This window comes from Gavia stellata, chromosome 7 (assembly GCF_030936135.1).
Source record: "Gavia stellata isolate bGavSte3 chromosome 7, bGavSte3.hap2, whole genome shotgun sequence".
NCBI lineage: Eukaryota > Metazoa > Chordata > Aves > Gaviiformes > Gaviidae > Gavia > Gavia stellata.
In genome coordinates, this window is record NC_082600.1 from 11,991,207 (window position 1) to 12,059,242 (window position 68,036).

At 40.4% G+C, this 68,036-nt stretch overlaps 1 protein-coding gene across 1 annotated transcript; it reads right to left on the bottom strand.

Moving 5' to 3' along the window:
* Positions 1–10,122: 10,122 nt before the first annotated feature.
* ASPG (asparaginase) lies at positions 10,123–57,644 on the bottom strand. Its single transcript, XM_059819890.1, has 16 exons — positions 57,461–57,644; positions 51,438–51,567; positions 47,799–47,910; positions 44,893–45,018; positions 43,325–43,408; positions 42,140–42,266; positions 35,293–35,405; positions 33,622–33,807; positions 30,494–30,607; positions 27,346–27,465; positions 26,196–26,291; positions 25,142–25,305; positions 18,688–18,774; positions 12,215–12,314; positions 11,832–11,890; positions 10,123–10,140 (listed from the first exon to the last, which is right to left on the bottom strand). Exons 1-15 carry the CDS (start codon positions 57,642–57,644, stop codon positions 11,837–11,839), a joined length of 1,797 nt encoding a protein of 598 aa, XP_059675873.1. The 3' UTR covers positions 10,123–10,140; positions 11,832–11,836.
* Between the last annotated feature and the right edge of the window lie 10,392 nt (positions 57,645–68,036).

A 68,036-nucleotide genomic window follows, 5' to 3' on the forward strand; every position in this document is an offset into this window, starting at 1 on the left:
GCATCAGTGGAAAACTGTGGAAGCAAGGCAGCTCTTTACATGCTGTGAGAAGAGTAATTTGTTTTATGACACAGTGTCCTAGTCTCCCACTCCTGCCAGTGATGTACACAGCACGCACAACATGATCGCACTAGCTGTGTTCTATATATAATCCCTCACTAACTATACTGCCAACTCTCACCTGCCCCTGACAAACACAAACCCACACCCACACCCACACCCATGGCTCCACAATACCACTCAGCTAAATAATAACCTGACTGTCCATACTAACTGGGTGCAAAAGCCCTTTCTAGCCAAACCAGTCAGAACTCACTACTGCACTAGTGCTATATATATAATGCCCAGGGATCCCATTGCTGTTCTGGTCCAGGCTCAGACATATGTGGCTGATGGCCCCTAAAGAAGATTCTGAGGTCTAAGTGGGGAATTGCCTGGGGCAGGTGGGGGGAACTGAGGTACAAGAACATGTTTGGGGTTTAGGCAGGATGAATTATCTGTGCTTTGGATTTTTTTTAATAAGTGTTAGTGGTTTTACTGATAGAAAGTTTAAGTTTGGGGTTTTTTTTTTCAGGGAAGAATATAATAAAAGAGAGTACAGGTCTTGTGTTTCTTCATAAGGGGTATGTAAGGGGTGGCTAGAGTGACCTTTATTGGCCTAAAGGGATCCATCTAGTCAATGTATACATTCCCTTAGATCACTAGTATGAAAAGCGTTCTTTTTTTAGTAACTTGCATGTTAGAGAGCAGTGGGCTTATTATTTATCTAATTATTAGATAAAAGTTCTGTTTCTCACCATATACTCCCAATTATAAAAGTAAGAAAGCTAACATCTTGCTACCTCCCTTAGGTACGTAGAGTCTCACAGAATAGGCTGAAGGCTTTAAAAGGTAGAAGAGTAGAGGTGCCCAGCAGTAGAAGTGGACAGATAGATAGCACTACACAAGGAATAAGCCACGTATTAATTAATCTGTGAAGGTATGAAAGGTGATTGAAGCATTAAAATAACAGAATTGGTTCTGAAATTGTATAAAGGGAAAAATTTAGTTGGGTTTGTTAGAAGGAAATAGTATTTAGTCCTTAATTTCTATTGATGGTTAAACTAGGTATTGTTTATAGCCTACTCTTTTCAGCTACAGTAGTTCTATGCTTGGTTTTTAAGGGATCACAGTGCAATAAATGGCCCTATTAAGCAAGCAGCAGGTATGTCCCCCACGTGTTTGCGGTCCGGGAGCACAAACCCAATGAAAAGGACTATGCTACCCACCCGTGTGGACTCATCGCACTAGATGTTGAGAGCTCTCTGATTGCACTGACACCCCTGAAACCTGGAGTAGCAGCACACTGTAACATGGAACATGGTGGCTTGAGCACCTCGTACAGCAGGCAGGGTTTTCTTGGAAGGGGGAAGCAAATACTAATCAGCTGATAGTGTCAAACAAAGAGGGCGTCACAAAAGGAGACCTAATGCCAGGGGTGATTGTAAGAGACAAAGAGCTGGCCTGGGAGGAAGTGAAGATGAAGGGTAAGCTGTGGGAGGACATGAAAGGGTGTGCTCTTTGCATGGCAGAATATGCTCTGGTAATGAGAGGAAGATTATTTTTCAAGGGGGGTTCTACTTTGAAAAAATTATGTTGTGAAAAATGACTGGGGCGTGCTATCATTATTATCCATCAATATCCCCACACTCCTTTGGCAAAAGGTCCCAATACTTTCCTGCCAATACCTTATTCCACAGGTAATATCGTGGAAGGGCATGGGACAACCCAAAGTACTGTTCCTTATACTACAACATGTTTTATCTGACAATTCTAAACTTAAAATAAATCCAGCACGCAAACTAAGCCTGGACATGAAGCTTACCATTTCTTTGCTTATCGTTCTTACCTTCCTCATCATTTCCTTACTGATTTGCTATTCTTGCTCATTATTGCTCACATAAAATTAGGTTGGAAGTTTCTTAAGCAAAGACCTGGAGTCTGACATGTCCTGTAAAGTACCTCTCATATTTTTGGGCCTGGTAAACAGAAAAAACCCTGTGCAAGTGGATTTTCTCCCACCCTGGGAAATCAGCATTCCGTATGTTCATAGCAAAGTAATGGGGCAACTTCTTGTTTATTTTAGCTGGTTCAAACTCATTTGTCAATATAGCAGCCCACTACGTGTCACATGTGAGCATAATAATAATAGCTTGATAGTAACTTATTTTGCAGTAGTAAACACCTTGAGAGATGGCCTAATGCTTCCTCATAAATAGGAAGCCTTTTGAGATTGTTGCCCAAATAACATCAAGTGATTTATAGAGAAATAAGATGAGGTGGGATGTTTTTCGAACCAAGAACTTTTAGAAAGATTGGGGGCTTTGCCACTCAGTGGTTAAATTAATAAAGATATGCTAGAAATTAAAATATGTATAATATCTTCATGTGAAGCTAAGAATTCACATTTTATTGGAAAATGCCACCACTGTATGCACAAAATTTTGATTACATCCAAAATTATCAATTTAGCAGAAGAGGGGTTTGTATCTCATGCTCTATCTGAACAGACAGTTCATTGTCCCTGAGCACCACAGAGGTAATACTGCTTTTCACCATTTTCCTTGTTCTGATTTAACACCTTGTTCATTCCAGCAGTTAACTGTGTGAATTACGTTATCCAAATTAATGTACTTTTTCCCTCTTTGGGAGAGTTTTTCAAGTCAAGCGTTGTCTCTATACAGTAGCACAATAGCTAGCAGTAAATAACAGTAGACATTTTCTGTTTTCTACTTCAAATTTTCGATTTGATTGTTAAATGTGTCAGTTCTTTTAATAAACAGCGTAGAATAAGGAGACCTCCGGGCTTTGCACACGTGATGCTGAATCAGTGGGTACAATTACCCGTGCATCAGAAGCTGTAAATAATAAAAAAAAAAAGGTTAAAAAAAATCCTTGTGCTGCAGAGATGGCACGTGAGCTGTCAAGCAGGTGTGTCCTGGGCAATCCATCAGCCTCTGCATTGAGAGCTTGATGTTAAAGAGAAGTTTCAACTCCAGAACTAGGAGCCCTAAAAAATATTAGGAAAAGCATATTGCAAACAACGAGGAGGTACTTCTGCAGTCCTGGTGTAGATTACACTTTGCCATGACTTTCCACTGGAAGCTTAGGAGCCACAGCAGTGCTGCTGAGATGACAGTTGGAGATGTGTGTATGAGAAATGGAATCCACTGAGTCCTGTTTCGCAATCAACTCTGGATAAACAATCTCTGTAGTATTTTTACCAAATTTCAGGAAAGTTTGATTTTATGGTTACATTTTTTTATCTCCTCACAATCAATTCTCCTTTCTCCTCTTTTTCTGTGTTGTGTTGTTTTGTTTTTTTAGTTTGAAATAAAAATACAAATTAAACAGCCAGGGAACACTATTTTGAAATGACCAGTAATTTTGAATGCCTCACTTCCCAGGTGCCTGACTCTATAGACTATAAGAGGAGTTGACTTTCATCAAAAGCTAGCCACCTTTTATTCTACCATTAAAGTTCAGGTTAGACCCTGGAAGCTGACACTGGAAATCACTAGCTTTTTCTGAAAATTTCAGCCAACAATTTAATATTTAAGATTAGCAGCTGTGCACCAGGTGTGCTTTAATAACTTTGTAATTGATTACAAGGCTTAATTGTGACAGCCATCACAAACCTTGTACCAACCTTATTTTCAATGATGTTCACCAACCAGCTGGTTTTTCAGAGTTAGCAGAATTATGTGTTCCATCCCATAAAGCCATTAGAAACGAAGTAATTACTAATGCTTTGACCATTTATTGAGATTTCCTTAGTATCTGCTGGTTCAAGCCACTGAAGATACAGAGTGTGACTTTGCAGTGAAGTAGCATGGTAATTTTTAGCAACATCTCATATTTCTGGTTTTATGTCCTTGAATGTAGAACTTTCCAAACTACAGTGGTGAGTGGTGACATAGTTGTGGGCAGAGAGCTCGGTCAAAGTGGTCCAAGCAAATAAACTGACTTACTTCACATCACACTGTCAGTCAGCAGAGATAACAGGCAGTCATCTTTATCCTGAACACCTGGAACGCTACAGGATTCAGCAAAGATCTCTGCTGGATGTCTTGCCTCAAGGGTGCTGGGAATCATGTCACTCAAAACTGACCCTTCAGTGGGAATCAGAAATTCAGATGTACCACAGAAAGAATTTGATGCATCAAAATCCCACTTTCACTGGGACTTGGTCACAAAGGTCCACAGCAAAACATATCCAGGAAGGAAGCCACACACGCTGAAAGATGCAAGTGTAATTATTCATGCACCCGCATCACTATCAGAGAATTTCCCCAGCACAGCAGCTTCTTGCATGTGACAGGATTAATTTACAGCTCTCTGTTCTAATTGTGATAACTCCTTATCTCTCAGTAAAAGATTACCATTAAGATTCTGTTTTCTTTACCCTGAAATTCTTTTCTCTGCTATACATGACCATTGCTGCTGAATTGCCAGGACTGTCATTCCCCTTCTATGCTAATAATTAATCATTTAATGTTAAATAATTTGAAATCAAGGTGTAGAAATAACCAGCTGACGTAAACATTCTCTTGCCCCTTTCTTACCTTACCACCTTTCACTGCGTGGAGTCTCATCTAATTTCACTTGTAAGCTCTTAAATCCAGGGTCTGTGACTGTTGAACACCAAGCACAAGAGCCTGATAGGATCTACAACAGTGGCACTACAGAAGAAACACATTTGCTGTGCACATAAACATGTAATTAACAGGGCTTATCTGTGCTCAGAAATGCTACATACGCTACTAAGCATGCAGTTCTGGCCAGGTAACGTCTGCCATGGCCATTATTATTCTGGTCCCATTTTGAAGCTGAGAAGATGTGAAGGAATACCGTAGCTTGAGAGAGTGGTTATTTATTGTTGTGATATTTATTGCTGCTGCAAGACAGAGAACAATCTCTCAGCCTTTTCCCATCTGGTCATGCAACGTGCCACACATCAGGTTGCACGTTGCCGAAGCCTGGCAGTGCTGGTGTACGGAGGAGGCTGCGGAGTGAAGCTGCAGGATGTTGTTGGTTGGCACCTTCCCATGGATTTGGCTGACATCTCCCTCTGATGTGCAGCATCCTGGAGTGGGAGGGCGGTGCTGGTGTGGAGCTCAAAACGCCAGTGGGAGTGCACAAGATACGCACTAGCTGAGCGTGCCTGAACAGGCAAGCCTTGGCAGCGCTGGGCGAGGGGGAAAGGGGCACTGCCTCTTTCCTGCCAACCGAGCCTGCGAGGAGTTGTGGTCCCCATTTGTTATATCTTCCTGTTATGTCAGCAGCAATTTTGGTCAGATGTCAACATAGATTTGGACTTCAAGGACCAAATACTCTGACCATGAGATTTGTATCAACTTCACCGTCCCAATAGAGATACATTAAGTAGTGCTATTTTGTGTGGTTTACGCTAGACATTTCATTTTGTTGCTATGATTCAGGATACTTGTCTCAGCTACACTTCTGAGATGCAGGCTTTTGCCTCTTCCCATTCACCTGATCACAGGTAAACAAATATATGTCTAATGAAGTTTCTAAAGTAATTTTCAGGTAGACACTTTGCACAAATAATAAATCTGGTAGTACCAGATTTTATTCTGACTCATGGGCTATCTAAGATGGCAACATTTGAGTCCCACAGATTCATTTGTATGGTTCAGCAGAGTATTTTACATATCTTACAAGCTCTCTACATTTGTAGCTTTTCTAAAAGAGTCACTAAAATGAAAGCGTTGTTACAACCATGCAATCAAGCACCACCGTGTCATAAAACATTGTTAAAGAATAATGGAAAGACTAGTCTTACTAGACTAGAACATGATGATACTGCTGATAGAGTCCACTTGGAAGGGACACAAATGCATCTGCAATGCTAGTAATGACATGTGCTGCGCACGTTTGATCGGTTCTTTATAATTCTTTGTTTTCACCCATCATACAATTACTTCAGGTTTATCTCAGTGATCTAACAAGTTGTGATGCTGGAAACTAAAAGCATTTTATTTCTTACGCTGCTGTGGTAGGTCCTATGCAGGAATCAGCATAGGTACCTGGAGAAGAGGATTACACTTATGGCGAAATCTGAACGTGCTGTGGGTCCATTACTGCTTTGTGTGTAAGTGGAACTGGGTGCACTTTGTCTTCTACGTACAAGGGATACATTTCCCTCCTTAGTCATTTCACTACTTGAACCCGCCTTAAAAATGGAGGAATCTTCCAACTAGATCACAGTCTTTTTGGAAGAATCCCAGTAGATTACACGATTCAGAAGACTGCAAATAAAGAAACTCTGATTCAAGGAGGATAAAGGCGTTTAGTTCCAGATGAGAGATTTCATTATCACTCATTGCTGAACACCAAAATCCTTGTATGAGACAACTGAGACATGCTTTAGTATAGTAATTCTAAGCTAAGATGTGCAGAACTGGAGTTATTTAGCAATTTAAGAACAACAAGCAGATACTGAAGCCTTGCTGAACAGCTGATTTAATTCAGTAAGTACTGATCAGACACAGCTAGTCAATCTGTCAGTAGGTCAGCCAGCCTTGACAGATGTTAACAGTTTACCAAGATGACATGCAATAGGAGAGCATGCACATGCTGATTTTTCAAATAATTAGGAATGCCATTCCATCACAAAAGTTTTATAAGAGAATCTCTGAACAGAAACGTAATGTTTTCAGACATCAGTAAAAAAGAAAGTGGTTGCATTCAGGAAAGGAAAGTTGTAACTCAAATCAGACGGGAACTTGGACACATTAGTTGTGCAAATCTCTGCTTTCTGCAGTGTTAGGGAAGCGCTGACATAGGCCAAGTAGTCCCTATCCCTTGGCAGTATTAGCTGGATCATTAGGAAAAAGAAACAAAGTGGAAGCTGGGTGTTGTCTTTCAAGTGAAGAAAGCTGTAGAATTGATGTAATGTTTGACTTTTACAGGAGGCATTCATAGCATTTCCTCCATGGAGAGGCAGCAGAGGTTCCAGCACCAGCATTCATTCCCAGAACATCACTGCAACTTAAAAGATCCAACACTGGAAACAAATCCAGCATTTGTGCAGCAGCTATGAGCCTCACATTATTAATTATGCCTTATGCTCTACTATAGTCACTGCTGAAATTGCATACAACAGGATGGCCACAAACCTGCAGCAGCCTCTCTTGACACTCACACACTAGGAAGCTGTCTCAGGACCTTCTGCACATTCCTGGCATGCCATTTCACCCGTTGCTGCTTTTGTAGGGCAAGGGAAGCTACAGCCCAAACACTTGCAATATTAGACTGAGGCTAGCAAAGAATGGGAGCTGCTGCCGTTTTCTGACAGAAACTGAAATGTCATCTTTATGTTCCAATAAGCGTTTAAAACTGATACTAAAAAATATCACAAGCTTTTCTGCGCAAAAAAAAAATGGCAAAACTAACTTTATCCAGCTTCTACCATGCTACTCCAATGTGTCCTGTGTATCAAATATCAAGCACAGATCTGCAGATGATCCTCGCAGTATGTGCTAGATCTAACAAACTATAATTGGATGTAGATATGAAAGGGTACATGGACATCATGGGTGACTGGAGTTAAAGCTGTTATAAAAGTTATGAAGTGTACCCACAGCTAGTCCCAGCAGTAGAATGAGCACGTTTGCATTAGTAATGGCCCTGTACAGCTGCCTAATCTGCAAATCTTTACCAAGCAGAAGATGGCTGGATAAAAAGAAGAGTGTATTTGATCTTTTCAGGGATGATCTGAAGGAGAAAAATTAGGATGTTTAAAAAATTAACCTGCCCCTGGAATGTCTAGCATACTTCAACTAACGAAAGACACTCAGCTGCTTATAGTAATTAAAACAAATAAGTAGAATTCTCATTCCTTACTAATAACAAGATTTTGCTTTTGACCAATAATGATGTAAAGCTTAAGGGTTACTACACTCATAGATTCATCATAAGACTGGGAATTATCACAGGGAGTATAATTATGATTATTAAATCCACTGCACAGAGCAAAGGGTGTAATAGACGAACAAGACAAACACAGGATCTCAGAAGCGTTATTGAAGTTCATCCCTGACACCTAATAAAGAGCTGAAGTTTCTGGCCTTGACTGGGTGATCCTTGCCACTTTTTTAATAACAGCACCCTATACACAGTTTCTCTTAACACTTGAATGAAATTTGGACATATAAAAGAGATGCAGTTCTTTCTCAGATTAACATTAAAAATTGCATTCATGCATTTGCCATTAAAAGATTTTTTTTTTAGATATTGGTCTATTTGTAAGGTAAATTGCAGATTTTCTAGAAAGTTGCAGGAACACTATCTTACGCAAGAAAACATATTAATAGGGTATACATTTCTGTAAAGTTTTGTCACAAAGAAACTAATACTGCTTTATTCTCACTGTAAACATGACCCAAACCATTTCAGTTTAGCTATAGGAGCTTCTAACTAAAAGTCTTCTTACTGGATCACATTTCTAAATGCTGTCCTTCGTGTCTTTACCTGGCTCATATGCAGGAAGAAAATGGTTGTTTCTTCCTTCTCCTTCAGTTTTACTGTTGAGACCTATTGTTTCAGTAATTCACACCAGAATCTTTTTCTTTTGAACAAAGAATGGTAAAGTATAGCTCTAAATACAGTAGGAAGAAGACTCTTTGCATGTTTTTTCTCTTGATCGTAAAAATTTTCACAAACATCATTTTGTTACATACATCACCTTTATGTATTTACAGATAAGACACCAAAAAGGTGATGAAGCCTGATTTTTGATGTTAGATCTCATTTACTTAATTCTGTATTAATTTTATTCAATCTAAAGCATGGTTATTGCTTTTTAATATCAATTATTTAATAATGCAACAGCATAGTTGTTATTTTTGTGACTGTAGTGAAGAGATGCACTACTCTTCACATTAAAATTTCAGGCATTTTTATGTTTTTTCTTTTGTTTTTAACTGGAGTGCATACAGTGTTTCCTCAGACTACATGCACAGTTACCTATTTTAGGGGATGTGATACGCAACATAGCTTGGGAATCTTTTAATACTAGCAGGCTCAGCAAGTAGTCCATGCAGCTTTTCTCCATGATAAGAATAGCTGTGGGAAGGTTGAAGAGTATAAAGAGGAAAAAGAAAAAACTATCTGCACTTCAAAGATTCCCTTCAGATGAAGCAGATAGAAAATCCACATAGATTATTGCAGAAGCTGTAGGTGAAATTAAAAGTTGCCATCTCCAATATATGCATTTGCCTGAAGTATTCTTTATGTTTACATATTCTAGGGCAGATGCAGCTGAAAAGATATATATTGCTTTTTTTCTTTAGTCTGAAAGTGTTGGGACTTTAAACTTGGGGTCTGTTAATACTGAGATCACATTTACAGTCCAAAGAATTATGTGTCCAGCATGTAGCAATCTTGATTATATTCCAGTCAGGATGTGGGAAAAATGCTATTAGAAACAAAACAATCAATTCACTTAGACAGTCCCACAAACATGCTTTATGGCATCTGCCTCCTACTCATTTTAAGTGAGGTTTTATAGTGACACATTGGTGAAGATTAGTACACAACTGCAGGCAGATGCCCATGACTGATTCAATTGTTTGCACTGACACTCACAATTGCTGTAATTGCAACTGAAGTGATACAAGCCATTGCAAAAAACAGACAAAGTGAAACCAACATTGTTCCTGTGAGATTTTATTAGCTGAAACCCAGATATGCACAATCCACTGTTTTTTCTTGGTATGAATTCACCACAGCATTTCCGTTTGCTACGCCTGCAATACTGTCCTCATTGATTTAACATAAGACAACTCAAAAGAGAAGCAGAACTTGTACAGTAAAGGCAATACATTCCAGCCTTGCTTTTTTATAAAAAATTTCTTTTCAGAAAAGTGATTAAAAGATAAGGCAGTAAATAATTTTTAGAAAATCAGTAAGAACTTAATGTGATCCTAAATAAAGAATATTTCTAAGCTCTAGCTTTTCTGTATGCTCCAAGCCCAGCTACCATTGTTCCATTCCTCTTTTCCTCCCACAACCACTTAACACCATTAATGTTCAAAGCTGGCATTTCTGGAGAGGAGTGACCATCTTCTACAGCCTCTGGAGAAAGAGAAAAAGGATGTTTAGAACTAGGCAGTATCCAAAACCTTCCTGAGAAGAGATTACCTTGTAGCCTGCCATGCAAGTTCTCATGCAGTACTGAAGACTTCCTTCAGACTGCCTACTATACTCGTGGGTCAGTCCGAAGGAATTAAGAGATGATCCCTGTAGGAGTTGAGGATTTAACATATTCACTCCCCACTTACAAAAGAAAAGTGATTTTTGCAGACATATTTCAGTGAAAATGGAAATCGCTTTGCAATATAACCCATATTCTGAAGGTATTTTTAGCGTCTTCATCCTCGACACTGGAAAACTTCCATTTAAATGCTTGAGACTGTGATTTTATCTAATCCCGCTATATCAGCTAAAACCAAAGAAAACCCCAAAACTTTACAAGAAAACAAAAAATGCCTGATTCTGTCCTATGTTCATTTAGACCAGGACACACTGATGAAAAAATGCGGTTGTTCCAGTTGCAGTTCCCCACTTATATACACATTAATTCACTCTCATTGATCAAATGAGACACACAAGAGGCAAGGTAGCTGTGGATGCAGCAAAACCTTTAACTAAATTTTGTGTTAATTTTATTTAATAAAGGAAACCATCTCTTAACCAATATTTAAATTGGGATTAGACTTGCCAATATATTGGAGAAGAGATATCTAAATCAACAACATATTGCATCAGAAAGGAGTTCTGAGAAATGAAAGGCAAGTGTTTTAAATGTCTCTAGTTACAGCATAGCACTGGAGAAGGTCAAACGCCCAGACAAGTTTCCTATAGAGAGACTTGTCAGATCTGATGCTTTGAACACGAGGCTCACACCCGCCTCACATGCACACAGCTAGGGAAACACACCTTGTATGTTAGCAGCACAAAAGCGATTCATGCGGGAGTCCATGTCAGAGACAACCAGGCAGCTACATGTAAGGTCTGAGTAAGACAGAGGCCATGGCACTGCCCTGTCCTGCGCCCGGAGGGGGAGCAAGCCCTCGGCAGAGCTCTCTGCTGAAAGGGAGCCTTCTGCAGTCTACGTGTGTAGTACAACTAATTCCTGCCTATTAAGAATCTGCCCCACGTTTCCTGTGGTGGCTGACTATGTTACACTAGAAGATGGGCTGGTGTAAGGTGCGCCATTAAAAGCTTGAGGGAGGGCACATGTGGAAATGCTGTAGGTACCATAGTAGCACCGCCTGAGTGGGAGGCTGTGCAGCCAAACGGCTGCGATCGCCTCGCAGCTCTACTGGAGAAGGGCATGCTCCTGTGCTGGGGGCACGGCACCCTGAAAACCAGGCGTGGCAAAGTGCCCGATAAAAGGCATTTCCTCTCTAATGCAGGCTAGACGGAGGAGCAATTTATTGCAATGGGCTAACAGACCAAGACATTGCTGCCCTCAGTGGTTTTATTTTGGTAGCATTTAGATTCCCAACCAAGTTCAGAACCACACTGTGGAACGCACCATAAAAAGGCACTTCCAGGCTCAGGCAGAAAGAGGAATAAACATTAGCCCTACTCTGCAAAGAAGGATTAAAGTAGACAGAGTCGTATCAGAAACTAAGGCAGGGACAGCAGCTGAAACCAGATGCCCTAGGATGAACTAGGGCTTAAATACAAGATCCCCCTTCATATATGTTCAGGCTGATCTGTACATTTCAGAAATCTAGCACTTGAAAACAAGATCTTACCTTCTTTACTGCCTTTGCCTAAGGAAGTCAAGGACCTCCTTATGCCCTGTAGCCTCTGCCTGTAAGTAGAAACATGAATAAATCCTGCCATCCTGTGCACCAGGACATGCAAATACTTACTTGTGGGAAGTAAGAATATGTTACCACAAAATAATTAAAATCCAATTTAAATTTTAATTCCTCTGACATAGATGAGAAAATTCTGTCTCCAACAATTTATTACTTCGGAACAGCACCAGAGACTTGAGTTTGTAACAAACTCTAATCCGGTTTATAGTCCCCAAAGCAGCATTTACTTTTCCCAAACTAATATTATCTGACAGCGTGCATTATTACTCACACAGCTAGCACGCCATACAGAGTAGAGCCGTATGCACACTTACTACTTGTAGGGGATTCCTGCCATCATAACCAGTTTGCTCCAGGTCTGCACCAGCTAGGTACCAGGCATACAGCCCATCCACATCACCTTTAGCTGTAAGGCTGGAAAAAGAATAATTAATATTGGTTCTAGATCTTTCAGTCCATTTCAGTGTGCTCCTGGGTCCTGTCAATTAGCTCAGCAGGCAAACGCTGAACCAGAACAGGCTCAACATGGCTGCCGGGGTAGAGAGGTAAGTAAAGGAACACTGTTACAACAGCTTTGAATAGCTGAGCAAGCAACACAGCTTGATGAATCAGTTCCTTAAATTAATAGGGCTGTGCTATAAGTACTTACAAACAGGCTAGTTTCACATAGTGGGTGTGACTATGTCCAAAGGGGAAAAAAGTCATGCAGTTTCATATTTCACAACACAATATTTATCTCATGAAATGAGTTGGGGGGAGGGCAATGGCTAAATCAAGATGCAGCTGAGTAAGTGAGAGCACAAGCAGATGTGCTAGCAATCAGTGTGCCTTAAAACCATTAAGAAACCCCCTTCACAAGTCTGCATAACTATGTTTGCTATCAAAAGTTATGACAGCATATCATTTTTACAGTAACACAGCTACATTTTTTGAGTTTTATAAGATAATTTGTAAGATTTAAATGGGCAGCAAGCAAAAAAAAAGCCTTTTGAAGATGACCTCTATCTGCCATGTGTAACAAGCAATAGAAAGGATCAAAATGAATCACATACAAATAAGTGAGTGAAAGTTTTCAGAGAAATGTGCACCAGATTGTTTCTTCGCACATCTGCTGGTAGTCTCATCCATAATAGTTAAGGTTCATTTTTATTTTGGTAAAAGAATGGCTAACAGCCTGTACATACGCAAAAGCATGACTAGCTGTACCAAGCCCGTAGGCAGGCTGAACTGACAGCAAGGCTGGGAGGACTACCTTCAGTTTTCTCAAGACACCAACATCTGTCAGACTCCAGACCTGAGCTTGCCGTGTGCTCGCAGATTGCTTCAGCAGAACTACACCGACAATCATCAAGTGAGGTTGAATCTCATTAAGAGAAGGGGAACCCTCCCCAAACTTAAGTTCAGAGTTTGCTGCCTTGAACAGTGCTCGCTGTGGGGGAACGGCATACTGCTGGCAGCAGGGATGGAGGACAGCGATGGGCTCCTGGGTATGACAAGGAAGCCAGGCAGAGCTGGTGGAGAGTGGAGAAGGCTGGAAGATGCAAGGGGCAATCAGGTAAGCTTATGGAAGAAACCCTGAAAGCAAGGCTGCAACATTCACTTCTCTGCTAGGCTGAAATCACTTCTGTGTTGATTAAATCTCTTTAAGTACCTGAAAAAATGTTTTCAGGGGAGTGGAAGCCTCTAATTGCAGCAGTCTGAGCAGAAAGTCAGAGGGAGGCTTTTGCTTGCAGCAGTCCCAGAGGTCGGGAAACGGGAAAGCCAACGGTCTCTCTCTGTATTCCTCCATGCAATCCTACCAGCCCTGAGGCAGGGCAGAAGACCTACAGCTGGGGCCTTTGGGGGACAGGGAAATGGCAGTGCAGTGCTATGAGGTTTAACAGTGCTTCAGTCTGACATCATGAAAAAAAGAATCAATAAATCATCAATGAAAACTGCCATCGCAAAAAAGGCCCCTCGGAAGCAATAAGAAAACAGGAGGGCAAAGGAGGTCTAGCAGGAAGCTTAGTGCAAAGTCCTTAAGGAAAGTTCAGGAAAAAGTAAGCATTAAGTAAGTGTAAGCATTGGTAGAGCAGAGAAGAAATTGCTTAGCAGGCACTTCTGGAACACAAGAATTACCTTTATTTACAAAGACAAGTCTCTTGCCATTGACACTGGAAGGTCCCTGAATTAAGGAACAAACGAACAGCCTACCTAGCAAGTGAGAGTTACAAGCGTCTCCAACACTGGACAGGAAAGCTCTGTATTTGCTAAACAGAATCTCATCGTTCAGCCACGTGCAAAGTGGAAACCACTTTGGGCAAAGACCAGCACATTTAGAAATATTAGCAACCTACATACCTAGGGCAATTCAGCTAGCATCACTGTAAGCAACAAACAAGGACTACTACACTTGCTTGAAAATTAACTGCCTAATAGCGCCTGTTCAGAAAGAGCAATTTAACCCCCAGTGCCAGAGGTCAACATTGTGAAGTGGTCTCCTTCCATGACATTAGAGCAATCCAAATACACAGAAGTATCTTCAATTTTGCAGCAGCCATTTACTGATCAAGTGAAAAATATATTCTACAGGGACTGTGACACAGAGAACAAAAAAAGTGATGTAGCTTGCGAGAAAATTTAGATACCACTCAAAACAGAAGATACCTACTATTCACTAAATTGATTATAATCAAGAACACCACAAAACATTTTCTCCAATTTCAGATCTCCATAGTCAAGCCAAGCACATCTGTATTTCCTTTACACAATGTAAGTGTACTTCATATAGTCAAATATATACATAGGACTTCTCAACATACACTACAGGGACCTTTTTTCTGTATTTTTCTCAGAGATAGTTACAGCAGCAATTCCAACTACAAGTACATCCTCTAAGCAGCAAGTCCGTAATTTTCATATCATGAAATACAATAGAAATAACTTCAATATACGCTCATTAGGCTGTTTAAAACCTGCTTTGTTGACAAAGAACTACATACCACAGTTTACGAAACTATGATTGATACCTTTTACAGCACATAATCCCAGGTATGCTGCTTATCAACGACTCTTGCATTTAGAAAGAAATATTATGTACCCATTTCACAGTTTCAGCATTGCTAATGGGGCCATGACTATCATAGAGCTAAGATAACAAGGATAGTGATAATGCAGTTATGCTCTCTGATTTTGTGCCTCCTGTCAGACCAGCATCAAGCAAACTCAGTTACAGGAGCTGCTGTTTACTGCTCTGTTACTGTCAAGGTACATCAAAAGAGGAGTGAAGCTGCTCAGGTTTCTGAGTGTTTAGGACAAGGGCCAATGCAGTTCTAGATCTGGGAAGTAATGAGTACAGTTAAATGACACCTTGGGGTTCCCTCCTGCCTCCTCAGGTACTAGGATTTCATCTTTCCTAGGGACACAAAGATCGGCTTTTTCAGCAATTCTCCTTTTTCAGTGTCTATATAAAGTAATGAGGAAATACTTTCTTTTTTAGGTGTATCATCACTGTGACAGAAGAGAATTTTATTTTTTTTTAATGAAAATCCTCAAAAAGCAAGTTAAAAGTCCAGCACAAGGCATAGGCTGTTCTATCCTGAACATATTCAGGAGTGCTGCCCTTAGCCAGTATCTCCACTTCTCTTTCATTGAGACAAACAGATTTCTCGGAAAGATAGTAGGCATTAGAAGCTTGGTCCCAGTTCCTGTAGAGGCGTATTCATCCTTCCTCTCCCAGCCTTACCTCCCAAGTTTATGTCAGACTGAAGAGGCATCTAATTCTGAAAGTTGCTGATTTGGAAAGGCTGCATTCTTGTATATTATATCATATCATTTTATGAAATCTAAAAATATGAAAGAGAAAGCTGGTTTGGCTTTACGCCCCTATTTAATTTTGTGAATACAGACTTGAACAGAGTATCTCAATTATATACAGACTTTTTTTCCTTTAAAAAAGAAACACAAAGCAACTGTTTACCAACTCCAGAACTTGACAAGCCTTCAGAATAGGCTGTGTCCCAATTTATCTAGTCACGGTTTGGTTTTGCAGACAGATGACAATACTACTGCAATATGAGAAGAGATTCTGACATTTTTAACAGATTACTAACATTGAGACCTCTTTCTCATTTCAAAACAAAGCCATGAACCAGATACCAAACATGAACAAAGTAATTCTAAAAAATCAGGCTAACACCGCTCACTTAAAAAAAGAAACCAGCAAGTGAAACCATGAAAGATTTAATAACTATATCACCTTGGCTGCACCTATGTGCATCTCCACTTCCTACCCAAGAGTTCATGCTGATACTGTCCAACTCTTAGTTCTGGTTGGTACTCCTTTCCCTCTCAAACATCACCAATGCCAAAGGACCACATTTATTTTTATTTTATCCCCAAAATCTTCCAACTGAACTATTCTATTCTAAAATCATGAGTCTAAACAGAAGGAAGCTGAGGAGACAGTATTAGAATGCAAAAATCACTGCTTGTGGTCTTTTATGAAAGCCAGTTTGTTTGAGGATAGGTAAACAGCAAGGTGGGGGGGAAACATGATTATAGCTTCTAATTCAGAGAGAACTGTATGGGAGAAAAGAGTTAAATTAGGAAAGTGCAGGAACCCAGAGCTTACTAGAAAGCAAGCAGCTTTGTCCCTCTAAACCTCAAGAAGTTGACATATTGCCTTGGTGGCAAATTCAGACTGGTACAAATTGCAGCTTAAGGCACGTTACAAGATAGAAGAGATGTAGGAAAACAGTTCAAATTAGACAGAGGAAAAAATGTTATAAACAACTTGTTCTGTAAGCAGCTTGACCATGTGAACACATTGACTGCCATGAAAGTGCCAGTGCCTGCAAAGAGAAGGCTTAAAAGGAGGAGGTAAGAGGTAGGACAGAGAAGTGAGCCTGAGTATGCTGGAAAAATGAGTGTATCAGTCAGGTCATCTGAGGATACTCCAGAAGAAGTATCTGAGACATTTTGGCAGGAGGACAAACACCAGTACCTCAGATTTAATAACTTTTAGGCATCTGAATAATGCTCTGTGGAAAAAGTCTACTTTGGTGGAAAAGACTATGGCGGGCTCTCTAAAACAGCAAGAGGAAAGAAAGCCCTTCAGCTCTGCAGGAGCAGTGTATGGAAGAGCCACCATTCATAGACACTTCAGCGCTGTCTTGAAGCCTGACCACTGCCTCAGGCTGGCTGTGCTCCTGGTACCTGCTGAGCAGTGACGTCTGTCAGTGGGCATGCCTCTGGCTGTGGCCACTACTCCAAGCTGCCAGCCAGGAGAGTGCCACGGCCCTGGCTCCTGACCCACACCGAGGTGGGAGAGCCCCTTCCCTCTCATCCCGAGTACACCACTCCATGCTGCGTCCTCATTCAGCCTCTGCACACATGTGCACTCACTCCCACCCTCTGTTTGGGAGATTTATGTTGTTTTTATACTAAACTTATTACCATCAATGCAAGTTCAAAATATGTTAAATGTTTATTATCAAAATACCAGCTTTGAACAACAGGAGATTGTGCAATACAGATGTGGGGTATATGACTCTCCTTTAAATGCTGTAACAAACTGCATCAGAAACACTTTTTGTTTAAAGGACCCTTGTTCTCCTTTTTATTTTTTTTTTTACATACTACTCCCAGGTCAGCTAGCCAAACTGGTTCTGCATGTGGCACCAGGGCTAAGTAAGGGTCCAGTTTATTTGCAGAGGAATGCCATTCCCTAAGCCACTCCTCTTGCCTTCTTGGCAGATGGAAACTATGCAAACCAAGGGTTTAGTTCTGTCCTATCACTTGCAGTGCCCTGGGAAGTACATATTTTAGCTTCATGGTAAAAGTATTATTACCCAGTCTCCTCCGAGAGTGTTACGACAACAGAAACACTCCAGCTAGTACTTCTTGATTTCAGAATTACTCAAAGGTCTGAGTCCACTCTCTGTACAGAACACACATAAGCTTTACCTTGACCTTATAGTTTTGTAGACAATATACAGCACTGGCTGGTTCCTACAAGTCTCGTGGTTTCCTGCCAAGTCCTTATATAAAGGCCCGTACTCAGGGTTTTTTTGTTTGTTTTTGAGAAGAAGAAATGAAGCAAAAACTATAAGTAATTTTAGGAAATACATGAAACCTTCTTACAATTTTCAGAGTAATTTGTAATTCAGGACCAGTACTGGAAAAAATAAAACCAAGCATCTATTTCTTTTCATAATAGATATCCATATCATTAAACCACCTTATATATTAAAAGCAAGTGTATGGAAAACCAGCTTTAACAGATTAAATATAGAGATGGTGAGCAGTTGTTCAAAAGTTTTGGGATTAAACCTATTTGTCTATTTGATTTAGTTATTTTTAGGAAGGATGTTATATGGTGGTTAGAGTAGAAGCCATTGTCATATAAGTGAAAAGTGGATTTTAAGAAAATAAAAATGATTCACTATGTGCAGCTTTATTCTCAAATAGAGATGCTATTAAATCACACCTTGCACAGCTTCCTCCTTAGTGAAAGTGCTTGGAAAAAACTGGCATGTTTGCTTCCAGTTCACTTATCCCCACAATACTCCCTCTACTTTGGAGCTCTCTTGAGTTACTGGTGCTCCGACAGAGTTGATTCTTATCTTCATCACTTCACTTGTTTCCTCATTATTAGTCTAGTACAGAAATAGTCAAATCATGTGCCAGGGACCCAACTGTTTCTTGGACGTTGTCTACACACTGTTCTCCATTCTGAGAGTCTCTTCTGAAAAACTGTCCCCCTCCATCCCAATTTTAGGGCCACCTCACCTTATATCCCATTTACCTGCAGAGTATTGTTCCAACGTTCTCCAAGTCATGGCTTGAAAGGTGCGCTCCTGTTTCTCGTAATGAATTAATCACTTCTATGTGCCTTTGTGAAAGGAATAGAAAAAATTGAGAAAGTGTCTTGACCGGTAGGTTTTTTTCCCCTAAGTCCAGCATTACTCATATACACAAACAGTCAGCGAAAGTTCTTGTATGATGTTTGCCACCATCACAGAACCAGTAAATCTTCTCCAGGGTGACAGATGTAGTAAACAGATCTGCCCTCCCTATCAAAAAACATCGTTCACATACTAAGCTCATGGAAGTGTTAAGTTCAGCTCCAGAAGAGCTTTACCTTAGTGCTAGCTTAATTTAACACTTGAAATATTAGTGATTGAAATACATGCAAACAGTGAGGACATTTATTACATAGCATCATTCCTTTGTTTTACAGGATACAATGCCCATATATATCAGTCTTAAATAAAACATATGTCTTGCAGATAAACAATGAATCTTTAGGTTAATGTAGAAGCTAATCAGGTTTTTAGGGCTTCAAAATTGTGCTAAGTATTCTTACAAACCTGCCACAAAAGCATACCTTTTCCTAACCCCCTCCTCCCAATACCTTTATTATTTATTTCCACCTGGAGTCTTAGGAGGTCTTCCTTGTCCTTTCCTTTGAGATAAAGGGACAAATAGATATTTAAGCACTACCAGCCAATTCCTATAGCTTAGTCAGATGCTTGAGAAAGTCTATGGAAAAGGCCACTCTCTAAAGGTACTGTCGTGGATAGAAAATAACGAGACAGATGAAAAATGTGCAAAATACTTTTTTCGCAAGTGACCTAGTGAGCAGTTTAGAACTAGATTCCAAAAGGAGGTGACGATGTGATCCTCTGCTAAACAATTGATCTAGTTCACAAATCCAAACACAGTTTTTTTTCTCCAGAAAGAGCATGATGACACCAGTAGACCAGGAATACTTTCATAGTTCCTCTTTTAAGCAAGTTGCTGTACCATAACACTTCAAAATAAAGAGTTAGGCATAATTGTAATAGGAAATACATGGGCTTTTTCAATCCATTACCTAAAAGCTCATCTGTATTAATTAAAAATAAAAAATAAGCTCACATACATGTTCTGCTTGATCCCTTGCATTTTCTTGGAGGTAGCCATGGGCATTTCCATTTTAGAACTGGACTAAACTGCTTATCTAGTCTCTCTGCTTCTTTTTAGGAAACTCCATCTTGAACAAGAAGCTACTTTGCAGTTATCCATATTAAGCCTACGTAAGCTTATATGTTTCATATAAGATCTTAATTTTTAAACTAAACAAAGAACTGTACAGATGCTATAGGAATCATTTTGCTTTTCCAAACATAGGTTATTTAACCTACCAGATAGACCTATTTAAATTGTACTTTTTTTTCAACTGACAGCCAAAAAAAATTTTTTTTCTTTGTTTCATGGCAAAGCATTGCTTGGACAGCACATGCCGCAAGTTTTTTCAGTTATCTAAGATATTTTCTTAGATGGGTCCCTTATGACATGGCTAGTCATCCACAAGCATCTCGTTGAGCCAGTAAATAATGGCACGCTTCCTATTTTTCAATCTGTGGTCAAGAATGAATTCTACGTGTATGAAATTTTTATTTCAGTCTTAAGCAGAACAGTAATTAGCTGAAAAGAAATTTGACCTAAAACAGGTTAAAATAGAGCATATTTGTTCACTCAAGCTCACATTGGGTACAGAACTGAACATGGTGAGTGTCTGCTTACTCTCCAACGACTGCCCTGTAAGTATTCCTCACTTCACACCTTATACTCGAAATCACAGCATGAAACTAGCACTTTTTAAAATGGAAGCTATGCTATGGGGCAGCACTAAAAGATGAAAGGCAGCAAAGCATGTAATGTTGTGTGGTATCCTCCCTCAATGTGCTCCCCCTATGAAGCCCATATCTCTAGATTCCAGCGAAGAGCCAGGCTTTTCTTTTCCCCTGTTGTAACTACTTACTCCTCACAGGTAGCAAGATTCACTCCAGAAAGCACTTCATGTCCCACCTATGCCACACAGCCATTACTACTCTGAGTGAAACCCTATAAATCTTTGATACAGACAGATTTGGGGGCATTTACTTTATCTGTTTAATACAGCAAATTTAAATGACGGAATAAATTGGTTTAAAATAAAATAAATCTCGAAGCATTGAAACTAACAGTGTTTACAATAAATGCTTACAATAAAAATTTCTAAATAGAAGTACAATGTCCTGATGACTGGGAATCGTTCAAAATCATGTTTCTTGGTGTGGTAGGAAGAAGAGGCCATACCGCTGCTTGCTAAGTGAAGGGTAAGGGAGAGGAAAAATAGGGACAAATAGTAATGTGCAACTTCAAAGTGTTAAATTTAGTACCATGACTATGAAGAGCAGATCAGTCCAAGAAAGCAAATGGACCACCTCTCACATTCCCATCACTCAACATGAAAACTATGCAGGAGGTAAGTCACGCTACAGCTTGTTCCTACTTGCACCCAAACAGTATCTACATTCTGCAGAAACTGAAGCCCTATCCAGAGCACCACTTCTGCTGTCTTGTACCTACCACAAGAGCATTATTCATATTTCAAGAGGCTGGCTGTGAATTTTCTGATACTGTTATGTCTTAGGCACATGAGAGGTATTTGTCTTTAGAAGTTTTTTCTTTAAGTGCTGCTCTCCTGCGGCTTTACAAAAGCCTCACAAGGGTCACAGTTTAGCCGATCTGAAGTTCAGCTGATGTCATGAGCCATGAACTTCTTGGGAACGGTTCAAATGCAATTCCTGCTCTAAGGCAACAGCACAAAACCAAGGGCAGAGCAACTGTTGGACACTGAAAGTTCAAGGTATAGAGGGAAGGCCAACGTCACCATGTTAGTCTGGGGTGCACAGCTGCTTGTCCATTCCAGCCCCATCTGATAAGCAAAACCATGAGGAGCTATTGTCACCTGTGAACTGTTCCTGACTCTCCCTTTTCTTAGTGTGCTCTGTTACCAAACTGTGGCTCATAGTCAGACATAGGCTATAGAAACAATGATATTTTACATATGTTACTTAAGTTAGCCTTTTGATACTACCACTGTCATTCATCCACTCTCCGAACGAAAAAACAAATAGACAAAAAGTGTTTTAGTGTCTCCTCCCTGCTAGATTCCATTATTGATAACACTGGAAATAAAAAAAAACCATGTATACTAATATTTTAATGGATCAATAGCAAAATAAACGATTGTGTGGTCTTCAACATTCACTGCTATGAGCGAAGTTTGAGTTCCAGATAAAGACATCTAAACTTTTACCAGTTCACAAAGGGTCTGGATTCACAGCAATTAAGGTGCCGTACAGTACATATCATCTTAGGCCTTGGCTTGGCAGACACTTATTAGAAGTGAATCAACTTCAAAAGGAATGAATCACACATGTGAAGTTAACATGCATGTAAGAGTTTGCAGGATTGGGGCCTTAGGGTGCACACCTTCCACCAACTCTCTTTAAAGAAATGCAGGTGTAATGTATATCCAAACTTGACTGGCTTCATTCTTTTTAGTGCTTGCTCCCCTAGCAACCGGAATGGTTATGGCAGGATCAGCTTAGTTTCACTTGTTCGTATTTCTGCATGGTATCAGTGGGAATTTTATGCTCAAATACTGTAAGGACAGGCTTCAGTGCACTTCTGGAGTCAGTGGTGGTTAGATTTTCACTCTGCCTTAGATTTCCTGAAGTAATGTAAATGTAACCTTGCAAAATATCAAGTATTTAAATTCATATTTACGTGGGAGGTAATTTTACTGCCTCTAATCTGATGTTCTCACAGCACTATATGAGCAACTCCCCATTTTCAACCTTTTACCACTGCTCTGCAAGTAAATGGAAGTGCTTTTACTACATAAAATATACACAATTTTTATTCAAGACATTTTCCTGCTTAGAGAGTTTCTGTTATTAAAAAAATATTATTCTATTGTTTTGAAAATGAATTATCCCTTGAGGGTACTCTAAGAAATTAAAGGAATGCTACTAATTTTGATATGTCAAGCAACTGGCCTAAATTAACAGTGGTCTGTTTAGCTTCATGCATAAAGCGAATGAGACTACACGCAAATTACAGAGTTACAATGAAAAAGCGGAAATGCAGTAGTTTATTTCTTATTTAGAAAGGGACTCCACATTTTACCATCTAAAGAAACAAAGAAAGAGTCACTTAAATTTTCTGTCTTTAAGAGACTGTCATTGATATAGCTCAAGTTGCCAGTCTACCAGCTGACAGTGCTATGTTAAAAAGCTTTTAAGAGACATAACAGATCATCTTTACAAATTATTAAATGGTAAAAAGAAATCAGTTATCATTATATAGGTCTGCCTGCTAGGTTAAAAGGCAAGCCACTGAGAAATGTGACATAAAAAACTGGAAGAAAGCTATTTTTAGGATGAGTGGATACTGTACTGCAGTTAAATGCCAATTAAACAAACATTAATACTCAGAAAATGGGATTAAGCTGATGCAATATTCAGTAAAATTGAGAAAGTTACAATATTAAACAGTTCAAAGCATTGACTGCTCATTAAGACCAGTTTTCCCCCTTCCCTTTCTGCCACTTTGTACACTGCATCAGGATAATCTCTTCACTTTCAGCACACAACTGTTTAATAAATAGAATTTAAATATTTCTGTAACAGAAATCTTTTTAGTGGGTATCTAATTACGCACATATACAGCTGTCTGATCTTTACCGTTCTCCTTTATATGCTTATCAGTGTGAACTGCAGTGAGTACACAGTGGATCCTAAATACACATTTATGAGATTAGTTCTAAGTCAACTCTTCCTCTCATCCCAACAGTAGAAACAAAAAGAGAAACTGAAAATGGTTATGGTGCAGTTTCCTTTTACAATTCCCTGTATCAAAATGGGTGTGCAGTTTTAAAGAGCTTAAGAGTCATAGTAGGAGTCTAATATAGGAGTGGCAATGCTAAGGAATCCAAACAACAAGCTCATGTGAAATTCCTCAGGCAGTAGATGGGTGCGGTAAAAAAAGTAGGTGCCTGATTTGCAGGAACATCTAATGGTATCTAATGCTTTAGCATTTTCTCACATTGGACCAGAGCCACCTCTATTCAGCTGCGAGGTTATTTGTTTGATTTGCTGTTGGGCTTGTTTTTGCTTTAAGACTTTACGGGTTTGCCACTGAAGGGCTTATACATTCATGAGATAAAGCAACAACTACAAAGCCATAGGGGACCATGCAGTAGGTATGGCAATAGCACAGTGTGGTCACACAGGACCAGATCTCAAGTTAATAGAGCCTGATGAGTTTTCTACATTTGGTCTTTGAGACAGAAAAAGCCTTCAAATTATTCCTGCAGCCAATGCAAAACCAGGACTGTCAGACCTCCCAGGGAGCTAGCTCCAGCCTGACAGACCAGGTGAACTTGTCAACATTAGAAAGCTGTAGGAATATTTGGGGACAGACATCCATGAAGACCATGAAAATTCTATCACTCCAAGCTCCTTTACAGAAAAAAGCTCTTCTCCTGCCATCATACAGACTGAATATGAGATAAGGAGCTGAAAGTGGATCAAAGAAACAAGGAGATATTAGGGCATGCAGCTTCTAACACGTTAGAAGACCAATGGCTCTGTGAATCCCCAGGCTATATAAACTAAGTGTTTTAAAATTAAATTTTGATATCTGATAATTTTTATATTCTGTGCTATGGCCATTCCTTAGAACTATACAACATGGAAAAGACCAGTAAATCGCATGTCCATGACTACCATTCAAGAACTGCTGACATCCAGAACAACAGGAAGAGGAAATCCACAAAGCAGGCAGAGCCATGCAGCCATTCCATATAATTATGAGTGGGTGGAAGGGGAAAAAAAAAAAAAAAAAAAAAAAATCAAAAAACCCAGTCACCTAGCAAGAGACTTGGGAAAGCACTGGTGGAAAGCAAAGATTAAAACATGTCAACCTACCGGTATATTTTGTGCTAATTGAAACAGTCTGGTCTTGATGAGAAAGGGAAGGGCAGAAAGAAAACAGACCACCCTTGGTCCTGCACTCTCACTTCTGACAGACAAAAGGAGTGATCAGTTTGGCTCTGTTTTATAAGGAAACCTCATAACAAAGAGTGGAGTCCTGAAATTAGGGACAAGGTCTTGGCAGGAAGGCAGCAATAAGTTACCTTATGCTAAAATTCTGCATGCATACCAAGTTGTTTCCTTTCATGTCATATTATTTTAAAAAATCTTTTAATTTAGGCTAGTCACATCCTTTGAAATGAAACTGGTTTGTGTTATTTTAACTGCTGTCATTTACACATGACTGCTGAGACAAAACAAGACCAAAACACAGGGATGGACTTTAAATCCAAAATGATAGAAAGTTTATAAACTTTACATAGATTGGTGTATAAATTATTTTGTTACCTGAACTTGATTGCGTTCATCAGTGGGGTAGATCCATATCTGTCTCTAGCATAAACAGTTGCGCCAGATGTCAACAAATACTCAACTAATGGTAAATGCCCTTCAGAGGCTGCAATATGGAGTGGAGTTCGGCCATCATAGTCTCCACAGCTGAAGTTTCCACCCTACAAAAGGACAGATCCTTCGCATGCTAAAAAGATAATGGCTGCACATTAAGTTGTTGGTACAACAGTAGATGCATACACCACATTTTAATTCTGCCACTAAAATTATAAACTTAAACTTTATCTTGTAGCATGGTTTTAGCACCAATAAAGATATTTGTTCCACCTTCTGCATGTTCCCCCCTCTACACATATTCTCATTACAGCCCCTTCAGACATGTTCTTTATTGCACTATGCCATACAACAGCTTTGTGCCTCTAGTCTGCTAATTTTACTTGTCTTAGTTTATTGTTATTTTTAAGATAAATTTATCCTTTCTCGAGGCCCATTACTAAAGTCTCAAGAGTAGGGTAAACCAAGGCAATGAGGGGAAGGAAAAAAAAAAAAAAAGACGTGTAGAAGATGATACAGGGAAGTGCCTGTTTCTTTTTTCAGGTATAACCCAAGCTAGAGTTATGGGGAGAACCAAAAATCCTGAATTAGCATTGCACTGTGTTTTGCTTAAATATAATTTTCAAGTTCTTTTTTTTTAATCATGACAGATTTACATCCAAAAGCTGAATACTGTGAATATGCATAAAGAAAGTTAAGGGAAAGAAAGCAGCACAAACCATTTTAAAGTCTTCCAAGTTAGCAGATAAGAACTTGCATTTTAATCTACCTGTATTTTCACAGTTCAAAAGAAAATATAAACAGCTGAGAACCAGATAGGGCAAAGAACATACCAGTTTTGAAAGGCAAAGACTGAAGAGCCTAGAAACCAATTGTATTAGTCAAAGCACTTTGATTCTAAGACTTAGGTAGTTGCTTCCCAGCGAGCATAGCTTTCTCCCATCATTTATAGCTCTATTTAAAAATTTGTGTTTTGTACAAACTGTTATTACATTACCATTTCTGCTATGGCTCTTAGTGCATCTATGTCACCCAGTTTAGCTGCAGCACAAGCCAAAGGTGGAATTAATGCATCTCTTATGGCTTCTAACTCCTGAGAAACAAATAAAATTAAACATTTTATATCAGCCTCACCTCTAATATGATTGATGTCCAAGTCATAAAAACACTGCCTTGCTTTCATGTAAAGTTTCCAAATTAGTCATTTCGTTATTTAAAAATGGTAGCATTTAGTTCTTGGAAGGAAAGAAGTCTCATGTTTCTTTTACATTTTGTCAGTCTCACATCCATGAAGATTTATATCCCTCCCTGGCAACACTACAATTACCTGATATCTATATATACCATTTAAGGTGCACACACTAATTACCATCCCTGTACTGCCATAGTTACACATCAGTACAGTAAGAGAAGCAGTGCTGGTAGGAGTTGGAAAAGACCATATAGTCCAGTCTCCTCAAGACTGGATCAACTTTATTCATGTGATTCCTCAGATATCTGTGTAACCCATACTTCCAAACTTCCACTGACAAGCCCCATAGATCCCCTAAACATCCTCCCATTTCTCACGCTTACTAAAAATCCCATCTTCCCTGAAGCCAAGCCAAGAGAAAAGCAAATACTTGTATCTTACAACCAATGCTATATTTTCTGATTTTTCCAATTGGGAGGGACTAATATTAAACACCACAAATTACACTTGTGTAGTGCTTCCTTATTATCAGCCTTCTTTGACTGCGTGTACAATTAAGCTGTTTTACCCGTTATTATTTGGATTGCTCCGAACTGTCAATACATTTGACCACAAAAATACAAAGCACTTTTTCATATCACTGATACCCTGAATTACAGCAACTGTCTGAGGCTTGTTATTGCAACCAGCCAGCCAAGAAAATAAACTCAAGATGGGGCTACAAAGAGGGAAAAAAAGTTAATATGTTTTTAATTAAAAACATTTTAATGTTATGCTTGTCATTGTGTCCTTTCTCCCTAACCCAACTGGTTAGCTGGGACACTCAGTACTAAAAAACATAAAAGCTCCAATGTTCCATTTTTCTTTCAGCTTTGCTGTTCATCTTTAAGCTAGGTTCATTTAACTCAGTTTACAGCTTTACATGAGTTCAATTTTAAATATTTTAAGTATATACCTCCTTGCTGCAGATACTTAGAGATTTGGCAATCACTTGAATAAACTTGCTATCTCTCAGAGAGATCTTGGCTCCTGTGGGTACAACAGTCATTTCTCCTCTTAGATTCTCACTCAGCATCTGAAAAGCAAGTAATCAAATCCTTTGTTAGCAGAGGAAAAATATGGTGGTAGTCCTTAGGATCAAGTTAGAAAAATTTTTGGAGGAATTATGGAAACTAATTGAATGCAGACAAAAGATTAAAGAAATAGTTACTGTCCCACAAAGATTGTAAGTAAGTTTAAAAAGACAAAAGGGGAAAAAAAAAAGGGACAGGCAAATAAAACTTTCTTCCAAAGCAAAGAAACCAAAATAAGCACATAACAAAACACCCCAATTTTTAGAGTACGCAGACAAAAGTTCCCTAGTGGGGTAAGCTGCAGCCTACTTAAAAACATAAAGATAGTGAGTAATTAGCAAAGTGAGGCTGAAGACTGGAATATTCTGAAATGCTGCCTTTTGCTACCATTCCCAAACCTCAGTACTCCTACACAGACTATGTACGTAGGCCTCAAAACAAAGCCCAGTGCTACCTGTGGACGGTCATGTATTTCAATGGATTTTCAAACAGCTCCATTAGCCCCGATTTTGTTAAAATTTGGTCATAAAGCCAGCTTTGAATGCAGAGGGTCTTCAGTAGTACTAGTCATTCAACATTAAAGCAGGCGTGTAACACTTTGCAGGATGGGTGCATCCAATATAACCAGGGAAAAAAAAAAATAACCAAAAAAAGGTCAGCCAATTCATGTGTAGAAAGTGCTTGAACATGGCAATAAAGAAAATATGCCAAAAGACAGGTTGTGGGAAATCTGAAGAACAGAGAGAGAAGCCAGTCATTAAGAAAAAGCAACTGGTTTCCTCAATTCTGACAATTTTACATACTGGCACTCTTTCACGAAAGGTTGCTGATGCAGCTATAAAGCACATAGTTATTTCAATTAGAATTTTAAAAAGCGTGATTGTGAAAGTTTGCAAGAAACAGATGTGATGTTGGAAGGAGGAATGCCCCAGGTTTACTTATGTCTAGGCATGCCCTTTATTAAAAAAAAAACCTCCAAGCACTGACAACACGGTAGCCGTCTGCTGGAAGAGTCCCATATACGTGTAACTCAGAGGATACCAACTGCTTTGGCACACTTTTAGAGTTTGACAGGTTGAGATCATTGCTTTGCACAGGTAACCTTAGCAATTGGCACCTGTGCTAAATGCACCCAGTGCAAAGCCCTACGTGCCTTACTCAGTCCTACCAGCTCTGCAGCCATTTGCATGTGTCTGGGGGCACATTCCTTGCTTCTTTGTGTTGAAAGAGAATCCTAAAATAACCATGCCAGCTTCAGGAGAGCTTCCGTCTCTTGGGAGACTATTGTTTGGTGATATGTTTAGCTGAAGATATTGCCACAGACAACATATTTCCAGGCTTTCTTCTTCTCCTGGTCTCTACCACTCATTCCTGCCCAGGCAATGCAGCACGCTGCTCCCTTAGTTGTGCCAACACAATTGTTTGTGGGTCTGTACAATGAGTCAAATGAGGAAACCAATCCTGCTTAACTCAAAGAAATTGCAAAATTTATTCTGTTTTTCCAAACCATATAAAGGAGGTCCCAGCACCACCACACAAAAACTGCGTAGCACATTCCAAAGGGCAGCACACGAAGATGCAGGAGTACCTTGTGCCAGTGGTACCTAAAATGTCCTATCACCAAGTAAGTCCTCACCTGAGTAAGTCAGCTATCTCACTTCAGTAAACTGGATCACAAATTAAGTTTTAACTCGCACATCTAGGCAGGAAGCCAGCTGGGAAAGTTTCTCCTGTCCCAGCTCAAGTAATCCTCTGTGCAAGAAGATTAAAGTCTGCATTTAAAAAACCAGGCTAGTATACGTATGTTCCAGCGTCAGTGAGTGTACCAAAGGGGCATCAGTGAAAAGCCTGGGTTTCTAAAGTGTATATACACAAACACGTGCAATACCACTACTCTTCACACAGCATTATGTCGCCTGTCAAGCATGTTCTTGCACAGAGTGTGTTCTTGCCATCTTCACTGAAGAAACACGTAGCCCCTCCTCCTCTCATTATTCAGAGTCAGGGCTTTAGCAAACAACTGAAAGATCAGAGTCTGTAACTGTTTCCAGGCACGGTAAGTGGTACTTCCAGCCACCCCACTTATGCTCATAGGTATCCAAATATATTTGTCTCAAGAGCTGCTACTGGTTGGAAAATACTGAGCATGAAATAACAATCAAATTTGTTTCAGTTTTAATAAAAACAAAACACCACCGTAAGATACACGTGTGCATGCAGTGCTTAAGTCTAGAGAGTGACTTATCATGACGTCATCTCTCAAAGTGTCAGGATTATCATTTCACTGCATACAAGCATAGAAACACATGCATTCCTGCAGACTGCTGCTCCCCTATCTAATTCAGAGCTATATGTTCCTTGTATGAAAGGAACATTATATCTAACTATATAATTTGAGTAAAAAAAGCCTTGATTAAAAGCACCAGTGAACAGTAAGAACATTGTTAAAGGGGCTATGATTTTAAAATCAGTTACAATGGTTCTTAGAATAATCCTCTATTTTTTTTTATGTATTTATAAAGTGTATCTCCTCTTAGAGAAACAAAATCTAACACTGTCATGAGTAATGCTATAAAGGAAGAGGCTGCAGGCAATATTTATTTTCAGAATTAGCTTTGTGTGAATGAGTCTTGGATGAAATCTTTACCACACTAAGATCAATGACAAGATCTTTGCTGACTGCAGTAGGGTTGGGATTCTGTCTCCCATATGAATTTCCACATAAGGGTTTTTAGTACAGAAATGTCCAAGGTAGACTGCTACCTTTTAAAGGTGGCATTTTTATGGCTCAGTCACAGTCTTCACCTGACTTATGCATAAAATTATTTTCTCTCCCAATCTACATACATTCATTTGCCTAACAGTATTTTCCTTAAGAAAAAAAAAACACACCCACGTGATGTTCACATTATGGCTCTGGAACCAATTGCTTTTAAATGGAATGAAGAAGCTCATGGCATTCAGCTAAGCAGAAGTTAGCACAGTAAATGAGAAAGTTAAAGCCTTTCAAGGTCACATTGAAATATTTACCTGCCTCTTCTCCTCCCAGCTAAGCTTACTCTTGCTGAGCGTGTATGACAGTTTAGTTAGGGCTGCCTCTGGTGTCATATCACCTCCAGGAATTACTCCAACATCAGCAAGAGTCTGAATAAAAAGGAATAATGATTCCAATTAGCATAGCTTTCAGAAATACCTGTGTGAACAGAAAATATATATGAAAGATTGGTAGCTACACAGAATACTGATGCAGCCGTGCTTCCACTCTCTTGCTCCTCCTACTGCCACTGTAATTTCTGTAATTTTAGTTATCAAATACCAAGCAAATACTAGAGCCAGCTGAATAAAGATGACTTTTACTTTACATTCCTTTTCATGCAATAACATCGAAGAATTCACCCAAACGCTTGCCACGGTCACTTGCTATGCTAAAAGGGAAAGGTTACAGGTCCATATCAGCTGTCTGCAGAGTTGTCAGATTCCCTTTATTGAAAAGCTGCAGTTACTCTGTTTTAACCCAGTGGCATTTTGAACATTGCCAAGTAGGCTGTTCTCACACAGACATATCTACCATTCTTTCATGGGGCATTGCTTTGGATGAATTCCAGCACTACAGTGTGCTCACAGCAGGAGTGTTTTCAGATCCTTTCAGGCTGTGCAAGCAGTGTATGATTTAGAACATACAACTAAAATATGTAATTTACACAGTTCTGACAACAACTGAAAAAGATGACCTTTTTAACTTACCTTTCTGTAGTTAAAAAGAATAAACTATCTGAACCAAAGCAGAAAGATCACAGAATCACAGAATCACTAAGGTTGGAAAAGACCTGTAAGATCATCAAGTCCAACCTAAATCTTTGCTATGGTCAGCAAGCCCCATAAATGTATAGCGAGCAAGACAAAGACAAACAAGATTTCAGATCTCTTGTCACTAAATTGTACCTGGGCAAACACTCGAGCTTCTCTAAACCACAGATCATCATCTTTGCCATAATGTGATGCCTCACATTTAAGCACCTTGAAGTAGATTCTTTACACTGCATTTTACTTTTAAATATCTTTCATATCAACTTCAGCTTTGAAACTTGTTGTGACTTAACTAATATTTTTAGCAAGATACAGAGCCTTAATCAGCTCATTAACCCCCTCTGAGAGCCCCAGACTTACATTTTTAAAAGTCCCATGGGAAAACATATACAGAGAAGGTGAGAAATACTTTCCGTACTGCACAGCTAGCCAAAGAACAGTTAGGGCTTTTTCAGCAGGTTTGAAAAAGAGGAGGAGGAAGGGATTTCCCAGCTTCCTTCCTATACCTAAAGTCCCTTCAATTATAAGTTTCTACTGTGCAGATAGATCAGAGGCCAGACATCCGGTTAACTAAAACAAACACTTCAAGGGAAACCAGGGACTCAGCTGACCCACCTGGCTAGCTTGAATGAGTAAAAAAATGGCCTAGCCATATGCAAAGACCTGTGAAAGTTTTTATTTAAAGAAAAATCAAAGTAAAGTTAACATTACAGCAACTTTCCAGCATTCACCCATGATACTTCCTCCATTGAGCAGTTCCATATGAAAAGGAGAAGGCAATGAAAGAACAAGCATGAAGTAATTTTGTAGGACTTGGCTCTGTCAGTGTTCTCTTCAAAAGATGCCAAGAAAACAGGGCAGCCTCCATCAATGGATGCTGAAGCAACATCATACATGCTCCATATAAAAAGTGGAAGCCAGAAGCGAACACCATTCCACGTGAGCAGAATTTTTCAATTCATCCTATCAACAGTCTGGATCAGAGTGCAAAAAGCCATTTTAGAGGCGTCTACTTGGAGAATCTTTTAACCAGAGCATATAAAAGGTTTTTTTTCTTCCTTCCATACATTTTAGCAGTTCATTTCAAGCAGAAGATCACATAAAAGCTAAGCTTCATTTTCACGTTGTTTATCAAGTATGTTTGGTGTCTTGTATTAACTGTTTTCTTCCTTCCACGTGAACTGTTTTATATAATCCATGTATTCCTATTGTATTTGCTACAGAGCACGGGATCTTTGCAAAAGTTAATACTTCTCAAAACATCTCCATTAAGTTATGCAAAAGTTTTACCAACACCCAAATGACTGCCCATATCAGAAATTACTAAGTTTGGATACTGAAGAGGTAGAAAGAAACTCTTACAATCTCCTTTTCTTCCTCCTCAAAACAGACTACATGTTCTTGAAGCAAATAGAATCTAAAACTGTGTCAAAACCCATATTAAAAGAGGCAGGTTTCAGCACCAGACTAGAGTATCTAGGTTTGTCTTACAGTCACTGAAGAGGCTGGCTCTGACAGACAGGTTGTTGCTCCCAACAAAACCAGGTGTCTAAAACAGGGGAATGAGTCACCCTCTGGCAGTGATTCTTGGCTATTTAATGGCTAGCCTTTTTATAAAGGCCAGTCAAACCAGCTTCCTTCACACTACCACATGTGACACATGCTCTTACATGGCTTTGAGTGCTTATTAGTCCCAGCGATGTCATGTCTTAATACACAATTGAGAAACTTACTATAAAATGCCCTGAATATTAACAGTATCTACAAAAAGTCTGCTTTAAGCTAGCCTTCATGGGTTAAACACAACTGATTTCCATTCTGCAAGACAGATGCTTCCTTACATACTGTTTTCCAATCTCCCACTGAATTCAGTTGTACTTCCAGTCAAATAAAAACCCGGGATTTGGAATATTGCTTGGATTTGCAGGCTTTCTTGATGTTCTCACATTGTAGCTAAGTAACTGCTAGCCTATCAAATACTCCTTTATTTGATCATCTGACCCCTAAGCTAGCTTCTAGCTCAGTGGAATCCCTTTGGGAGAGATACAACTAATCTAATGCAAGGTATCCTGGAGTGCTGCACACAACAAGAGCAAGCAATCACTAATTTGGGATTTGAGCTGACTGTTTTGACCATTCAGACTAGGAGTAACAGGATCTTGTTTGCAGATACATATTTAAATGCTTCCAGGTTAAGATTTTTCAGATATAGTTATTTTACGAGCAGTATCTTTAGAGTTTAACAAATCTAGTTTTATACATTGGACTACTAGAAGCATACAATCACGTTGTATCACTGGGGTGTTTCTTTTACACAGCAGTAGAGTCTGAAATCATAGCACAACCCTTACCTGCCCTGTTGCATAGACTGTTTTAACAGACCCTCGTAAGCACTGCGTACAGTTTAGAATCACTACTTTTCGTTCAGTTGCTTTCTTCAGTTCTTCCAGCAAGTCTTCTCTGTTGTTTGGGGCATTGCCACTTCCATAAGTTTCAAGTACAATGCCCTCAATTGGAGGCTGAAGAAATGCTTTTACCTGTTTAAAAACAAGACAGGGAAGAGACACTAAAGATGTGTTTAAGTCACATTAAGATTTTCATGTATGGCACAGAGTTTTTAAAAATAGTCTATTCCTGTTACAGTCTTAAAGGGTCTCATGCCTTACAGTCCTCTCACGTCCTTCTGTGCTCCCCATTTTCAGTAACTGGGACTGTAAAATAAGCTTTAATAAAGTGAGAATTTCACTCTTTAGCCTTCTTTAAAATTCCTAGAGGGGTAGATTTTAAAATAAACTCTTTTCTACAGTCACGATCTCAGTGTGAAAAAGGATGCTATTGTTCAAGTGCTATTAACAGGCTATACTGTTGCACCATGGCAGAACAAAAGGTTAGATTTACATTTACAAAACAAATGCAGAACTATTAATTGAGATTAGAACCCCCACCCCTGCCCAGATTTGTTACTTTAGCACAGAGTTTTGTTAACAAATGTCTGCCTAACTAAGAGAGAGAGTGTCTCACCTTTCAGGAAAGAACATTCTAATGAAGCCTGGAGGTTTTTTTAACTCAAAACTCAGCTGATTTAACTCAAGGCAGAAAAAAAAAGGAGGCATTAATTCATTCTGGGCCAGTTGTTAATGAGGTAGCTATTGTGGCTCACTGTAAGAGGATGCCTAGCAAAGTCCTCTTCCTAGAAAGATGTATTTTAAACAACCTAGATGTTTCCTTGCTGATCACATATGCTAAATGCAATACACTGTAAGCCCCCATGAGGCTAACTATGCAGTTGGAGTTTTATTGCAAATATACCACCCCTCTGCCTTTCCATCTGTTCATATTCACCTAAAAAGAATGGTGATATAATTGAGGAGTGCTGCTTAAACTACTGGATTCAATTTAACATGGCAACAGCCACAAAAGACCTGTCAATTTAATGGAACTAGTATTAGACAAAAATTTAAAGACAAATCTACCTAAAACCACAGTTCTGCAAAATAATTTCTAAAGGCAAAAAACCCACTTCTCATTTTCAGCTCTGTATGAATGCTGAGGGTCATGTTAACCATCAGTGTGAGACAAAATGAACCTTAAAAAAGAAGCATGAGTTATAGAAATAGTCACGCTCCCCTCCACCCATCACATTGTGTATTCTTTGACAAGATATCTATTAATATGCCTCAATATGCAGCAAGAGAGCACTTCCATGGTCACTGTAGCCTGCACCTGTCTAGAAAAGCACACTTGACCTATTTATGAGCCCTGGTAAGAAATTAATGCTAAGTTTCAAAGCCCAGGTGGTTTAGACAAAAGATACTTGAAAAGCTTTTATCAATAGTTTATGGCATATGAAAATAGTCTTTGAATGCTCTGATATTCCAAAAAACATTTCAGAAGACAGATCCTTTCCCTTTCCTCCAAAACCCCAACCACTGCTACAACAATGCAGCTTCCTTACTTCAGCTAACTAACGAAGTATTTGAGCATCACTTCACCCACTTCCAAAATGAAGTGGTGACACTTACAGCAGCAGCAGTGATTCCTGGGAAGATTCGCAGAAGCCCAACATTCCTGTTCATATTGGTGTGAACTCGAAATTTCTTTTTGGTATTGGCTCTCCACACCGTTTCCCAGTTTACTGTTAAAGAGAAATGGCCTTTTTAGTTTAATATTAAGACATAATATTAAGTACACTTGTAGCACTTCATACTTACAACATTGTTTTTAAAACTGTTTCTTATGTAGGGAATTCATGAAAGACAATGTATTTTTGAAAAGAGGAGCTAAAGGCCCATTTAAGACAGCAGCCATAGCAGCTGATCTAACACACCTTATTTATTAGGTACCATAAAATATGTCTTCAAGGCCACATCCAGGTCAGGCTCAACTGTGTTATATTTTAGCTTTAATTCCAAAATAGTCTAGATTCTGAGATAGAAATATTGATGAGTTATACTGATATAAGTTAGTGCTCTTCAAGGAAATATTTACAATGTATACTTCAATTTAATATAATTTTATAGCAAAGACTTCCAAAATGGATATTTTAGTTCAATGCCCGTTAGTGAACAGGATGATCTATCAGACACAAAGCCATATACCTCTACTACAACCTCTTCAAAAGAGAAGTCTAATAACTGTGAAAAGCATCCGAGTACTAGACTTGATGTGTTCACAATGTTGAACATGTCCCATTAGTGCCAACTCTCCCAGTTCAGAGTGCTCAGAAAGCCTCAACCAACAGAGCGGCATGCAGGTCTAGCATAGGTGAGATATCTACTTGTCACGCACTGACCTGAACTTCATTGTTATGTAGTTGGCCTGATACCAGCCTGGATTCATGTTTAGAAAACAGACCTTCATCTTCTCAGACATAAGAAATGACAAATGCAGTTACTGTTGCTGCTAATCACCTCCAGAGTTTATTAGGTAGTTACTAACGATTAAATAAAATAGCAAGGATTCAATTAACTCCGATCATACATTTAGTGCCAGAAGCCAGCTGTTTAACTAATAGTTTGTTTGTGTTGCATTATTAGAAGCCAAGTCATGCATTATTGATTTCAAAATTTTACTACTTCAATGTAGGAGCACAGCATTGGTAGCACTGATGACTCCTACAAGGCAGTGGAAGAGGTTTAACAAACAGCAGCCAACAGCTCAGAGCATCATGCTTCAGTGAAAATAGACCATGCCGTAAAGCTACCTGTTTCCCCATCGTGATTTAAGCTTTTTAGATTTTGGAGAAACTCCCAAGCAGCAAGACAGATAAAAGATCTGCGTGCATAATACTGACTTGCTCTCAGCCATGTGGAGAGTTACTCACACCAATTACTGTTGCAATCTCTTGCAATCAGCAGACAGCCATTTGCAAGAAAATTCAGAGTACATTTAAAAGCCTCCATTGAAGCCTACTCTATTGCCCCATTACCAGAGATACTAAAAACTACACAATCCATTAAGTCAGGACAGAAAATATCAGTCACCTATAAGACTTCACGAACTTTCCCTTCCTGTCATGGTGCCCTGTCAGCAACTAGAGCCTCTATATGTTCTTTCTAAAAAAAAACACCATACATCATTAAACAAGTCACAAGTAGTTGGCTTGGCATCATGTTTGTCCAACAAGGCATACTGGAATCCAGCACGTGGATCCCTAATGCCCTACAAATGGAAGAGTAGAAATACAGATTGTTTCGACAGTTTGTTTCTTTGTGCTAAGCTGGCCAGCACGGTTCTGAAACCACCTGGCTGGATTTAGTAGTTAGCCAAGTAGCTCTCAAAGGCCTCCATGAGCTTTCCAGAGAGAGTTAGAGACCTGCAGGATGTATATGGGTGAGTGCAGAAAGCCATGCATTTGTTCTGCTTGAGGTTCACAGGCCTGGCTAACCACGTTTACTCATGAGCACTGCACTTTAAGAAGCAGCAGGGTTTAGCAACAAATCCAATCATTTCAACCATCTAACACACAGATTAATTCTTTAAAAGCGGCCTCCTCTATAAGAATGGACAGCAATAAAATTGTATCGGAACTTTGTTTCCTTTATCCTCCATAAGCTGGGAGTTCCTGCCAAAAGTTCACAAATGCATACTACTAAGTTTGGCAAGTATTAGCATCCCTAATGCCTGTAACGAACTTGAAGAATGAACTGAGGAAACCTGCCTTGGCATGGATCACTAAGATATTGCCAAAAGTAGAAGACCAAGGAGAGAGATCAGAGGATAGGTTCAGAAGTTAGACCTATACCAAGCCTATACCTGTATTCTTGGACTACACTCTACCAAATAATGTATCATCTTCAAGATAAATGTAATGCATGCAGACATAGTACAGTAATGTAATTCCAAACTATATTAAAAAAAGAACTAAAGATTGTTCCTGAGTTAACATTCTCCTGATCATGAACCTCGTCAGCCTATATAACGTGCTCGGTACTGCAGACTCCACAGATGTCAGTTTTCCATTAGACAAATGAGTCTAAAATGCAGAACAAAAGGCAAGTGTGATGCAAGGGCCAAAGACAAACGAATATACATAAAAGCCCAACTTCATCTCAGATTTATTCAGAACTACTGTAAGTGAGGCAGAGTGCCATGCAGGGCAAAAAAAAATTCAGAACACACCCTTTGCATCCTCCATCTCAAAGATCACATGCCCAAAAAGGAAGAATATCTACGTCGCATAGCTAAGTTTAAGCATCTTCATTGTACTGAATAAACCAGCTGTCTTGCAGCCTGTAGTCATACCACACAGCAATCTTCTTGTTAAATTAAAAAAAAAAATCATCTTAGGCATCACTAACAGTTCTTAAGTAAGAAACTCATATACAGGCAGGTGAGGTACAAAAAGCTGTATATATCGGTGTTCATAACAGTTTTTTATCCTATGGATAAGAGTGACTAATTAGGGATATTCAGTTTTGGCACAACACAGAAAACAGTAACCTGTTCTGACTTGGATGTTTTGTGCTTGTAAAGAGTTTAACTGATATAGTATACTGCATCATGTAAATACAGATACAAAGCTGAGGAACAAATGTAAGCTAGCCACTGGTCCTGCACAGCAGAAAGGAAGTTTTTAAAGCAATGTACATAAAATAAAGAGGTAATGGCTATTTATATATTGTATCCAAGATGGCTTGGGATATAATAGATTACATTATTGAAGGAGATTATGTTCAAGAGATACTAAGGCCTTTTGTTTATTCTTCAAAAAAACCCATCACAAAGAATACTCTGCTATTTCCAATCTCCCCCTCCCTACCAAACACTACAGCTTTTAAAGTTACAGCTCAAAAATACATCCTTATCTTATTCAGCTTTATTCACACACTCACGCAGAGAGAAAGAGGGAACACTATGGTGATAGGGTTAGTGCGGAAAAAACATCAACCTGACTTAAAAATAAAATAAAAGAGAGAAGCAGCTCTAAACAGTCTAGAAAGCAGAAAAAAACCCTTTTTTTAAACAGCCCTATGCCACAATGCAGGTTTCAACTTATAATGGGAGAGCAGCAACTAAGAGCGACACCTCCCTTAGGAGTGGTGACTGAACTCCAAGTTATGAAATCAAACAAGAAATACAGCTTTTCATGATTGCAGAGCTCCAGACAAACAGCAACGCTTTCTTCTCATCCTTCTCTGCAGGGCTACGGGCGAGCCCTACCATTATATAAGCTGCCCCAGTGTTCATTACAATTCATGGCAGCAGCCAAGGGGTGGGGAACGGAGGCCAACCTATGGGTGCAAATTCCTGAAGGAGGCAAACAAACATAGACCCCCTTTTTTGGCAGTTTGTTATAAAACAATCAACACACACCTTTTGAAATGAATATTTAAATTGAATGGTGTTGTTGCAAGAATCAACATGCCTACTTACAAGGGAGGGGGGGACCAAAAGCACTTCAGTGAAGAGAGCTGGCATTTGCCTTAATACATAAATGACTTGGGCTTTTTGCTATAAATAACCAGAACTGCCAACCAAGACAGACTTGGCCAGTGACAAATAGCTTCTCTGTAATGAGACTGGTGGGTAGATGAGCCCAAAAGGGCCTTCTAACCTTCTGCTGCTGCTGTACCACATCTGCATGCACAGTCACATGGGCTCTGTTCATCCCCTACACATGTTTCTTATCATACGGTCCTGTACATGTGCACCACTCCCAGAAATTACATGCGTGTGTGATGAAGAAAGTCCAGCTATGGTAACAAAGCAAGTTTCATATTTGCTTCATTAGGACAATAGAGAACAGAGGAGAGTAATCAGTTATGAAATATACTGAGACTCTTTACACATTTCCAGTGAAATAGTCCTCCTTGTCTCTCCTGTTTTCAAAATACGGGAGAAATAAGTCAAGGTCTTTTATTTGATAAGCTTTAAGATTTTAGAAATATTTTTGGTTATTTCTATATTGTCCATTTCATACAGAGATTTCTGACTCTGCTGCAAAAGTACTTCCCATCGGCACTGGGTTTCTTACTCATCTCAGGAGTGGGCTAAAACTTTTAATTTCTTACAAGAGTTTTTGTATTAAATTGAAAGTCTTGAGGAAGCTGACACACTTGCTCATCTAAACCTGGATGACAGGACTCTTACGTGTTGCTAACACAGTTAAGGATCTGGCTGAGAACACAGTCGGTTGATGGGATCAGAAATCCACTGGGAGCCTGACCTGAAGAGGGAACAGGGTGAAAAATGGATATCAAAAATGAAGAAGAGAGCTGCAGCTACGGTAGGGAAGGCAAGAGGACTAAGCTTCTCCCTCTCCTCTCTGACTCTGAAGCAGATCATTGCTTTTATATGGTATGCCTAGCCTCAAACAGCACATCCTCTCCTCATTCCTGTGTACCAATCCATGATCTCATTACGCTCCCCACTCCCTCCATCCTGCCATCTCTCCCCCTCTGCTTCTCTGGAATTTTGATTCCCAGCTTTGTTAGAACTGGGAATCCTGAAGAAGAGTTTCTGCACATGGCCTACTCCTTCTGGCATCCTGAGGCTGCTCTCCAGAATGCTGAAGCAGCAAGAGTCAGCCCTGTCTGCAGGAGGATTAAGACATATTATACACAGTCGTCTGAAGAAAAAAAAAAAGACGTTAGATTTGTTTGGTTTGTTTTTAAAAGCCCAGGTGGTTCCTTGTCTCCATGAAAGCTTCATATGAAGACTGTACAAGCAAACTCAAGGGAGACAGCGATGTTTCAAACAATTACTTTGGACAAAATAAAGCAGCACTAGTAGATTGCCCATACTATAAACTATGTTTTTTCAAAATGAAACAATCCTTCAATACTGACACCGTCATCTTGGATAAATGATGCTACCCTAACTGGGTAATCAACTGAAACAAATAAAAATAGAGCCTATCACACCATCAGTTTTTAAATCAGAAATCCCCACTGATCTCAATGGGGCACTCTACTGAAAAGATAATGGGACCCAATATGGGCCAAGGGAAGTACTTAATAACTTTCTCATTTTTCTACTATGGACAAGGAATCACAGAACAGTTAATTCAAATCCAAGAGAGAAGTAGCATGCAATTTGCAGCTTGATTTCATTATTGATCAGTTAGTAAACAGCATTTATTTATACCCTATTTGATGCAGTTCATAAAAACCCAAGGAAGAAGATTCTCCCCAATTTACCGCAACAATCAACTGACAGCATTTCTGCTTATTTCAGATACACCATATTTGACACAGCATAGTAATACAATAATGGTAGACTCTACCTGACAGATGTCTTACAGATGACTACAGTATTTCACAGGCCTCCTCAGTTTGTATCTGGCTGCTATAAACACAGCACTTTGATCCTGAAACTTTGTTAAGTAACTCTCACTTATTAGGTGGAAGGGATAAGTTTATTTTTCCAAATTGCAGAATGTGGCTCTGTAGTAGTAGAAACCATTCAGAATGGCACGCTGCATGGCACAGGGCTAGATCTCCTACTGCCACTAACGGCACCTATGAAAAGAATTTGGGAACTCCCTCTTATTCCTATTTTTTTTTGTAATAATGGAGATTGTCACCAAGTCCTACTCCTTTTTAATATACCTAACCTATCCAAAAGCAGCTCGCATAACATATTTTTTAAAAATGTCCTTTAGTATGTTTTTTGGCAACTCCTCATTTGGCTAGATCCCAAACATGTCTCTCTTCTCCCCTTTCCAAAGTAAGGGTGCCATTTATCAAAGAACAGATATCAATGTGTTAATGACTTTGCAAAAGCGTGCCGAAATCTTCATGTAGTTTTTAAAAAACTACAAAAAACCCTAAAAAACCCCTCCTTAAAAAACAGACACACAGAAATTATAGGGAGCCTGAGTAAGTTTGGGGAAAAGAAACCTCCACACAGCGCATACTCTAAGTCTGCTGTTTTCAGTGTGCTTGCAGTTTAGACAGGTCTTAAATATCCAGTAAAACGTCTTACACAATGACATGCATCAAACAGAGAATCTGTTGAAGCTGCAAGTACCCTGCAATGACTCTTTTGCCTGATTTCAGAGCCCAGCATGGTCATTAATGAGATTAAACTCTTTGTTCTTTCAGTCCTCACTCCCTCATTTTTATCTTCAGAGCAAGCATTTTCATGACACAGGGGCAACATTCCCTCCGGTTAGTCTGGATCTTTAGTCAAAGCCAGTCTAGCTCACATCTATATTCAACAGATAAATGCAGTTGAGTCACAAATTCTCAGTCTTACTAATATTTAAACAGTTTCAGAGCAGATAAAGTAGAGTCAAGCTACAGGGCTTTCAAAGATATTTGAGTTTAAAAACAGCATTTCAACTACATAGGCACAGATTCTTTGCAGCTAGAGTTCTATTGCATGTGGCATAAATTACAAGGCTTAAGAGATGATGTTGCTTACTTGTAATATCAACCTCAGCATTTGCAAGTGGAGGCAGGTTAGGTGAGGAAAAGGCATTGAAACTCCCAGCATCCACCTTAGTCACCCTATTTCCCCTGTACAGTTTATTATAAAAATACAGGCACACCTGCAAGACAAGTAAAGAAACAGGTCTATGAATAAGCCAGTAATTAAAAGATTCAGTAGATAAATACTGTAGTCCATCCTTTATAAAGTGTTTTCTAAATCTTTAAAGCAACTCAGAGGCTAGTAGATGTTTACAACTCTTACCCTTTCAAAAAGAGTTGGCACATCTGTCACACATTGGTTTAAGAATTTAAGAACAAAACAAGTTAAGAGCTAACTAGTTTTGTAATCCTCTCATGAGGCCTAATCTAGGAGACAGCAAATTTGCCTGAGTCCACTTCAGAGAGAGAGGAAAGAAACAGTGTGGACTTATTAAAAAGTTCATCAGTTATATCTAAATTCAGAGTCCAAAACCTTAACAAAAGGCCTGGTGAAAATGAAGATAACTTTCAAAAGTGTTGCCACACAGAAATAATTAGGTTCCTCCTCAAGTTCCTTAAAGTTTGTCAACTGGAATTTGAAGAAAAAGAGATACCTTAAAATTGTTATTAGTTACGAAGATCTTGGCCAGTCAGCTATTGCTGTTGTCTTACAAGAACTGGCTTTGGGAGCATGGCAGAAGTGAAATGAGGTGTAACCTGACCAGTTTTCTCCGATTTTTGGGCTGCGCAGCACCAACATCTTTAAAGGCAGGGTGCTGAGATCACGGAGGTACTTCCATGTCCATTAGGAATATCATCCTTGATGCTTCAGTCTTCAGGAACTAGAGCTAGAAGACACTCCTACCAGTTCTAGAGAAGCTTTAGAACTTCAAAGTAACTTTAAGGTAAAAAACTGACTTACAAGTGTTTCAGATCCCACATATTTGCAAGGGAACCTTTGATTTCAAGTCTGCTGCAAGCTACATTTCAGCCTTGATAGTCTTTATAGATTGTGTATGGGCAAAACGGGAGATGACTCCTGAGAAAACGGCACGTGCTTTGCCATGTAAGCGCCTGTTACCTCAGAGGAATCCAGTGCAATTCCTTACTGCCTACCGGATATTTTGAGTATGTAAGTGTGTGTCCTGGCTAGAGGGAGAAAAGCAGCTTCAGAGATGGTCTTCACAGGCAAACAGACCTCAGGAATCACGAACTGCCCAGCAAAAAGCAGTGCCCCCAGAAGGTTGGCTCGGCCGTCATTCTGCAACTCGTATATGGGCACCTGAAGAGCAGAGACTGAAATTACATCCTGTCCCTTATGTAAAGCCTACACAGCAGAAAAAAAGAGTCCAACTTATGCAATACAAATGCATGAATAATTTATGTAACAATGATTTATGACAAATAAAGTTTTCTTCTTCATCCCAACTATTTTAGACTGCAGCAGATGGCAGGGTTTCCCTCTGTGCTTAACAGACTTTTATAATTTAGTGCTTAAAAGCTAATATAGAGGTGATTCTAGTGTGATTAAGCAGATTAAAAGACTGATTCAGGAAAAATATAAAAAAATAGAAAGCAGGCATAGTTAAAGTGACTGAGCATGGGAGAAGCAATTGTACAGAGAAAAATCAACAGCTCCAGATCATACAGCACTACCACTACAGGCTTCACAACAGCTCTCTTGCACCATCTTTCCTCACAGTATAGAAAAACTGAGCCAGCAGGTTATTACCGACAGAAAAGGACAAGATTAAAACCAGAAATTTGGTCTGCTGAGTGATGACTTCCATGCCTTTTCAGATTGCCTCTTTATTAACAGAGACTCAGAGCTCCTTTCAGCAATGGAAAAAAAAAAAAAAGTCACACGTTCCGTTGCTAGATCATATGTCAGGCAGATCTCCAAGCGCTAAAACCAAAAAGAAAGTAAAACCTTGAATATGAATATGATATATCACAACTAGACTGCCCCACGTCAAGACAGTAAGTGGGACCCTACTCCATCCTAGACTTTTGTATTTTGACTTCAAATAGACCACATGTGAAAGGGAAGTTATGAGATGGGGGAGAGTAATCTTACAGTGTGACGTTTCATCTCTCTTTTGTGATTAGAGCTGTATTTTACTCTCAAGCAAGCTATTCTAGTAAGACAACCCCGCCCCCTCAGACAATATGCAAAGGGCTGATCTCCAGCTAAGAGAATGAAAATTAATAAATGTAGTCTTTAGAGGAAAGGAAAGAGACTATGTTAGATGCTTTGTGGAACAGAAATGATCAAAAATGCATCTAATGCTTAGAGATTATTATAAAATTTATAAAGAATGCAACAATGAGTAACATAATACAGGATAACAGCTGATGAAGTAAGAAGAAGCTTCAGGGCTTTAAAAGAAAAAATGACAGCTAACAACCAGCAGCCACCTGAGGCTGGAAAGATGCTTCTCTTATAAACCGATTAATACACAATGGCCAATGACAGGGTCTTACATATTTCTCTGAAGCATCTGGCCCCAGCCATAATGAACTACTGGCCTGATTTGGTACAGAGTTGTGAACTCATTAATGATGAAATTATGGGGCAGATCCTCAGCTGGTGAGTCTGTCAATTCTCACTAATTTCTATCAGCACTGTGACCGTTCACCCTGGCTAGAGGCCTGCCCTGCACTACTAAACTATCCAGTGATAACCAAGATACTACCTAGTTTTGCATTTAACAATTAAAAAAAAAAATTAGGCTTCTGACTTCAACTTGAAATTAAGTCCATTACCTGAGATCCTGTCAGAACAACAGTTTTACCCAGGTTCTCACACATGAAGGATAAGGCTGAAGCTGTATAGGCCATGGTATCAGTGCCGTGAAGGATCACAAAACCATCATACTTTTCATAGTGCTCCTGGAGATGGAGAGACAGTTTTCACATTGTTAGAGCAATGCATAGGCATCAGCAAGTACATATTGCATTACTTTCACTGATGCAAGCAACAGCATAATACTTTAAAGGGTACTATGCATATAATTCCTCCTAAAGTTACCGTGTTTTCAGTTTAAATACAATTAAGGGTTAATAGGACACCAAGCACTAAAGCCAGTAATTCTAATTATGGAACAGTCAAAGAGATTCTTCTATGTATACATATTAATGCAGCATTTTTAAACCAGAAGACTGCTAATTAAGAAAAGCTTAGCAATGGCTTTAAACAGGAATGTTAACATATGCAAATTAGTCGTATAGTCTGATTTCTTGTTGCTGCTTTCACTTTAGGGATTACACCATTTACAGGAACAGATTAGGCAAACCAAGGCTATCATAACATCCAGAAAACCCAGTCCACTTAATCCGGGTGGCAGACAGGCAGATTGCCAGTGTAAGAGTGCCCTCTTCTGTTGGAAAGTCATCCTTTCTGTAGCAGGATGCAACTTCTGCAGCAGAAAGAGGTGAAGAGTCTTCTCGTTGTTCATTAATGTACATACGCTTGCTGGTTTTTGAGAAGTCCCTTAGACTATCAGGCACGTACAGATGCAAAAAGCAATTTTATAACAACTTTAATCTACATACAGTTCCATACAGGATTTTTTTTTATGCAAAGCCATGAATTGCATAGTTCATGTTGTTGGAATACAGTAATCTGCTGGCTTTTGGAGGAAAAAGGAATTGGTTCCTCTATTTTAAGAGTGATGCACATAGTAAACACTGTAGTGAGAGACACTGACATCTCTGATGTAATTTGGTAACATGGAAAGGATTACACAGAAGTCTAAGCAGACATATGAAGTGCCAGCGTGGGGGAAAAAAGGGAGTTTGCCATAGAATTACACGATTTAATTAAATTTAATTTAAATTAAATTAAATTTAATTACACTTCTTATGCTACAGTAGGCACACACGCTTGGCATCTCCTGATAATAAGGTCACCTCCAAACTCACCTGCAGATTTCTGCTTGTCCTTTTGCTATTTCTTCACTGATACTCATGCCTACATGTTGCTACCTACTGGAAGTTTCAGGGTATTTCTGCTTATCTCTAACAAGTTAGCCAGCAGAACAACAGCCAGTGTTGCAAGATCTTTCTGTAGGCCAAACTATAGCATGATGCAGAAAGCATGCTGTAGTTCTTCACCAATGCAGTAACAAGATAAGTAAGTTTCAAGAAGGGCTAAGATCACAGAAATAGCCACTTGTCCTCTAACTCAATCAGTACGCTCACGAACATTTTGAGCCTTATGAACCTTATTAGATGCGAAAGAACGTAGCTTGCTTTAAGCTTCATAATGCAGAAGATCAGGATGGCAACTAAGGAGATATCCCACAGAAACATCTTAGAATGTTTCAGTCTGGAAAGTCATAGCACATTACAGCTGCGCCAAGTACGTGTCCAAGAGAACACAAAGTGGCAGTGTCTATACGTAAGCTGGACAGTTGAAGAAGGCTTTTTTTCCCCCCTTCTCAGCACTTTTCACTTGGATTACAGGAACTGGATATTTGTATATACAGAGAAGCTTCATTCTGTGTACAAGAACGAAACACTATTTTTTAAATAAAACTAATATGCCATTAAGGAAGAAAGGTAAATTCTCTCCTGTTCAGCATGGGATTGCTGATTACTCTTGGCCCTGGGCTTTTCCCAGCTGCACCCCTGCTCCATCCTAGAGGCTCTCCACCTATACACCAGCTCCGTCTCTTCTCTGCCGTGGCAAGATGCATTTGATAGGAGGAGCATCATCCCTAGTTAGGTGGTTTCAGGATTAGAGGACCTAAAGATGAAAGACTGTTACCTGAATCTTCATCACCACTCCCTGCATTATTATACTGTTCACATGCATTGCAACAGCTAGGTCGAGGGAGGAAATTTACACTATAAAGCCCACTATCGCAGAGCGAGCAGGAGTTGAAGAGCAGTATCTTACTAGGCCCAAGGTTATTTATTTCTAACAACTCTGTATGAATTCCTGGTGTGAAGAATTTGAAATTTCTTAAAAGCACACAGCTAAGTTCATGGGGACAGGAGCAAAGAAATGCTGATTTTTCAATCTAGAGAAGGATGTAATGAATTTATCTATATATGCAGAAATATCTAGGGCTTTAAACATTTTCCAGTGTGGGAAACCTAACCATGATAGCATTTTTTCTATTGGCTGCAAAGCCAAAGCTAGTCAAGTCTGTCTGTGTTCAGAGCAAGAAAGGCATAAAGACATGAAATTATTTTCTACGTCAATAGCCAACTACTAAGCTATTTGAACACTCAAATAATGTGTAACTAAGCAACCTTCAGTTAAGTTACCTATACCTAAGGATTTTATTCAACATTTTTTGGACAGTGAATTTAAGTCAACATTTTAGAACATATCAAACTACATATTACATATCTTATTCAATCATAGCTGCAATTTTCCTATTTATTTTCTTGTACAGAATTATGACATGGCTTATCACTGGAAGAACTATATAACTTCCGTGAGTTTGCAACATTTTCAAAAGGAAAAAAATTTCAGCAAGCCTTGTAAGCACAGTACTTGTTACTTTGCAAGTAACCAAGCAAGGTACATAACATTTACATTTTAAATAAACAAATACATACATACAGCACTACTGACTTATTTTATCTTGCTAAGTATACTAGATATACTGCTGGTTTTGTTCAAGCAACAAATGAATTCTTATCCCACACCATAGTACCTCAAGTTTCTTTGCAATTTTGGCCCAGTCCTCTGGCGTCATGTTGGAAGAATCAAGCAGCGGTGAGAGCTCCAGGATTGTGTAAAAAATTCTTTTGTTTTGCTTAGAGACACTACGAAGAAAGAGAATTGGAAAAAAAATTCTTAGAGCTAATATCAGCTCATCACTTCTGATTTTTTCTCTAAATCAGTAGTTTTCACCCTTTTCCTCCCTATCCCCCAAGTCTATGGCAAAAAAAATGGTCTCAAATTTGGAACATTAAGTTCCAAGCTCAGAAGTTCATGGCTTGATGTGGTTTAAAGCACAAATCCATAAATTTAATTTAATAATAAATATAATTTGGGAGGCAGAGAGGGGCTGGCAAAACTAAAGACAGAAAAGAGGAACCCAGACTTTGTTTAAGCTTCGAACAACTGAGTTCTAACAAAAGTTGATACGAAGCCTTAATGTTTAAAAATGCTTCATAAGCTATTGAGAGGAATCTATAAAGCTCCCAAGGTTTATAGGGGGTCAACAGAAGATTTGCCACAACTTTTTGATCCCTTGATAAATATAAATAGATACCCTATAAATAGATACTCTTTCCTGACAGAAAGGGAATCTTCTCTTAAGAGAGTCTTATGACTGGGATTAATTTTTGTGGCCATTAGAAGATCCACTCTTCTCAGTGTCTCTGACCTCAGATTTCAGAAAAACTCTCTTGGTTAGTTAAGATGTTCAAGTGAACTGTTGCCTTTGCTAGTAATAGGCTAACTTTGTAAAAGCCCAGTCCCAGCCTATTAGGCTTGTTGTCACCTTGTTATTAAAGTTTGCTATATGGTACTGTCTGTCTCTTGTTATGATGTGGAGTTTAAGCATGTGATAATAGCAAAGATCTTAAAATACTGGCATAGGTTGAAAACAGAGGCCTCAGGACTATAAACAACTGGTGATCAGTTATTGGCCACTGAACAAGTGCAACCTTGACAGCTGGGAAAAGACTTCTCTAAGTACAATAAAACAAGACAAAGCAACTATGCAAGGAAAAAAACCCAAACTGAAACAAAAAGTCAAGCAATAGGATAAAGTACCTGTGGGGCTGAGGAATGTAACACTTTCAAACATCATGCAGTGTGTAGCCCAGCAGATGGAGACCAAAGATTAAGAAGTGTCTAGGCACTCGAACATCTTACAAAAGTGCATGATCCCAAATTTGGAGGGGACTGATCAAAGGCAATGATGGCTATGGAATCCCAGTGGGATTGTCCTAGCTCTAAGCATGGTCCCCCTGCCTCCAAGGGCCACAGGTCTCCCTTTCTCCACCTGCCTATCTCAAGAAATCTCACTCTTCAAAGACCTCTGATTTGCCAGCCAAATGGACTGCATACAGAGCATGTCTTTTACCCTACAAAACATGCTCATTTCCCCACATTAACTTTCTAACTTCAGAATAAAGTCAACTACATATAAATTCAACTTGGCAGTTCAGGTTTGGGGTAACAGAAAGACCCTACTACTAATATTTTCTGCTACCTTTCTGAAGCTTGGAAGAGGATAGAATATCCACCATTTTCACCTATTCTTATGTTAGTTGGAATATATTCCTCTTTAGCAATGCAGTGGCCAACAAGCAGCTAACAAGGAACTGCTAGCAGGCCAGCTCTGTCTTTCCTACTCGCTCTTCCAGGCAGAGCCATCTGGAGCATGTTTAACAGGATCATCTTCAGAGCTTTCTCAATGCTTTTCCACTGCCTGAAGATGATGGAAAGTTCCCTGCCAGCTGTAACTGTGACAGATACTTCAACATTTACACTGGAAGACAGTGAAAGGCTATAGAAAAGACAAAGACACTGCACAGATACGTAAAAGTTCCTGAAATAAGGTGCTTAGAGCACAGAAAAGTTGATTACCTTTCCTCAGCATTCTCAATAGTGTTTTGTTCCCACTCGCTATTCTTGTATATATTTATAGCAATATAAAATATGCAAAACCAAAAGTCAGTTATCAATTCATCAGCTAATAAAACCTGCAGACCCATTCCCCTTACGAGGCCTATAAGACAGTTGCGTACAGCAGAGAGAGCATTTAAACAATGTGTAGTTTTCGTTCATAACCAGCTGACATACTGTACCTAAGAAGTTCGACTTCATATGAAAAACTGCCTTGTAGGATATCACATTTACATATGCTAAGAGTAACTTTGGACGTCAGTTGAAAATGTGTGAAAAGAAAGCTCCCCCAAGGATGTGTTGTTTAAACAAAACACAACATACCAACACCAGAGACCAGCCTAATCTACGACTTTTGATGCCTCTAAGAGATCATATTGTTCCTCTTACATCAAGGTTATCACACAGATATACAAAGTTCACAAAATACTCCTATTTTCTTCCCTCAGAAACTCACAATATTTCTCAACTGCCTAGTTAAAATATCACTCGGCTAGCACAAAGCAGAAAATGGCAAATTGCCATGACTAACCTCCAGAAACAGCACTCAGCAGTGCCAGAAAAACAAGACAAGATTGTTTTTTAAACCTCAGTTTCTGATGTGAATGATTGTTTTAGGCTTTTCTGTTCTTCATGGAAAAGATGTGCCAGGAGAATGATATTTAGGACTCAAATGGGTATATTAGTGAAGTTTTGTTACATTTCAAATCCCTTAAAGTATTTAAAAGTTATTCAGTTACAAGCACAGTATCATAACAGAGCTCCATTTTTCTTAGTATAACCATCATATTTAACACAAACTGTATGTTCACATCAATACTACTCCACTGGGAGTCCATTTGTTTTTCCTTTACCCCTTTTCCTGCCATCTGCCTTTTAAGTGGTTACTTTTAAAAGCTTTTCATGACACCTCAATACAAAACAGAAATAAATTGAATAACCTTACATTTTCTTGTATATCCTGATTTTCTCCTTAAAGAAAAACCATTTTTACTGTTATAGCAAAACAGCTATAGTCCCCTTTATTTTTGAATAACTGTGTAAAATCATCCTTTGTGCAAAGTTAACATGTTTACAGGCGTACAGTCATTCATAACAGCTGGGGAATATCTCAAATTAGCATACTGCCCTCTAAATAAAACCTATAAGCTTATTAATCATTGCCCAACAGTTAAGAAGCAATGCAGATTAATTATAAGCCCATCACTTATTATCATAATGTTGCATAAATTTGGAAAAGACAATCAGCTTTTAGGGTTTTTTAAAAACAGAAGGCCTGCAGAATTAAAGCATGAGGCCTATTCACAGATGCATTAATTAGATGCTACTTTTTCAGACATATACTGAAGATAACTCACACAGAGCTGTAGATACAGTTTTCTTCGTTTCTATAGAATATTTGTATGTTTGCATGGTAGCAAATTAATATCCAAAACAAGAAAAAAATGCAGGACTAAGCTGCCCAGAATGGTTACTTGTTGCCTATTTTAAAAGTTATTTCTCAAGGAGTTGTAAGACACTTCATTGCAGATATATCAAAACAGACATTTTCTATCATGCAGACATGGTAGGCTTTTTTCTTTTAAGTCAATATAAGCATTTTTGCTAATCTCATAATAGATTCTTCACATTAAATGCTTGGAGATGTAATTATCTGAAAATTGACAACATAGTTCCTAACCCTCCCTCTCCCCGAGGAAAATGTACTTACGGGAGCACTAATGTGTTATCTGGAAATTCATGGAAGTTGTTCAGTTTTGTTTCCTGGGCATATGCCTCATCATGCAGCATCGGCATCATTTTCAAGCTGCTTACTAATTTATTGGCCTCAGGAGCAAGTCCTTAACAATAAAGAATAAAGAAAGTAAATAAAGGAGCAGGGATGGAAGGAAGCGAGTGGCACAGTAAGGAGGGAAGAAGTCAAGTTACACAGCTGTTTGTCCATCCTTCCAAATTAAATTTAAACAGTCTATTGGCAGTTTAAGAACGTGAAAACTGAATATAACCAATAAATCTCCATGAAGTTATCCTTTTCTTGACTTGAAATAAATAAATCCTTTAAGAGAAATAATGTTACAAGTCTCCTCCATATCAATTATTTAGGTTCTACCTATTTTTAATTGTTGCTTGTGTGCAAATACTGATCAGCAGTAGGGGCAGGAAGACCATTTTTGCAAATGCAGCAAAAAGCTGCCATTCTTTTTTACATTTGCCATAGCTATCCTCTATCTAGTGGCAAAAGACATACAAAACACTGAGCATTATTTTGTACTATAAAGTTGTGATATTTTTACCTAAGCTTCTCAGCTTTACAGCAGTATTAGCACAAACAGCAAGGTACTAGTATGTCTATGCTGGAAAGCTGCACGTTATGTCTCACTGTCCATGGCAATAGCATTTACACAGAGAAACAAATAAATAAAAGAGAAAGCTAAACAAAGCCCCAAAGTAGGTATTGAGCATTGACAGATATAGACAAAGAGGTGTATATATATATATACACACAAAGATAGAGAAACCTCAGCTTCCAAGAAGAGTCTTAAATGCTAAGTGCTCTAATCACTCTCTCTTGAATAGGTACTTTCCACCAGCAGGTTTAGGACTGAACATCTCAATTGACAAGAGGTAGAGAAGGCACATAAGCTGCTGAGTAGAAAAAGTCAAAAGCAGGGATGCACCTTAAGCTCTGTTCACCCTCCTCCTGCCTGTGATGTCATCTCTCTTTCTGGGGCAGGGGCCTTAAAATGGTTGGGGCTTAAACTAGCCTAAGTACATTCAGCATGTGCTGGATCCGCAGGTGTCCTGGCTGCAACCAGGCATTTCAAAGGGAATCCACATGCTGTTCTCTGTTAGACAGAAAGGCACCTGAATTTTTGATGTTACAATCCTCAGCATCATAGAGCTGAGTTCATTTATGAATCTAACTTGCAACTCATCTCCCAATATCCTGTTTCAGGAAGGACAGCGACAGTCCCAGCGTCCAGAGTCAGAAGCCACTCTGTTTCTCTTTAAGTCTGACTTTTTGAGACTTTTTTCATTCAAGGAACTTCCAGAGGTACTTCCTTCTGGACTTCAAGATTCTGCTGGCGTTACTGTCCAGTTCAGTTTAATCTCGGTGAATGTGTTTCATACCACCTGTTCAGATGGCGAACAAACTCTCAAACCTCATTATTCTACTTCCGCTAGTTCTAGTTATTCCTAATTTAAGGCCAGGTAATTCTCTCCTACTTCCTAGTTCTTCTGTTTATTTAAACATGATTCTCATCCAAGTTAGCATCTGTATTTTTTTTGTTTCACCTGCAAAGAGCAAAGTTTATTTACAATACTCCAAAATACAGAGAGTATTTTCAATAGTATTTCTATCTTTTTCCATTTACTTTCCAAACTGATGGAAAAATCCTTAGGAACTCCCTAATCTCCCTCCTGGCTTGCCTTAAATGAAGTAGCAGGCCCCTTCATAGCCAACTTTCTCACAGGACAGCAACAGCATTTGAGTGGATTTGTTTGGATTCCTGCCGGAATACTTTGTTTCACAAAATATACTTAACACGATTTCAAACTTTGGATGTTTTGTTCATTCAGCTATAATCCCTGCTTTTCCTATTAAGGATGTTCCTAGCTTAGTCACAAATGGCCACTTCTGCTGTGCTTGGGCATAGAGTCATTTTGGCTCTGAAACGCAGCCCAGTTTCAAGTGTTTTCTGGGTGTTTTCTTATTATTATTCTGTTTGTCGAATGCTTATCTTTCCCTGAATACTGACAATGGATTAGACTGTTTATTTTTTGTATTTACCCCAGGAACTGGAGAGCTGATGTATGTTAATATTCTTAAATGCCTTCTTTATAAACGGCAGTTCCTCATCTCTTCTCTTAATCACAAATCTGTCAGGATTTTTTCTGTAATTGCTTGCACTGAAGTTAAACTTTTTTTTTTTAAAGACATTTTGCAGATGTATCCAAGATGACCCACTTACAACCTATGCAGTCCCCTAAATGCATCCACATTTAGCAGTGTTTTCTGCTTTACAGCTTCAAGAAGTAAACACAGGGGAACTCAAGTGCAACTGCTTTAAGAACACTTCTACTTCATTATGCATGGAAACCATCTTTTGTGAGCCAAGCTTGTTAACCAAGTATTTGAAGCAACTTCACCCCCTGTATAGAAGATGCAGGCTGTGCAACTTGTCCAAATAGCTCTCATCAACTTCTGTCCTTTCCCTCTTTAGCTGGCCAACCCCAGCATCACAAACCAGACAGACAAAGGCAGAACAGCAAACAAGCAACTGTGGCCGAGGAGAACAAGCATGGTTCTGTCTCATCTACACTCAAGGACTCTGCTTTTCACTCCAGTGCTATAGATAACACAATTATAGCTACTTATCAATCAAGATATCCTATAACCTGTGCTGCAGCAGAGAACGGGGAGCTGAAAAAGTCTGATGCAGCTGTGTCAGTAGGGATCTGCACCCAAGAAACCACAGAAGTTGGGGAGAAGGAGCATACTGTACATCAGCATGCTGAAGTCATCATCCCCAATCCTAACAAACTCTCCATGCCGAGGAATACAAAGGACTTTGTTAAGCCAGCTTTTACCTATAGGAATATCAATACAAATGGCACATACATCTACGGCACCAGATCCCAAAAGTAACGACTACATTTTGCAAAGGCACGGAAGCAGAAAGTGTTCTCCAAAATACTCTTTTCTGCAGCTTTAGTACTTGGAGCTTTTGGAAAAGAAGTGAATAGGTTTCAAACAGAAAAAGGTTTGGACTACAGCAGCCAGTCTTTTGGCAGTCTAGTACATCTAGAAAAGACAGATAATTAACTAAGTCTCTCAGGCAGACTCTATTCCAAGGTAAGTAATCTTTCTAAGGGGATTTAGCTTAGTTCTACTTGTATTTGGTGGGTGAGTTTTTTTCTTAATATTTCAGGTAAAAGCTAGGAAAGAGATCTAGCCCACAAGTCCGAGGAAAAGAGCTTCCTGAAAGCATCAGCCAGGAGGAACATGAGCACAAACGATGCAAAGATTTGTATAACAGTAACCTTACTAAGGAGTGCAGCAAGATTCTCTTCCTGAAATGAGCTACTGATAAGACAAAAGAGACTGTCGTAGGAGGAATTAGAAGGAAGAAATTTTTAAAATGCACTGAAATGGCTTATTTGACAGCAAAAACATGAATACTGAGGAGTCTGCAACTGAGTCTGGTTGTCACCCAACTCACACAAACAGACTATCCATCCTCTGAAAATTACTTCTGCCCAGGTAACCTGTAGGTATACAGAAAGTCCAACAGGTCCAAGACATGCAGGAGTTGCCACACATGCACAAGTCAACTGCAGAACCTCTGCAGGAGGTTCACAATCAGACCTCATGATGATAAATAATTCCTCCATACATGCACAATGAGCCAAGGGAATGCGATTCTATCAGTCTTGTACATAGGGACAGTTCCGCACAGGAACATATTCCTTGCAGAACACATTAGGCCTGATTTTAAAAACGAAGCCACCTTGTCCCAGCAACTGGAAAGGCCATAGAAAAGCTTTAAGTCTAGATAGAAATTAGTTATGTAGAAGCTTAGCTTGATCCCTTCAAGTTGAGCAGTTGCTGCTATGAAAGGTTTCATGAAGCTCAAGGAAGCTACTTCTGTTTACCTTGCTTGAACTAAAACACTTGTAGTTCTAGGTATGGTTGTAAACAGGCACTTTCTATCCATTGATTAATAAAAGAAATGAGCATCTATTGTTTTTTCCCTTTGAAGCGTGCTGCCTTTCCCATGTTTCTGTCTGAATACTAAAGACTGCCAAATATTCTGAAAGAAGTACTCTGGCTGCTCTGCTGCTAGATCTGTGTATGAAAAGCAGGTTGAAACCCTCACCAGGATGTAGCAAGTCAGCATCATTAGATCATAACTGTTAGATTGTTTGCACATGCTTTAATGATTGACACTTGTTAAGCAAAAGGAAATAAAAAAAAGACACACAAGATGAGAAGAGGTTTAAAGTTCACTTATAAAAGAATAAGACATGCGATTTTAATTTATTTGCTTAAAAAACGGTGTTTGGGAAGCTGAGACAGTAGAAGTAGGAAATGGCAGACAGGAATGCAGACAGAGAAAAGAAAGTCACCACATGTAATTTGAAATACAGAGATTTGTTTGGTGTTTTTTTACAATTTTGATAGATTAAGCACAAAGATGACAGCCATAAAAATCAAAGCAGAACCTCTTAAGCATCTTCTCTACAACAACAAGGATCAGCCAGCCACCATCTTCTGAGAATGAGGGATGTGTATTAAAAAAAGAAATGTAGTCTAGGAGGCTCTGAAGTGAAGCCCCAAGTGTTTTAATCCTACAAATGAGTAGCTGAGATAGTATTTCAGGCAGGGGCTTGAAATTCTGTAGTAGGAAACACAAGCACCCACACTTCTGAACCTAGACAGACACAGGCTCTGGAAGCCCTGGCATGCTCCACTGTCTCCTAAGTGAAGGAGGAAGGAAAACTGAATAGATGTTTATCAAAGTTGGACTGCATCCCTCCCTCTGCCCTCCCCCCACCCCATACATTACCACCTTTCCCTTTATACCAATGCTGGTAAATGCACAGCCCTGCAGCAACTCAGACCTGGCTGAAATCTGTTCCTTTCCCCAGACACATTAATGGGCTGCTGCTTCTGGCATCTCTTGGGATCTGTGCCTACTAAGTGAGGGTCTAGTGGTGCTCAGGTGCCACTCCAACCAGCTTCTGGATTGGGGGTCTTGGGGAGGGGGGGCACTTTAGGAGAGTTTAGGCACCTACCTGTTGACATTCAGGGGCACCTGAAAACACACAGTGTACACCTGTGGGTGCCTAAGAAACTTTCAGGTGAAATGCAGGCAGTATACTGAGACATCTCGGAGTTCAAGTTTGGATTTAAACTTTTTCAGCTGGTGGAAGGGGGTTTGGCACATCCAGCCTTTTCATCAACACAAGTCTCACCCTCCCTTGGCAAGGTAAAGCAGAACTCTTCAATGATTTCTTGAAGGAAGTCAAGAGCTGGTAGGAGAGCAGCAGAATCCTGCCCAGAGGCAGGTGAGCACAGATGCTGCATCTGATCTCGCTCATTATGTCACTTGGCAGGATGTACGCTGCCACACTTGCATCAGCTGCGTCTTCAGGTCACCACTTGAAAAATCCTTGACGTGGCCACCGCCTCCAACAGCCCACGCTCTTCCCAGTGGGAATGTGAGGCACATGCTCTCCAGGTAGCCTGGGACGGTGGCTCTTTTGGGGCTAAAAAAAGACCGCGTGACTGGTACGATTAAGCTAGTTTCATTTTCAGTGCGTGAAGGAGCGGAGAAAGGACTCATACTTCAGGAAACACACTGTCCTCTGCCAAAACCTGCTCTAAACAGCTGCGAGGCTCACTTGTCAGAAGGATGCCTGTCAGCTCAGCTACTGAAATAACCAGTTGGTAGGAACAGCGGATTAGAGGACGGCGCACGCCCTTCTGGCGTTGCTCATACCGGTTACGAGAAACCCGGGGATGCTGAACCATGAGCTGCGCCAGGGAGAGCGGTCACAAAGCAAGGCTGCTGGTTAAGGAAGCGGCAGCCGCAGCCTCCGCTCGCCCAGCGGCGCATCCCGCAGCCCAGGGCCCTGCCAGCACCCCACGCCAGGCCGCTTTCGCAGCGTACCCTGAGGGAGAGCCCGCCTCCGCCGCCCCGCTCCGCTCCCCCTCGGCCCCCTCACCCTTGACGTCCTGCACCATGCCGATGGTGCCGCCCGTGTTGATGACCAGCACCCGCGCCTCGGCCTTCGAGCCGCCGGCGGAGGCCGGGGGGCAGCTCGGGCGCTCCTGGGGGCGCGTGCCGGCCAGGGCTCTGCCCAGAGAGCGCGCCCCCGCAAGGTGCTGCCGCGCCGCTGCCGCCTCCATCCCGCTCCTGAGGAACCGCTACCTCCCGCCCGCCCGGCGACAGGGGAGTTATAGGGCGGCTGCGGGGCCGCCCCTTCCCGCCCCGCCGGCCGGGCAGGCAGCGGGGTGGGGCCTGCCCGGGCCGCGGCGCTGCCCCCAGAGGCGGGGAGAGCCGCCATGCCGCCGGAGCAGGCCGCGAGGGGGCGGTGGCTGGAGCTCGAGGGCTGCGGGCGGCCGTGAGGTACAGCCGGGCGGCGGCGGGGCCCCTCGCCCCGGGGGGAGGTGAGGGAGAGGGGTCGGGCCGGGGCGAGCCCCGGCACCGCCGCCAGCGTGCGGCACCACCCCTTGTACTTTGCGCCGCTGCGGCCGCGGGGCAGCGCCGGCCCCCGGGGGGAAACGTTAAGGTCCTTCATGCTTGAAGGAGAAGCAAAGAGCAGCGGCGCGTTTTAGGCGCGGAGAGGAGAAGGGGGTAAACAGGGCTCGGGGGTCACCCCCGGCGAGGAGAGCTGCGTCGTCCCCTCTTTTTTTCAGAAAGCTCTTGGGGAAGGCGGCAGGAATTTCCTCTGCTTACCTGGCCTCTGAGGTGACTGTTCCTACAATTTCAGCTTCCTAATCGGGACCCTCGGTTTTCATCCAGGTTTTCTCGCGAGAGAGGAAAGAGCTTCCACCTTCAGGCTGTGTGTGCATCGAGCCCTGGGCCAAATGGGGACAGGCTGGTACAATACTGCCTGCTAACAACTGTAACACAGAAAATAAGGCTTGTGCTGGAAAGGTCTCCTTGGGCAAAGATGAGAGCTGTGGAATAAGTAACAGTCAGCAGCCTGCCAAACCATAACCTATCCAGACTGATCTCTTACTTAAATCAAGCATCCATACACAGTTTTCTCCTGTAGACTGTATGGGAGTATTAGCCCACAAACTCCTTTATTTGAGCTCTTCTGTTCCTTTGAGGACATTCACCTGCAAGGATTGGTATTTCCTGGAAACCTGTGACCACAAAATGATTCTTGATACAGCCAGATCCAACATGCAATTGTGAAAGATAGCTTCTGTTTCCCAACAGTCTTGCCAAAAGTGCTCAGGGAAAAACAAGTTAACCATCAACAGATGCCCAGTTGTGCGTATGATGATACCATCTCTATCGCTGTAGCTGAGACCTCTGAAAAAGAAATGAGAATAAAGAGGAGGGGGAAGCTTACTACTTCAACCTCAGAAGCTCTGAGTATTTGTCTGTTTTATCCTGATTATCATCTCTGCTGTCATTGGCCATATCTGCAAAAAGCTCGTTATAGCCAGGAGCTGAATACCATGATCTTGGAATGGACTTTTTCCATGCAGTAGGGATACTTTAGAGTCTTTGGTGATGCAGAGAACACAGATGACACAGGTTTAGGAAACGGTGACAAGGTACACACATCTACCTCATTTCAGTGCTCCATGAGAAATGGCAACAATGTTATTGCCCATAGCCCTGGTGATGGTAATGCTGTAGTAGAATTGCTAGTGTCATCACAACAGATGGAGTAATGCTGAAATTTATATTGCTGCGGAAAACTGTGACGTCTTCTGGTCTTACAATACCAGCAGTTCCTCCAGTCCTTAGTATCTATGAGATACTAATGGTGAGAAAAGAGCTGTTATTTGTAATAAGTATCATAACAGAAAGAGTGGTGAATTACGAGTTTAGGGCGCAGAAGACTCATCTCCATCCTATTCTAGATTGTAGCTTTTGTTGAGCTCCAGTTTATATTTCACCTGTTTGTTACCAACAATGTGCTAGGTGTTTCTCAAATTTTCCTCCATCTTCCTGTAACAGTCTTCCTAAGCTTTCAGACACACGAGCCCTTCTTCAACTCAAATGCTTCAAAATAGAAGCATTAAGCTTCAAAACTAAATACAAAAGTAGGGTTTAGTGTCTAGATAAAAATAGTTGATACATCTGGATTAGAGTGCAATTTTGCAGGTAAAGGAAGTGGGGAGGTGTGATGAAAAAGGTGGTGTTATAGGTATTTTACAGAAAAAGCTAGAGACATGTACCTTATAGACTCTGGAACTCGAAGAGGTTAATTGTGGGAAGGAGGGCAGATTAAGCTCTGGCATAAAACAAAATTATCTGTATCAAACCCTGTATTGGTGTCTAGCTCAGATACTGGTTTTACTTTTAAGAGTCATGTTTGGAAGGTATATGGTAGTTTCTTCTGAGGATCAGGTGTGAGATCAAGTATAAAGAAGCTGAAGTTGGTTTCAAGGCAATCTGGTAAATCTTGAGGTCTGTTGTCATGAGATTTGTTATTACTGGCGAACTATAAACTGCTGAGAAGCACAGTCTGCATGAGCTGAGAATGAGCTGCTGTGCAAGTACCTTGAGGCAAAACATAGATTCATATAATTGTTTAGGTTGGAAAAGACCTGTAAGATCATAGAGTCCAACCATTAACCTAGCACTGCCAAGTCCACCACTAACCCATGTCCCTAGGCACCACATCTACACATCTTTTAAATACCTCCAGGGATGGTGACTCAACCACTTCCCTGGGCAGCCTGTTCCAGTGCTTGACAACCCTTTCGGTGAAGAAATTTTTCCTAATATCCAATCTAAACCACCCCTGATGCAGCTTGAGGCCATTTCCTCTAGTCTATTGCTTGTTACTTGGGAGAAGAGGCCAACACCCACCTCACTACAACCTGCTTTCAGGTAGTTGTAGAGAGCGATAATGTCTCCTCTCAGCCTCCTTTTCTGCAGGCTAAAGAACCCTAGTTCCCTCAGCTGCTCCTCATAAGACTTGTGCTCCAGACCCCTCACCAGCTTCGTTGCCCTTCTCTGGACACGCTCCAGCACCTCAATGTCCTTCTTGTGGTGAGGGGCCCAAAACTGAACACAGGATTCGAGGTGCTGCCTCACCAGTGCCAAGTACAGGGGGACAATTACTTCCCTACTTCTGCTGGCCACACCATTTCTGATACAGGCCAGGATGCCATTGGCCGCCTTGGCCACCTGGGCATACTGCTGGCTCATATTAACCGGCTCCCGACCAGCACCCCCAGGTCCTTTTCCGCCAGGCAGCTTTCCAGCCTCTCTTCCCCAAGCCTGCAGCGTTGCATGGGGTTGTTGTGACCCAAGTGCAGGACCCAGCACTTGGCCTTGTTAAACCTTATACAGTTGGCCTCGGCCCATCGACCCAGCCTGCCTAGATCCCTCTACAGAGCCTTCCTACCCTCAAGCAGATCAACACTTCTGCCCAACTTGTAGCCAAACATGTAGCCTAAGTGCCTGAGTTACTTAGTAAGCCAAAGGAAGAACATGCTTCCTGTATTAAAGTGGAGGGGATTTTTGGCTCCAGGTCATATGAACTTAATTTGTACCCTGTGCTGCAACTTTTAAATAAAAATTAACTTCAAGGTAAAAATATATATTATGGGATGGTCCAAGCAATTTCTTCCGCTTCCAATTTCTATGACTTACTATTCCAACAAATAAATTTTATGCACTCCCTCCAAGTTGTCAATCTCTCTCTTACACTGGGTGGCCCAAAACTTGGCATAGAATTCCAGATATGGCCTCACAAGTGCCAAGTAGAGGGGAGAAATCATTCCCCTTAATCTGCTGCCTGTAAATGTCTTGCTAATGCAGCCCAGCCTGTTAGCTTTCCGTTAGCTTTCATAGCTGCAAGGGCCCTTTGCTGACTCGTACTTGACTTGTCCGTAGGACCCCAAGCCCTTTTTGCATAGATGCTACTTAATTTTTCAGTCTCCAGCCTGTACTGATTTATGCAGTCATTCTGTCTCAGGTGCAGGATTGTGCATTTGGCTTTGCTGAATTTTATGAAGTTCCTGTCAGCCCATTCCTCCAGCCTGTTGAGGTCCTGCCTTGCATATCAGGTTGGACCATTATTCTGCTTTTAGTTTGTCTCTAAAGATCAGCCAGCTCTCCTGGGCTCCTTTGCATTTCAGGATGGCCTCCCAAGATATCTTGCCTACTAGATCACTGAAGAAGCCAAAGTCTGCTTCTCTAAAGTCAGTGCCTTTAGTCTACTCCACCTCTTCCTCATTTCTGTAATATGAAGGCCTGTTTGTGAAACACATCCTGTTTGCCTTGCATGCAGATATACCACAGAACTGCTTGATTGAAAGTAGGAAATATTTTGTAGTATCTGCTTGCTTTCCTTAGTTGCAAGAAGACCAAGAGCTAAAGATAACAGCAATTGTAGCCAACAACTCAGCATCATACTCATGATATCTTATACCTAATAAGGCTTGACTAATGTTTGATTAATCCTTAATTTTTAGTTAGTAACAGATGGATTACTTTGTAGCTGCAGCATGAATCAATGCTTGTTTATTTGAGACTCACCTGTTGCCTGAGAAATATCTCCATCATGGCAGTCCCTGCTTCCCCAGTAACAGCTGCACCTTCTTGAGGATCCTAAGTGCTGCTATCTCAGACATCATAGCCAGGTCTGCCCTTGACTGTCATTCCCTGACCAGCTCCCTCTTGTTTTTGAGTAGCAGATCCAGAAAAGCACCTCCTGTATTCAGCCTGTCCAGCACCTTTGTCAAAAAAATTTTCCTCAATGTCCATAAAATCTCTTGTCCTTCCTTCACATTGCCCTCTTGCTTGTCCTTCCTTCACATTGCCCTCTCAGATGTTAGGGTTGTAGAGTCCCCCATGAGAACCATGACCTGCAATCAAGAGATGACTTCTCCCTAGTTGAAGGGGGCTTCACCCACCTCCTGTCCTTGATGAGGTGGCCTAGAGTAAGCACTGATCATGATGTTGCCATTGCAGCCCTCACTGTGACCCTGACTAGAAAGCTCTCAAAAAGCCTGTAAACCTTAATCCATAGCACTCCGTGCATCCCTTTACATATTGCGCAAAACCAGCCCCAGCCCTCATCCTCACTGTCTTTCTGAAAGAGCCTGTATCTATGCATTGCAATACTTCCTTCACATGACTCTGCCATCATGTCTCTAATTCTCATATCATCACAACTCTTCAACTGCACACAGATATCTAGTTTGTCCTGTCGGTTTCCGAAGCTGCATGCTTGGCACTTGAGGCAGGCTCTTGCTTGTCCAACTTCCTTGGGTGGGAGAGAATCTCCCCTGTTCCTCTGTTTGGTGTATGCTTCCACCCACTGACAGACCTAACTTTTAAGTCTCCTTCAATAATATTGCAAGCCCATTGACAAAGAAGTTGCTGCCTCTCTGTCACATGGAACCCATCTCTCACATGAACATGCCAATTATCACAACCTGCATTCTTAGCTGCTTACAGTGTTCAACAGTGTCAGAGCCTTACACAGCATCAAAGACGGCCTTAAATGTGCAACCAGGTATTCTGGAGAAGTTCACAATTCCTTCTTCTGTTGAGGGTTAGAAAGAACCATCCTACCCTTCACAGGGACTCTTAAAGTACTATACTTTAAAAACTAGCTGGGTTCTAGATTGGCTGGAGCTCTTAAAGTTATGTTTAATTGCAACTGTTAGGGTGCTTGCTACAGTCCTAAATAGTCGATGTGTCTAGTTGGAATTCAATCTTTTTTTTTTTTATTAGTTGATATTTAACTAGCCACCTTCACAATTCAGAGTTGCATAAATAAAAGACCAGAGCCCTTGTTAGTGGATCCCCAAATTCTTCTATCAGATAACACAGGAACGTGGACCACATGGTCCGGATTGCTGTACACTGCTCCATCGCAGCTTGAATCAAGAAAATTCCTGCCTCACATCTCTTTTTCCTGACACTAAAAGGTAGGAAACCACATTGCAGCCACTCCTTTGTAGTGTAGGCCTACACAAATTTCCCTTAGCCTCCAATTTTTCTGTAAATGCCTGCTAGCACTAACAACCTCTCCAGCACACAAGTTCCTTTTTATTCCAATTCCATAAATCACTAATCCATAAAAAGGTAAAATATACAACACATCCCCTATTCACCCCCAGCACTAAATAAAAAAGAAAAGAGAAAAAGAGAATTAGAGAAGACCATGTCCAGTACCTCAGGATACTTGGCAATTTTGGCCAAGTCTCCTACTGTCCCATTACATGAATCAAGCAGTGGTGCATATTCTGGGATTGCATAGATAATCCTTTTTGTGTTTAGAGAGACTACAAAGAACAAAATTATATCATAAAAAAAAATTCTATTGTAAACGATAGCTGTTTTACTACTTCTTCTTACAGCAGGTAATGTGGCCCTAAGTCATAATCTCCCTATGTTACAGAACAGTTTGCGGTAGCTTTTCATTTACTTCAGACAAAAAACCACTTCAGATTATATTAAAACTAGCTATTGAAATGATTCTGGAGTGGGAAAACTTTTATCAAAAGGTAGCCAGCTCAAGCTGACTGTACATCAATACTTAGCAAGAGGTAAATACAGGAATTATATAATACCATGCTAGAAGATCTAAATTAAATATAACTGGATTTATGGTTGCTAAGCAATCACGTGAGACTATATTGTTTTAGCTGAAAAATACAGAGGAAAAAAATTAAGGACTGTCTCATTTCAAATACATTGAAAAACAGTAACTTGAAATCTGGCAGCAATAAAATTAAGACAAAGACTTACATTTTAATATGAAAATAATAACCACAGCATCGCAAAGTTTTGACTTGAACTTGCTATCTTGCATGTACACATAGAGGTAGTATGCAAGAAGTCCCTTCCATTCTGATTCTAGTCTGTGATACGAAGGTTTACAACATACTATTACAAAACATCCATCGCTAGAAGCGTTCTGCTATCGTTCATAGACTTCAGCTGAAAGCATCCATTTAGCAAGTATGAAAATCTTGCTTCCAGAAGCACTCGTGTGTTCTCTGGAAGCTCACAAGTATCACAGGCTGTGCTTCCCTGCGTAGATTCCTTATCCTGTAGCACTGGCATCCTATGGGGGATCTCTACTAATGTATTGGCTTCAGTAACTATTCTAATTTTAGGATTTGGTATCATCAGCAGCAGTCACTTTGGTTTTGTCCCAGTGTATTTTCTACCTCCTTATCTCCTACTTCATAAATAAAATCCAAGAAATATCTATTCCTTAGAGAACATGTAAAAGAGTCAGATTTAAAGTGTGCCTGTTTGAGTCCCAGCTTAACTGGTGATTGGGGTGGGGGGGAGTCTGTTTGCACATGATTGCTATCCAGACTGAATAAAACTAGTTCAAGAGAAAGCTAACATTTTAAACTGGAGAAAGCAGAGAAACTCTCTACACCTATTTTCTGTGATCTCTTGAAATAATGTGCTAGAAGAGACTGTCTGTATCAAGAATTCTAATAAAATCTTATCTACATCCCTGTCTTTTAAATGTGGGCTTTCTGTCCTTATTAAAAAGATCGACTTAAAAAGCCCCAGAGATTTATATGCATCCGTTGCGCTGTTCATTTACTGATTATGCAGTCTAGATTTTCACTACTAATAGACCAAAAAAAAGAGCTTTGTAAATGTTGAATTATTGCTGACAGCTGTACCTTTCCTTTTTTAGACACAAGTATCCAGGGAGAAAGTTACCCCTGGGTGTTTTATTCTCCGTTTAGGAAGAAAACAAAATGAGAGAAGTGAAAGGTGTAAAAACCCTCCATGGAGTGCATGAAGACCAAATACAGGAGGGAAAAAGAAAACCACCACGGTGGTGTGTTTGTGGAACACCTGGGGCTCATCACTCTGACCAGCAAGGAGAGAGGAGACAAGTTTCATAAGCGCTGCATGAAAAGGACCTCAACTCAGCCAACTGTGAGAGACCAAGTTTTCATTGCAGTTTTTGGAGGAGAAAGCAGTCTCTGCACTTTTTGGAGGGTAAGAGGAAACAGATACCTGCATTTGGAGCATACTGTCTACCTCCCTCCTTCCCCTGAACCAAGTGGCAACCCCGCTGTTCTCTGTCCCCAGGTGACTCACTGGGAAGGATGGACTTGCTTGGGAGAAGGAGCGAAGGCCATAACCCTTCAGGAAGGCACGTGGTGTGTGCAGCTCACTCCTGCCTCACTCACCTCAACCTGCCTGCTGGCTCACCAGCCTGATGGTGAGCCCCGCAGTGAGCATCAGTACCCCCTTATTGAGCACCAGCCCCAAGCTCTGCTCTCTGCCCCTTTGGAAGAGGCCCCAGGGTGCCCCACTATCTCAAGAAAGAGCCAAGAGCTCAATCCCCATGCCAAGAAACAGCTGCCAGGACCTCCCCATCATGGGGATGTGAAGTCACCAATGGGGTGACTCCCCTCCCTTGAAGGGGTCCTCTGGGAGGGTCCTGTCCCTGTCCTGCAGGATGTAAGAGCTCCCTCAGGAGAGGGAGTGACCACCGTAGCCTCTGCTTCCCCAAGGGATTTCAGTCATAGCATCTCCCAGACTAGACATTTCTGGAGCTTGAGTGAAAGCTAAATACAGGAGCATCAGATGGAGATGAGAGAAGCACCTACCCATGTGGCTGCGCTCGGTGCCTAAGAAAAGAGCAATCTATCTTTCTACAGATTCACCAGATAATCACAGAGGTTGCCTCTTCCCTCAACACTTCAATGGAGGATTAATATATACCTTTCTTCTGTCTCAGATATATCCTCTTTGCTTCAGGTTTCTTTCATTTATTAGCCTCTTTGGAGTTTCGTCTGCTTTTCTCCAGGTTCTTTTACAGAAAGAAAACTCCAAACTATACATTAATGGTGGGGTTTTTTTTGTTTGTTTTTCTGTTCAGTTTTATCCCTTTCTACAGGCTAAGGTAGACAAGAAGTTCCCTGTTACTATGCCCCTTGAAAACATGCTAATTATTTTCCAAAGTCAGTGCAACTCCCGTCACAGTCTATGCCAACACTTGTATCCTGGATTAAACTGTGATTCTATCATTTATCATAATTCACATGGCCTGTTTCTGACATTTGCATGTAGACTGGCATCTCATTTTAATCTGTTTTAAGGAGTGTGTCAGATGTACACAATCCTCAGCACGGCATGCTGTTTCTGTTTTGAAGATACACCGGGGAATGGAGCCCTAAGGATAGGCTGTCTTGTTTAAAACTTAAATAGTTCAGCAGTTTCAAGGACCAACTCAGGTATCTCCAGAGCTTCTAAATTTATCCAGAGAGGCTCCCATCTGCATTTAAGTGAAGGCTAACTACTTCTTATTCAATAAAACAAAATCGGGGGGGGGGGGGGGGGGGGGATATATATGGGGGGATATATAGGAATGACTCATTGCACAAACAGATGGGTGGAGGACACAAGACTAGCTACCAGTTCCAGAGAAACTGTACAAAGAATACACAGGAACAGCACTTAAATAAGAGATGCTGACGTAAGAACATAAGAAACATAACAGGGAAGCTCAGAGAGATGCAACTCATGTATTTCCCTCAAACGACGTTACAGGAAACAGAATATGACCTGCGAGCGTAGAGAACTCAAGCTTAGAACTTTCATTTCCAAGAAGTCACTCCAGCATCTCTAATAGCTCAACAAAAGGCCCAGGCTGTGCATCTTAGAACGTAAGCCTGGAAGAAACAAAAGTATCTCTGAAAACTTAATTGGCAAGGCTACATCTGAATAATTGGAAGGAATACAATGACACTCACTAGTTGAAAGGAGTTTCTGCCATCACAGCCAGTTTGTTCCAGGTCTCAATAGCCAGGTACCAGCCATACAATCTGTCAACATGAGCTTTACCTGCAAGGTTGGGAAGAAAAAAAAAAGTATCGTGTCATTCTAAAAAAACAGTGTGTCATTCTCCAAAGTATGACATTTTAGTAGTGTTCTTTGCTGTCTATTCAGGGTTTGGAGGGTTTGGGTTGTTTGTTTCTTTAACTCAGTTCCCACTTAGGCTCACTTCGCAGTCTTTCTAATCCTGTTTGATTCATGACGTTCAGAAAAACTTTTTCTACCACCAGCTCAGTCCAGATGGCTTTTCAGTTTCCAATATAACAATTAGTGGGCCTTTCCACTAAGCTGGATCAGAAAACTAGCCCAGGTTGAAAACACTCTGCACATCCACCTGAGCTGGTGGTAGAAAAAGGTGAATGGCAGGGGAAGGTAGCAATTGGTCAGAGATTGACCACATAGCTAAGCTTCAAGGTTTTGCTTAGGGGGTTCTGTATCCAAGGGCCACCCATAAAGCATTTTGATAGAGGTTGATAGGGGAGCTGGGGGACAGAAAATAATCTGCTGTGGACCTCAGGCTAGAGAGATTGTTTTTATTTACACTAACCACCTGACTTTGGCATAACTCTTGATGTGCCCAGAATGAGAACTTAGTGAGACAAAGGACTGTTCAAACACTCACACAGATGATGGTCCAAGTGAAAAGAATTGCCTTGGAGAAGCTACAGAAATGCTGCGGCTTGCTAACCGAAGGTGAGACTTTTCTCGAGAACTGAGATTTGTGGAGAATTTATATAATCTTGGGAAAGAAAAACACCATTGTGTGA

Excerpts from the sequence above, each read along its gene's own strand:
- ASPG (XM_059819890.1), bottom strand. The coding sequence starts at position 57,644 with ATGGAGGCGGCAGCGGCGCGGCAGCACCTTGCGGGGGCGCGCTCTCTG. Across the intron at positions 35,406-42,139 it reads TGCTGAGGTTGATATTACAA|TAAACTGGGAAACGGTGTGG; the intron begins GTAAGCAACATC and ends TCTCTTTAACAG. Across the intron at positions 33,808-35,292 it reads CAGGAATCACTGCTGCTGCT|GTAAAAGCATTTCTTCAGCC; the intron begins GTAAGTGTCACC and ends GTTTTTAAACAG.